The sequence below is a fragment of the Hibiscus syriacus genome, unplaced genomic scaffold, assembly GCF_006381635.1.
Source record: "Hibiscus syriacus cultivar Baekdansim isolate YM2019G1 unplaced genomic scaffold, ASM638163v2 tig00110348_pilon, whole genome shotgun sequence".
Classification (NCBI taxonomy): domain Eukaryota; kingdom Viridiplantae; phylum Streptophyta; class Magnoliopsida; order Malvales; family Malvaceae; genus Hibiscus; species Hibiscus syriacus.
Window position 1 is genome coordinate 1,157,905 of NW_024062699.1, and position 72,089 is coordinate 1,229,993.

General features: G+C 34.3%; 4 protein-coding genes and 1 pseudogene across 4 annotated transcripts; 3 read left to right on the forward strand and 2 right to left on the reverse strand.

The window, feature by feature from the left end:
• The first annotated feature begins 10,962 nt into the window (after window positions 1-10,962).
• LOC120120900 lies at window positions 10,963-11,310 on the forward strand. The gene has a single exon (XM_039140406.1). The coding sequence runs from the start codon at window positions 10,963-10,965 to the stop codon at window positions 11,308-11,310; it is 348 nt and encodes a 115-aa protein (XP_038996337.1).
• Window positions 11,311-20,204: 8,894 nt separating this feature from the next.
• LOC120120801 (caffeic acid 3-O-methyltransferase-like) lies at window positions 20,205-39,124 on the forward strand. Its single transcript, XM_039140334.1, has 5 exons — window positions 20,205-20,210; window positions 37,013-37,440; window positions 38,036-38,346; window positions 38,432-38,496; window positions 38,615-39,124. The coding sequence occupies exons 2-5, from the start codon at window positions 37,022-37,024 to the stop codon at window positions 38,915-38,917; spliced, it is 1,098 nt and encodes a 365-aa protein (XP_038996265.1). The 5' UTR covers window positions 20,205-20,210; window positions 37,013-37,021; the 3' UTR covers window positions 38,918-39,124.
• LOC120120800 (pentatricopeptide repeat-containing protein At4g14820-like) lies at window positions 25,805-28,521 on the forward strand. Its single transcript, XM_039140333.1, has 2 exons — window positions 25,805-26,516; window positions 26,828-28,521. Exons 1-2 carry the CDS (start codon window positions 25,954-25,956, stop codon window positions 28,419-28,421), a joined length of 2,157 nt encoding a protein of 718 aa, XP_038996264.1. The 5' UTR covers window positions 25,805-25,953; the 3' UTR covers window positions 28,422-28,521.
• LOC120120802 (nascent polypeptide-associated complex subunit alpha-like protein 2) lies at window positions 29,393-31,018 on the reverse strand. The gene is made up of 4 exons (XM_039140335.1): window positions 30,887-31,018; window positions 30,716-30,812; window positions 30,045-30,163; window positions 29,393-29,959 (listed from the first exon to the last, which is right to left on the reverse strand). Exons 3-4 carry the CDS (start codon window positions 30,108-30,110, stop codon window positions 29,609-29,611), a joined length of 417 nt encoding a protein of 138 aa, XP_038996266.1. The 5' UTR covers window positions 30,111-30,163; window positions 30,716-30,812; window positions 30,887-31,018; the 3' UTR covers window positions 29,393-29,608.
• Window positions 39,125-39,592: 468 nt separating the features above from the next.
• On the reverse strand, window positions 39,593-43,644 carry LOC120120901 (annotated as a pseudogene).
• Window positions 43,645-72,089: the final 28,445 nt, after the last annotated feature.

Genomic DNA, 72,089 nt, shown 5'->3' on the forward strand with positions numbered 1-72,089 from the left:
ATGCTCGAGACATGACGAGGACACCAAGTCACTTGTATGATGATTGTGTGGTAGAATGAGGATTATCTAAATATATCCAATTTGGTTCTTGGGCACTTAAAATGCTAGTTGGATGTTGTATCAATGCTAAGTGACCCGAACATGTCCCGAGTACTATAGAGGAGCAGATTAGTCGGGTAAGGTGTCGACGCTATGTGACCCGGACCTAACCCAAAGTATAGGGAGACGCTGATGCTATGTGACCCAGGTCTCACCTAAGGTTCTTTAGTAAGAAAAGAGAGGTGTGAGTTTCGCGAGGCTAAGTGACCCCGAGCTATACCATGATGCTTACTCTTGTTGTTGTGATAATGTATGCAAATGCTCATAATCATACTTGTAACATGCTTATATGTTGGATGCATGTATTAAAGTAGGTTTATTTGTGTGGCACTGAGCTTATGATCTCAGCGTATTAATGTGTTTCTATATGCAGGTTCTTAGGTGCCATCAAAAGAGCTTGTTACTAGGTTACAAGATTGTAACATCCGCATTACCGGGTTAGTGACCAAATTGTAAAGTTTCAGAATTTGGTGACTAAAGTAGGATAATTGAATAGTTCAATGACTTCTTGGAAATATGATGAAGGTTATTCAGTAATTATTAAAGGAAATAAAGGGTAAAATGGTCATTTGATCATTTAAGAAAAAAAAGGGAATTATATACACGTGGAGAGGGAGAGAATTCTCCAGAATTCTCTTCTCATTTCTTCTTCTTCTTCACGTGGAAGCCAAGAGCAAAGGTAAGTTTGATTTAGCTTATGATTTCTTGAAAGTTTTAAGTTGGATTTGAGTCTTTGAGGGTTATATAAGCTTAAGGAAAGCTTATATCAGCTTAAAACACCAAAGAGATAGAATTAGAAAGGAATTTGTATTAAGGGTTTATAAATGAACTTTTGTTATAGAAAGGTTTTTGAAGTTCTAAAGTTGGATTTGACTTGTCATCAGCTTAATTAAGAAGGATTAAGTGTTAGAATTGGATTTAGAACATATAGAAAATTTGGTATGATTCTTGAATCTCATAAAGAAGATAGGATTTTGAGGTTAAAGATGATTTACATGGATATAAGTTGGTTCAAGTTATAGTAGTTGAGTTTAATGTCAAAATAGGGGCTTAAAATAGAAGAATTAAGGGAAGAGTTGATGATTTACGTGCTAAAATGTCAGTTCTGGGCAATGTGCATCGATGCACATTCATTGTGCACCGATGCATCGATGATAAATACCAGAAATTGTTTAAGGTGCATCGATGCACATACAGTGCATCGATGCATGAATTTAAATAGAAAACATCGAATATGATTTATGCATCGATGCATAAGGAGTGCATCTTTACAGTTTTTGGTATGTATGTTACTACTTTAGTCTACCCCGAATCAACTCATTCCTATATTTTTCATTATCATATCCAAAAGAGTGGTATCCTAGCTGATGACTTAAAAGTCAAGGTCCAGGTTTCAAGTCATTTAGGATTAGATGTGTTACTAGACAAGGTCCACCATAGATGTCTGGTAGATGTTCAAGGACAAATATTTCCTGCCAAATTAATGGAACTACCCTTCTGAGAGTTCAATGTAATCCTTGTAATGGATTGGTTATCCAAGCATGATGCGAGCTTGAGGTGTAAGGTGAGACAACTTAAACTTCGTAAGTTAGATGACACCAAGTTCATAATGTCAAGCGAGGAAATCAATTGTACTACAAGGATTATTTCAGCATTTGAAGACCACAAGTTATTAAGCAATGGTTATGAGGCATTTTTAGCTCACGTGGTTGATATTCGTGTTTCATGTCTGATTTTATAATAGATTCGTGTAGTCAGGGACTTTTATGATATTTTTCTAGAAGAGTTTTCGGGTTTACCACCAAATAGGGAACTAGAGTTTGGCATTCAAGTCATGTCAGGTTTAGCTCTGGTGTTCATTTCTCCCTACCGCATTAGACCGACATATTTGAAGAAGCTTAAGGCTCAAATCCAATAACTGCTAAAGCAAGTATTCACCGAGAAATCATTTCATCATGGGGAGCGTCAGTGTTATTCGTAAAGAAGAAAGATAGGTCAATGAGGTTGTGCATTGACTATTGCCAATTGAGCAAGCTAATCGATACATGTTTACGAGGATCGATGACTTGTTTGACCAGCTTAAGGGAGCTAGCGTGTTCTCCAAGATTGACTTGAGGTGAAAGTTAAAGAGGCCGACATAACAAAGATTGTTGGGACCGTCGACACACCCCATGGCGTAGTGGAAACAAACTCGATGGTCTCACCAGTGATCCATGTACGATAAAACTGAAAAGGGAGGAAAGGGATACAATTACTTACATTGGGTTCATTGAAAAACAACAAGATTATAGCAATGGTAATAGTGATCACAAACAATTTTGAATTGCAAGCCTCCACGAAAATATCTCGGGCTCTACTTAGTTCACCCGATTGAAAGCATATATTTTTCACTTTTTTCTCCAAAACGGTTTTTAAGAAAATAGGCTAAAAAGATAAAAAAAAACGGTTGCTAGACCCTTGCTTATCTTTATATACATGAGTTACACTAACTTTTAGGGTTTTAATTTTAAATTAATTAAAATATGATTTAATTATTCTGAAATAAAAATCTTATTTAATTATTCTGAATTAAATATTCATTAAAAGAGTTGTAATCGAAATTATATTCTTTTAATGTACACTTATTTTATTCGGGGCAGTTAAATTATGTGTATATCAAATATACATATATTAACTATAATTATATTTTACAATTAAATTCATTTAATATTTGTTCATTTCAACCTTAGGGTGTGACCATGTAGGTTCTTGTAACAATAGTAGTAATTATTAGAACCATTCTAATATTACAAATAATGAGTGACATCTAGAAATATATCATTTTCACCTTAGTTACAAGAATCATGATTCGACATATCATCTTCGTGATTGACTCTTTTATGTATTACATCATTTTGTCCTTTATATCCAAAATAGGCACAAGTCTAGGAATAGTCACACTTGTATGACCTATCTATTATTTCTTGATATTTAGAGTAGACTATAATTAACGAATACTTTGTAATATCTCATATCAACTTATTCGAGCATGGCCATACATTTATAGTCTCACTCAATCAAGTGGCCTATGATATATTTCCTATTATGTAGAAATGACAAATTATATCTTAATCATTCACATTCACTACATATATCGAGATATATTCAATATCAATCTTTATAGTTCAATATCAAAACATATAACAATATATGTTGAGATATTAATGATCTCAAGTCCGAGGATCATACATATAGTCATCACCATGAGCAATGTTGTGACCATCACATAATAATCCAAGACATATACTCATAGTGGGTCAATCCAATATGTTGTTCTCTAACAACATATTCATTCATCGATTCATACATCTCTATGTCAATGACAACTCATTGTTATCAATCAATAGCACGTTAGTCTTAAACATATTATTATTGTCCATACCCATAATAATATTTGACTAAGGATATTTAATAATAATCATATTATTATATGGACTTTATTATCTTTTAGTTTATGTTAGACAAAGATATATGACTGAAAATAATAGTGCCAATGCCTTTATTCAATAAAAATGGTAAATAAAATGTGTCCATACAACCATCATATGATTGGTCTTTGGGCATACTCTAACAAAGACTTCATTTAGGACCTGGTATGGTCACTATGAGTTCCTAGTGATGCCCTTCGGTCTCACAAATGCCTCAGCTGCATTCATGGACTTGATAAATAGGATCTTTTATCAGTATTAAGATCAATTTGTTGTTGTGTTCATCGATGAAATCTTGGTGTACTCACGTTCAAAATATGAGCAAGATTATCACAACCGTATTGTACTACAGACCTTGAGAGAGCGTCAGTTATCCTTCGTTTAGTAAGTATGAGTTTTGGATATCAGAGGTATGATTCCTGAGTCATATAGTGTACACTGAGGGTATTCAGGTTGATCTTGAAAAGATTCGAGACATTGTTGAGTGGGAGCCACCACGGAATGTGTCCGAGGTGCGTAGTTTTCTAAGACTCATAGTATACTATCGTCGTTTTGTTAAAGAGTTTTCTATGATTGCCGATCCAATGATAAAACTACTTCAAAAGGAAGTACTACTTTTATGGGATGATAAGCATCAATAAAGCTTCGAGACGCTAAAAGAAATTTTGACTCAAACACCAGTGTTGACTCAACTGGAGTTGGGTAGGGACTACACCGTATTTAGCGATGCTTCATAGAATGGTTTAGGTTGATTGTTGATGTAATAAGGTAAAGTAGTTGAGTATACATCTCGATAGCTTAAACTGCATGAGCACAACTACTCCACCCATGATTTGAAACTAGCAGTTGTGGTCTTTACCTATTCGGAGAGATGGCGCATCTTCACCGACCACAAGAGTTTGAAGTATTTACTTACGCAAAAAGAGTTGAACTTGAGGCAATGACGTTGGGTAGTGTTGCTTAAAGTTTATAACTGTGTGATCGACTACCATCTGGGTAAGGCGAATGTGGTGGTTGCCGCCTTGATCCGAAAGACAATATCTAAACTTCGAGTCATTCTTGCGTGCTTTAGCTTAATCGATGATGGTGGGTTGCTGACTGAGTTACAAGTTGAACACGAGTTAGTTAAAGAGGTAAAGGAACTTTAGAGGACTAATCATCCCTTGTTTGCTAAAATCGAACAAAACGGTCATTATGAGGTGCCTGTTTTTACACTAAAGGATAGTGATGTGCTATACTTTTGAAGATGGTTGCGTGTTCCATCGATCAGTGAGCTATGCGCCAAGATCCTTGGTGAGGCAAACTACAGTCACTTTTCGGTCCACCTAGTAGGGAACAAGATGTATGAAGACCTTCGTCAGTTATATTGGTTGTTAGGTATTAAAAATGAAATATTTGAGTTCATGTCTAGGTGCTTAGCTTGTCAGCTAGTCAAAGTAGAACATCAGGTTCCATCCGTGTTACTTCAACCTATCTAGATTCTATAGTGGAAGTGGGATAGAGTGACCATCGATTTCGTGCTTGGGTTACCAATGACACAGAAGAAGCACGATGTAATCTAGATAGTGGTCGACTGATTTACCAAGTCCGTTCATTTTTTTCCAGTTCACATGGATTTTCCCAGAAAGGTTGGCTAGATTGTATGTCCAAGAGATAAATAGATTACATGGAGTACCGACATCAATTATCTCTGATCGAGATTTACGTTTCACATCGAGGTTTAAGAAAACACTTCATGAGACTTTAGGCACCCGATTACATTTCATTATCACTTTTCATATGCAAACAGATAACTAGTCTGAGTGTGTGATTCAATTTTGGAGGATATTCTTAGATGTTGCGTAATAGACCTAGAGGGTAGTTAGAATGATCACCTATCATTGGTTGAGTTTACTTACAACAACATCTACCAGTCGAGCATCCAGATGGCTGGCTCCCTATGAATCCTTGTGTAAGAGAAAGTGTAGGGCACCCTTATGCTTGACAGAGCTTAGTGAGAGGAAGATAGTCGGTTCTTACCTAATTAGAAAAGGTATGTTTAATTTAGAGTCGACTAAAAGAAGCTTTGGATAAAAAAATCGTACTTAAACTTAAAGCGTAAGGATCTAGAGTTTGAAATGGGTAATAACGTTTTCCTAAATGTGTCACCTTGGAAGAAGGTGATTAGGTTTGGGCGCAGAGGGAAATTAACTCCGCACTTCGTTGGACCTTATGAGATTTTTGAGAGAGTCAGACCCGTAGCCCATCGACTAGCCTTGCCGCTAGAGATGGAGCGTATTCATAATGTGATTCATGTAGAGACGCTTAGGAGATATCGTTTTGACTTTTCCTATATCGTTCTACTAGAGCAAATCGAAGTGAGTCAATATAACCTATGAAGAAGAGCCAATAATGATTCTAGATCGGTAGGTCAAGGAATTGAGAAACAAGCGGGTTCTGTTAGTGAAAGTATTGTGGAAGAACCATGGTGTGAAAGAAGCAACCTAGGAGACATAAGAAGATATGCAACTTCAGTATCATCATCTCTTCTACTTAGGAAAATTTCAAGGACGAAATTTTTTCTTAGAAGTGCAGAGTTATAACACCCTGATTTCCAGGTTAGGAGTTTGGGCTAACCCGAAAGAGATTTCAATAAACCCCATTAGGCTTGTGAGAAACCCATACCCATTTGTGGGATAGTTTGGGCTTAAGTTAAGCCCGTTTAAATCTAGGAAGGGTGTCTTTTTTTAAGGTTGAAAATTTATTAAAACTTGGTGATGTAAACATGCAGGATCCTCTTTTTCTTCATCTTTCCTTGTCTTCTCCATACCCCTTTCTTTTCTATTTCTCTATATTGAAAGCCATCAAAGGAAACAACTTTATGATCCTTTCCCCTAGCCCAAATTCGTAAAGCTAAGATTAGATATCTTCTCCCTTAGAGCTTTCTTTTGAGATCTTAATATCAAGGTTTGCTCATATAGGCCATGGTAGGAGTTTTAGGTTCTAGGACTCTTGGGTGTTCCAAATCCATCCCAAAGAGTTTATAATAATGTTTTTACTCTTTTAAAGTCTCCAAGTAAGTTAGTTATCCTTTCAACTGCTTTTGGTTAGTGAGAGAAGTTGGAGAAAGCTCTAAAGTGAAGGGCAAGGAGAAAGAAGTGATTGGGTGAACCTTGGGTTGTTTCTTCAGTCTCTAGATATAAGGTAACACACTTCTAACATTTCTTTACTACTAGTAGATTAGCATGTGTAGTTTTGATGTATGTTTGGGTGTATGAGCCATTTGTGTGCAACTTGGGGGTTTAAATGCACGAAAACGAGATTTGTTGTTATTCATGAGTAAAATAATGGCCTTTCATGTTCATTAAGTATTAAATAAGCTTTAAAAACCATTTGAGGGCTTGGGGACACTTTAGGAACGAATTGGAGGATTTTAAATGAATTAAACAAAGTTTTCTAGGAAGAGGGTATCAGTATTGTAAGAATAGTATCAAACTATTGATCGTGTAAAGGAAAAATTCAAAGGGTTTGTAAGGAGAGTATTGATACCCCATCAAGGAGTATCGATATTGCTTAAATGGTATTGATACTTAAGAAAAAGTATCGATACTCGGGGCTTAGTATCGATACTCAGGGCCTTGATCAGAAACATCAAATCCAATTTTGGTATCGATACTCATGGAAGTATCGATACCTAGGGTAGAGTATCAATATGCCCCATAAGGGTATGGATACCGAGGTATTTTTCAAAACATCAAAGATAATTTTGGTATATATTCTCAAGGGAGTATCAATACCCAGGAGGAGGAGTATCGATACTCCTAGGCAAGTATAGCTACTGAGAGATATTTTAAAATATCGAATATAAATTTGGTGTTGATACTTGGGGAAGTATCGATACCACATGGGGGAGTACTGATACCCAGAGAGGAGTATCGATACCATTGTGAATGTTTGAGCTATAAGTTTACCTCAAAATTGAAAAGGGAAACCAAAGGGTTCAATAAGAGAAACTTTCTAATAAGCTTACAAGTGGAACACCCTAATGAATTGTGTGATAATATAATATCTTAATGAGCTAATATTCAATGGGACTTATGCCTTTGTATGATGCTCAGGAAACGACGAGGACACCGAGTCACTTGTATGATGATTGTGTGGTAGAATGAGGATTATCTAGATATATCCAATCTGGTGGTTGAGCACTTAAAATGCTAGTTAGATGTTGTTTCGATGCTAAGTGACTCAAACACTTCCCAAATACTCTAGAGGAGTAGACTAGTCAGGTAAAGTGTAGACGTTATATGACTCAGACCTAACTCGAAGTATAGGGAGACTCTGATTGATAACTCTCCAAAATATTTCTCATTTATAAGTATTTTTACCTATGTTGAGTTTGAACTTTAGCATTATTAGGGTCATATTAGGATCATTTTTTATAATTTTTTCATCATTTGCATAATGAGACTAAGTTGGTGGATATTGGCTGAATTTTTATGTTTTATGATGGAATTGGATACGTTGATGCTGGGTATTAATTGAAACTATATGCGATTCTATGTTGTGATGTTGTGCCAGATTGCTAAGTAGGATATGCATCATTTGATTACTCACTAGGTGAAGAATGGAGAACCTTTTTGAATGTACATCTAGAAGATGAACTATCAAGGGCTCTAGAATCACCAAAAATGTGGAGAAAAATCATTAGTTGAGAGTCAATTCCCTCATATCTTAAATTTTCTCCACCTTTTTATCCACGATGATAGCCTAATCCATTAGTCGAGGAGTGCACCAACAACATTGGAGTAACCGTGTAGTAGCAGTGATCGATTGGGATTTAACCTTGCTTTGTGTATTCGACTTGAAAAGGGAGAAACAATATTATGAAGTTGGATGTTTAAATTTACTATTTTTATTTAGTATCAAACATAAGGTGTTATGCTTATAATATTATTTTTGCTTTAAACATTATTTTATAGGTTGTGTTCTTAATAGATGTATTATTAGAGATAATAGCATTTTATGATACATTATCTTGATTATTTTTCAAGATAAATGTAATTAAGATTGCCTGATATCTATTCCACAACATTGATGTTTTACGAGAGTAAACAATTTTGTATAGAGATATAGGAAGTCAATGTTATGCCTAGTTAACTATTAATCTATTGCTTTAATGAGAGTTAAAAATCATTAGATGAAATATTAATCGTTGCATGACTCATAATATATAGTGCTAAAGCATAATCATTTTACTAGCAGCCAAGTAGAACAACGTCTTAGGTCCATTGTTCTGATTGCTTCCTTGTTTGCTGCAACATTTCCCTACTCTCATCATCTTGGTATCTTTACTTTGCTATCAATTTGATGATCACCAAATCAATCTCTTTCGTACACAAACTCTTTTGTAACAAGTTTTGCTCCATGTGCCATTTTACACTCGTAACTTTTATGTTACCACTTTATTAATTGTATGACAATGTATGCTTGCACTTTTACTATCGCATTTACTTAGCATCAAGTTTTTGGCACCGTTTCCAGGGAGCATTGGTTTTACATTAGAGTTTGTTTTATTATTTACTTATGTGTTTCTTTTCTTTTTGTAGGCATTTTTTCATTTTTATTAGTTTTACTATTTTGTGTATCGTGTCAACAATGAGCTAGAGCCATTCAATTCGGAAATAGAATAAACATTTTTTCATCATCGAAGAGAAGCTACCTGAGAACACATAACTATGCAAGATAATAATGCTCTACCTCCTCTATAGCATGGAGATGATGAAGAATTGTCGGCTGGTAATGGATTTGGACCACAAAAATTTTACAATATAGAAGACTGTGATCTCCCTATTCAAGAGCACGTGGTCCCAACACTTGATGACCTACATCCTGTCATTGTGCGACCAGTAATTCATGTTGCGAATTTCGAGATAAAGAGTTATGTTTCAAATGCTGTAGTCCATGGGACAATATAGTGGTTCATTTACTGAAGATCCTTGAGCACATATTTAATCTTTCATGGAAGTTTTTGATTTATTTGTTTAACAATGAGTTCCTAAAGAGGCATTAAAGCTAAAGATGTTCCCTTATTTACTGAGAGATAAATCTAGAGCATGGTTGACATTGCTGCAACCTGGTGCTATAGTATCGTGGAACGAGTTAGCACAAAAGTTTTTGTTGTAATTCAACACACTCTAACAAGAATTCCAAACTTCGGAATGACCTCACTTCCTTCAAATAGTTAGAAGATGAGAGCATGTACGAGGTATGGGAAAGATTCAAGGACTTACTGCGAAAATATCCAATACACATATTTTCACATTTGACATAAATGGTGGTTGATACTTCAAAAAATGGGGCATTACTAGATAAGACGTACAATGAAACCTATGATATTATGGAGAGAATATCAACCAATGACTACCAATACCCCAACATGATAAACATGTTTGGTAGACGCAATGTTGCAGTAGTAGATTTAGATGCTTTCAATTCTATGGCCTCCCAAATCTCAATATTGAAGGATGTGGTGAAAAACCTACAAAAGACATGGGGAATCTATGAGGTAAAAATTGCTTATAGTGTTTCTTGTGTTTGTCTTAGAGATAATCACAACTATGGAGAATGCCCTCAAAACCCCGAGTATATTTTCTAGGTGAGGAATTACAATATGAATGATAATTCATATGGCAACACTTGTAAAGTCAACTTTCGAAACCATTCCAATTTGTCTTGGAGGATCCAAAATGTTAAGAACCCTCAGCAGCATCATTATAATCAACCACATCAGTACAATCAGCATCAAGAAATACCACAGCCTCAAATACAACATCAGGCTACACAATCACAACAAAGGAAAAACTATCAAGGCTAATCCATAACACAAACCTCCAATCTATCATATCTTGAAGACTTAATGAATGAGTACATGGCAAGTCAATTAGCATTATTAAGGGCTTTAGAAACCAAGTTGGCCAAATGACGAATGCCTTGAGCAATAGATTACAAGGAATGCTACCCAACGATACCGGGAATCCAAAGAAGCAAGGGAAAGCTCAATACAATGAGCATTGAAAGTCCATTACTACTCGAAGTGGCCTCTATTGGAAAACTTATTGAAGATCCAAAGAAGAATGATGAAGGGGCTACAAAGAATAACAAGGGTAAGAGCATAGAAGTTGATCTTGAAACACCCACTGTGAATGTTACAGCAAGAGAAGCAGGACAGTGTAGTAAGCCTGGACTAATGCCTACCACACAGTCAGATACCTCTCTAAAGCCAATATCATAGCAACCACAAAAAATGATGCCTCCTCATTCTCCTTAAAGAATCAAGAAAACTAAGGAAGATCAATAATACCGAGCATTCATAGATGTGCTTTGACAATTTAAAATCAACATTATGTTGATTAAGGCAATGGATAAAAATCCAAATTACATCAAATTCATGAAGGAAGTTCTTTCCAAGAAGATAAGGCTCGGAGAATTTGATATTGTTGCACTTGCCGAGGGATGTAGTGCTACAACCACAAGCCAAATACCAATTAAACTTAAAGATCCAGGGAGTTTTACTCATCCTTGCATTATTAGTGATAAATTTGTAGGAAAAGCTTCATGTGATTTGGATGTTATCATTAATCTAATGACATTGTCAAATTTTAGGAAATTTGGAAGTGGAGAAACAAGATCTAGCACTGTCAGTTTGCAACTTGATGATAAATCAACCATACATCCTAGTGGCATTATAGAAAATATGTTGGTTTAAGTAGACAAGTTCATTTTCCCACAGACTTCATCATTTTAGATTGTGAAGCAGACAAAGATGTTCTCATCATACTTGGCCACCCATTCCTTGTTATCGACGGAGTTTTGATCGATGTAGAAAAGGGGGAACTTAGTATGCGATTGAATGATGAGTATATTACTTTTAATGTTTTGAATAATGTTTCATATATTGATAATAATGTTGGATTCTTTTCAGTTGATGTTATTGATGTGTTTGTATAGGAGCATTGACATGAATTCCACAACATCCATGATGTTGTCAGCACTATAGCAACAATTGAAGAGATAGTTGAGGATCAGGGAGCTGAAGGAAATTATATACAATATTTTGAATAATTAGAACTCATTTATCGTCCTATTCATGCTCTTAAAACCTCAATTGAAGAACCACGTGACTTAGAATTAAAGCCTTTACCCGAGAATTTGAAGTATGTTTATCTCAGGGATAATGATACTTTACCAATTATTATTGCAGCAAATCTTAAAGCATTACAAAAAGTTAAGCTGATCATTGTACTAAAGGATCACAAGTGAGTAATTGTCTAGAACATCGCTGATATTAAAGGCATTAGTCCAATATTTTGTATGCATAAAATTTTACTAGAAGATCCCAACATCAGTCCAGTCAAGCAACAAATGGGATTAAATCTTATCATGAAAGAAGTTGTTCAAAAGGAGATCATAAAGTGGTTGGATGCTGGAGTCATATACCCAATCTCGAATAGTAATTGGTTAGCCCGATAAGTACGTTCCAAATAAAGGCAACATTACTGTGGTGACAAATAACAAAAAAATGAGTTAGTGTCAACAAGGACTACTACTAGCTAGAGAATCTGCATGGACTATAGAAAGCTCAACAAAGCTACAAGGAATGATCACTTCTCGTTGTCATTTATAGATCAAATGTTGGATCGTTTAGCCAAAAAAGCTTTCTATTGTTTCTTAGATGGGTATAGTGGCTATAACCAAATAGTTATAGCACTTGAGAACCAATAGAAAACTACTTTCACTTGCCCTTATGATATTTTTTTCTTTCTGAAGAATGTCGTTGGTTTGTGCAATGCCCAAGCAACGTTTCAACGTTGCATGATGGAAATATTCTCCGAAATGTTTGAAGATTACTTGGAGGTATTCATGTATGATTTTTCTATTTTTAGGTAAGATTTTGATCAATGCATCAATCATCTAGCTTTTGTGTTAAAAATATATGAAGAAACCAACTTGGTTTTGAATCGGAAAAAATTTCACTTCATGGTGACTGAAGGTATAATGTTGGGGCATCACATTTCCACTCTTGGCATTGAAATAGAGAAGGACAAATTGGATGTTATTGAAAAGCTATCACCTCCAACCAATGTGAAATTAGTTAGGAGTTTCTTAGGACATGTTGGCTTTTATCGAATATTCATCAAGGATTTCTCCCAACTTGCTAGACCATTATGCTCATTGTTGGAGCATAATATGAAATTTTTGATTGATGATGAAGTGATGAAATCATTTGAAACAATCAAACGGAAGTTATTCATTGCTCATATAGTTATAGCACCAGATTGGCATTGCCCATTTAACCATTTAAGCTCATATATCTATTTTATTTGTTGCTGGCAGTTAAAAAAAAGATGTCAGATTAGTGCTGGGGAAAAGGAGATAAAAAGTCTTCCATGCTATATACTATGTCAGTCAAACTTTGAATATTGGCTAGATTAATTACACCACAACTTAAAAGGAAATACTTATTGTGGTGCTTTACTTTGACAAATTTCTCTCTTATATGGTTGGAACTAAGGTAATTATGTACACCAATCATTCAATTTTGAAGAATTTATTTGCCAAGAGGGATACTAAGTCGTGGTTAATGTGATGGGTATTGATACTTCAAGAGTTTGAAATTGAATTAAGAGACAATAAGGGATCCAAGAATAAAGTGGTTGATCATTTGTCACGATTAGAAGTTGGAAATGAGGATGGAAAAATGCTAGCAATTCAAGATAACTTTCCTGATGAGCAATCACTTGTTGTAGAAGTCTTACCTTGGTACGTGGACTTCGTCAACTATTGGGTAAGTAGATTGCTATCACTTGATCTTAATTACAAAGGAAGAAAAAGTTTTTAAGAGATGTTTGTGCTTACCATTAGGAGAAGCCATACATTTTCAAATAATACTGAGAAGATGTTTCCCAGAATGTGAGCAGTAAAGAATTTTGCATCAGCACCACATCACTCCTTATGAAAAAACATTTTAAAGGAATATGAACTATAGAAAAGGTCCTTCAACGTAGCTATTATTGGGCATCGTTGTTCAAGGATGCCAATGATTTTGTCAAGTAATGTGATCGATGCCAACGAACATGTAGCATTTCTCGTCGCAATGAAATACCAATGCAACTTATTTTGGAAATTGAACATTTTGATGTTTGGAGGATGGATTTCATGAGACCATATCCTTCGTCATGTGGAAAACTCTTTATTTTGGTTGTTGTTGACTATGTTTCTAAATGTATAGAAGTTATGGCATTATCCACCTGCAATGATAAAGCAGTTATAAGGTTTCTTCACAAAACCATTTTTACTCGTTTTGGAACTCTATGAGCATTTTTCAGTGATAAATGATCTTAGTTCATTAGCACACAAGCTACTAGAGCATTAAATCAGTATGGGGTGAAGCGTTAAATTGCTAAAACATATCATCTGTAGACTAACGACCAAGTTGAAGTTTCTAACAGTGAAATCAAGCAAATTCTCGAAAATGTTGTTAACCCTTCTCGAAAGTATTGGTCTCTAAATCTTGAGGATGCATTATGGGCTAGTAAGACAACATACAAAACTCCACTAGGAATGTCTCATTATTTCATAGTGTATGGAACACCTTTCCATTTACCAGTAGAGTTGGAGCACAAAAACATGTGGGATTTGAAGCAGTTGAATTTAATCTAGATGTTACTGGTGAAAAAAATGATGCTAGACATCAAGGAGTTAGAAAAGATGCAAAACAATGCTTACGAGAGTGCATAAATTTACAAGGCCAAGATTAAAAGATGCATGACAAGCATATCTTGTCAAGTAATTCGATCTAGATAGCATGTATTGTTATTTAACTCTCGCCTAAAACTTTTCCCTGGGAAGCTAAAATCTCGATGGTATTGTCTATTTGAAGTCATTGAAGTTTTTCCTCATGGTGATGATATGATAAATAACTTAGTGGATAGAAGTGCATTCAAAGTTAATGGGCAACGTTTGAAGCCTTATTACCAACAACAAAGCCTACACATTTCTTCCATCACATTAAGAGAACCTATCACTCTTTGACTATTCTTATAACATCTAATAAGTCAATTTTTTTTACATTAGTTAGTTTTTGTATATTGCATTCATTTTAATTTTGGTTGTTTTCTGTACAAGTCCCTGTTATAGCTAGGCATCCATCTTCTTTGTTTATCTTTGACGATTGTTGTTCAGTATTTGGATCAATTTTGAGTGTTATTTATTGCTTCCATAGCTGTAAATCTGACAATTGGCTAAGATAAATTTTGGGCGGTAAAAATGTGTGAGTTATACCCCATATTCTCCCCCACTACATCATCACCGTCACCTCATCTAATTAACACCCTTCATTCAAACTTTTTATCCTTATCTTTTTCAAACTTTTTAATTTTTAATTTTATTCCTTTATTACATTTCCCTCAAAATCAACCTTCATACATATTTTACCATAATATTATTTTTTCCTTGATCGTTCTTCTTCCGAAACCCACAAAGTGTTCATTTTTTCTTATTTTCCTTCCTTCATCCAAGTGATTTTCATGGCACCCATGAATAAGAGTGCACCTAAAGGTTTTCATTGGCTACCTACTCCACCGCTGAGAGAGTCGCAACAATTGATGATTTTCGGTGAAGGTTCGATCAAGTTTGTGAAGCACAAGTAACAACAATGCTATAAAGAGGAATTTTTTTATAGGTATTTTTGTTTTGAACAAGGGTTCGATCTATCCTCAATCGAAGATTTGTATCAAGTTGATTACATCAAGGACATCATTTCTACACTCCGTTGGGAGAAGTTTTGTGAGCATCCAGTGAACATCTCTCAAGAGCTAGTATGGGAATTTATAGTAACCTCACTGAAGAGAAGAAGCTAATGGTTTTTGTTAAAAACAAGTTAGTCCATTGGTTGGCGAAGCCAATAAACTCATTGTTGGGTATTACGAATGCTGCCTGTGAGCATACAAAATTCGTCAATAATATGGCCAATGTTGATTTTGAACAAGTTGGCATTGATGTTTGTGTACTAAGAAATCTTGGGATATATCACTGGTAGGAGTATACACAATGAAACACAATGAAAAAGGTTGCATCTTAACAAACCAGCAAGGGTATGGTTTACTTTTCTTCGAACCCGTTTGATACCTATTATGCATTCCTCTTCGATTTCTAAAGATAAACCATTATTGCAACACTCTATTTTGGTTAGACGACATATTGATGTTGGTAAAATCATCTCGATTGAACTTTTTTCATGTGCTAAGAAAACTTCAGGATACTTATTTTTTTCCTCACTAATCACTTCAATGTGCCAACAAGCATAAGCGCCAACATTATCTTCTGATCAGATTTATCTCAATCCAACTTCTATTAGAATAGGTTTGATCAAATGACCAGACTTTGAACATCATAAAGAGGAGATATTCAGTGAACTCGTTGCTAATGTTGATCATAAAACAATGCCACCAGTAAATCCTGTTATGCTGGAATTACAAAATGCCATGGCATCGATAGAAGCCAAGCAAGATAACATCCTATCAATGTTGAGTGACGTGCTGTAAAACTAGTCTTAAATGCACAATGCCTAAGTGCAATATTGACAATATGACAATAATCGTGACAAAGCAATTCAAAAAATTATCAGCAAGCAATTCAAGAAGATAGAAGTTACATTCCCTGCTTTCCCGACGTTAGTGCTAAAAGACTTAGCCCCACTAGTTATACCAAATAATGCAGCAAGCTCTGTCAGCTCTGATGGGGAACATGAGGACGATGCTGAAGAGAATGATGCAATAACAAAAGATGAGGAAGAATACAATGTTTTTGATAAAAAAGATGAGGAAGATGAGGATGACATGATTGATTTGATGGTATCTACTGATGTCCTTACTGCCGACTCTGAAGACATTCAGTGAACCTGTTACTGATGCTGAAGTAAGGAGGAGCAAGTAGCACAAGAATTATTGGAATTAAATTATGACATGGTGATAAGGATGTTGTAGTACCAAAATAACAAGATCTTGATGTTGTCCAGATAATCAGTAGCGTCATTACTGAAGGTGATGCATCAGCTGACAACAATCTACCTAAAGACTCTACCGTTGAACTCGTTGGCAGATGTCCGCGTGTGTGAGTACTATAAAATATATACAGATAATGTGCAAGTATGCACAATCACTCAAGTAATATAATGATGAGTGACTATCATCTCTATAGGGTTGGGCAAAATTACAAAAGTCTAACCAAAGCTATGTATTAATCTATCTATGTATAGTTAGTGTTTATATATACAAATGTCACGGCAAATGAAAATGTGTATGCTGATGGATACAGATGAATGGTCTGATGGTGTAGTGGATGGAAATGCAGTGGCAAGATAAGATGTTTAGTGTTGAAAACGGTACAATATCGAGGCAATGAAAAATGGTAAATAAACACTAAATAAACAACAAATAAAATGAAAAGAATATAATCCTCACGTGACAAGCTTCCAATGGAATGAATGATAGGGATTGATTTAAGGATGCTAAACTTATTCCTCGGGTATATTTAAGCTATCTAATCTTTACTTGTTCGACAGGGCTTTCCTAAAATGTTCTCAAAAGAACCTAACAGAATAGGATGCCAAGGCATCTGCTCTCACTCAACGATGTTGGACAGCCTACCCTATTGATAAAGACACCCTTTTTAATCGTTGAAATCCTATTCTAGTCTCTCCCGAGATCTAAGGGATTAGGTTATAATATTCCTAGGCCGGTTCAAAGCCCCTTGAAAATACTATAACCCATTGCTTATGAGGATCTTGTCTTGCGGTTCTCTCGAATACTTACAAGTATTTTTAGCTTAGGTTTCTCCTGAATACCTAAACTTCATCTAAGAAATGGGTATTTCCATGCCTCTTACAAGCCTAGATGGTGAAGCATTCATTAGCAAAGCAAATAAAGAACCAAAATAAACTTAAATATACCATTAAAATAAAGTCTAAATATCCATTAAACCAACCACCACCAAATAAGTTAGTTCATGGGGGGTTCGAAATATCCAAACACAAAGTCATGCAAATATTCGTTCCAACAACCCACAAATAAATATAAAAATAGTAGCAAAAAGGAAAGTAAGAAGTAGCCTTCGACGAGCCACCGGAGGTCTCCTCGGCCACCACGAACCACCTTAGCTCGCTAGCTCCTCTCAGCACCTAGCTTGCCAATGCTTGGAGCTTTATCAATGGAGGAAAACCCAATGAAGAAGAAAAGGAAAAGGAAAATAAAAATATGATTTTTTATGCTCTATGCGTGTGCCTCTTCACATCTTGTAGTGACTCCCTTGAGGTGTAATATATAATAAAAATATCTAGGGGTAATGATGAGGTTGTTGGGTGCAAAATACCCCTCATACCCCTATAATCACATGTAGTGCGTTAACCTTGTCCTCCAGGTGGCAGTGGTCCCATAGCAACTCTGGAAGGCGGTTACAACAATCATTTCAAGTGCAGAGCCAGCTGTCCTCGTACATCTATATCTTTTTTTCGTTTTCTGTGCCAGAAATGCCAAGGCATTTCAATCTGCTTCAGCAACGTGTGATGTCGCTGCATTACTTCCCATCTAGTCCTTTTTACTTGCTATTCCCTGCACACCACAGACAAACTGCACCTCTCCCTCAAGTAGCATCATTAAGAAATAAAATAGAACTATCACCACAAATGTAACTATATGCAACTACATGATCCTAAAATGCCTAAAATGAGCTTTTAAACAAACAACAACTTAAGTGAAAAAGGCCTTAAAAATAGCCTTTTTAGGAAGTTAACAGCAGCACTAAAGAAACAAAGGAGGAGCCCAAAGTTAAAAACCCTACAACAAAATTGAAGGATGTTGTAACAGCAGCAGCTACTCTCATTCCTAATGTTGTTATGTCCAAAGCTACGACAACGTCGATGAGCCAAAAGAGAAAGAGTTCTTCAAAATTTAAGGTCACTGTCAAGAGAGTCTGCCCAAGCACCATCAACCCAAGAAAAAACCCACGCAAACCAACTTAAGGGAGTTTTGTTCTCCATTTCTCATTGCATTTTTCTCATTTTTTTAACATGCATCGAGGATAATGCATCCCTTAGATTTGAGGGTGTATTGTTTGTTGAATTTTATTTTGTCATTTGGTTGTGTTTTGTTTAGGACTGCATGTTTAGTAGTGTTTGTATATTTTGTTAAAATAATATAGGAAATCCATTTGTGATGCTGGAAGGTTAGTATTAGGAAATCAATGAAAGTTAGTTTCTTTTAGCAAATTTTGATGATGTCCGATGATGAAAACCTTTATGTTGTAAAATGGTAGAGGAATGTTGTAGAAACTTAGTAGAATTAGGATTCATAGAAAACTTTGAACACTTTAGGTGTATGTTCTCAATTCTTAGAGATTTTAGAAAATTTTGAAATTTAAATCTCATATCTTTATTATATGTTGCAGGGAATTTTGTCTTTAAAAAACGAAAATAAATTTAGGAATAAGTTGGAAATGCTAGTAATAGCTCCAACATAGTCAAGATAGATTATTGTAGAATTGAAAATCATAAGCTGAGTAGGAACAATTTTTCTAACTTATCTAAGTATTGATTGGATACACGTAGCCTGCACACTACTACACTCTATGAATTCTGAATTTGCTAACTTGAAATTGTATTCCTTGGTTTGAGATCATATTTGTTGTATACAGTGTATCAACATTTCTCTAATGGTTGAAAAACAAAATGAAAGAGATTTTCTGAATTATTTCATGATAGTTTTCCTATGGCATTGCTTTTAGTTGTAGTTTTCATGCATGTAGTTGCTTGATGATAAGAAAAAACTTAGGTTTGTTGGTGTGATTAATCTCCAAATGAGTTATCATTTAGAAGTCCTTTTACCTAGGTTGAGCTTGAACTTTAGCATTATTAGGGTCATATTAGGATCAGTTTTTATAAATTTTTCAGCATTTGCATACTAAGACTAAGTTGGTGGATGTTAGCTGAATTTTTATGTTTTATGATGGAATTGAGTACTCTGATGCAGGGGCATTGATTGAAGTTGCATGTGATGCTATGTTGTGATATTGTGCTAGATTGTTGAGCAAGTTCTGTAGCATCTGGTGACTCATCAAGTGAACAATGAAGAACATTCTAGAAAGTACAACTGGAAGGGAGTGCATTCTATCAACCCATAAGTAGGAGTGCTTCCTTCACCATTTTATCATCAAATTTCTTAATCTCCTAAATTTTCTCCACCTTTTTCTCTATGATGGTAGACTAATCCATTCATCGAGGAGTGCACCAACAGTATTGCATTAGTCGTATAGTAGTGGTGGTCGATTGGGGTTTAACCTTACTTTTGTGTATTTGACTTACGAAGGGAGAAACGTTATTGTGAAGTTGGATGTTTAACTTTACTGCTTTTATTTGGTATCAAACACAAGGTGTTAGATTAAATGCTTGGATGATGATTTTTTCTTTTAACTTTATTTTATGAGATGCGTTCTTAATAAATGTCTTATTAGAGAAAATAATATCTTATGATATGTTGTCTTGATTATTTTTTTATAGATAAATGTAATTAAGATAGCATGTTATATATGCCCTATCATTAATGTTTTACGAGAGTAAACAATTTCGTATAAAGATATAGGAAGTCAACGTTATGCCTTGTTAACTATTAATCTATGACTTTAATGAAAGTTAAAAATCATTAGATTAAGTGTTAATAAATGCATGACTCATAATATATAGTGCTAAAGTATAATCATTTTACTAGTAGCTAAGTAGAACAATATCTTAAGTCCATTGGTCTGATTGCTTCATTGTTTGTTGCAGTATTCCCTTGCTCTCATATTCTTGATATATTTACTTTACTATCTATTTTATAATTACCAAATCAATCTCTTTCTTACGCATAACTCTTTTGTAACAAGTTTTTCTCCCTATAGGATTTGACACTTGTAACTTTTATGTTACCACTTTATTACTTGTATGACAGAGTATGATTGCACTTTTTCTATAACATTTAGTTAGTATCACTGATGTTATGTGACCCAAGTCTCACATAAGTTTCTTTAGTAAGCAAAAAGGGTGTGAGTTCCGCGAGACTAAGTGACCTTTAGCTACACCATGATGCTTACTCTTATTGTTGTGATAATTTATGTAAATGTTCATAACCATACTTATAGCATGCATATATGTTGGATGTATGTAGTAAAGTAGCATTATTTTTGTGGCACTAAGCTTGTGAGATCAGCGTATGAAATATTTTTCCGTGCGTAGGTTCTTAGGTGTCATCAGAGGAGTTCATCGCCAAGTTATAAGATTTCCAGATTCTATCTTCCATCAGAGTACGTCTCAAGTATTTAGTAGGCATGTACTGTAATAGCCCTTGTTTTTAATTAAATCGTAAACTTTGTTTTGTACTTACATATTTTAGAGACTGATGTTGGAAGTTCCCCCATATTTTGACATACTTGTATTTTGATAAACATATTTCTCTTTAGTACTTTATTATGTTTGATGTTTTTGGTTAAACGTTTTCAAACAAAATGGTTAGCCGCTTGGGTGGTTTCGTGTGACATGCTAACCATCCGGACTTTGGGTCGAATCAAATTAGGGTGTTATAGTGGGAGAAAGCTCCAAGGTAAGAGGAAAGGAGAAATTGACCCTTGGTTGATTTGATAGAGTTTTCAGTAACTATGAATCTAAGGTAACACATTCACAACTACTTCATATCATTTGTGAGTCATTAGAATGCGTTTAGATAGAGAGTTTTGAGTTGTGAAGCATTTATGAGCATTCCTGGCATGTTCAAGAAATTGATGTTTTCAGCATGATTAAAGACCTATTGTGACCCTCTCTTACATACATAAAACTTTAAGAATGATTGGGGGTCTCTATAGGGCTTTGAGGTGGTTTTGGTAGTCAATTCTGTGCCCAAATAAGGCATTTCTAGGTTGAGTATCGTTATTGAAAGAACAATATATATATGTTCTTTAGATGGCTTAAAAATAAGAGAAATTAGGAGGAGTATTGATACTTACTCAAGGAGTATCAATAATGATGGCTTGATTTTGATACTAGCAGGGTAGTATTGATAATGGGCCAACTTAGCAAATATTTCAGTGTTGATACTCATGGGAGTATCCATATCGTGGGTAGCGTATCGATACTCCCCATAAGGGTATCGATATTGAGACATTTTTCAAAACATCAAAGCAAAATTTGGTACCAATATCCTATCAAGTATCGATACCCTAACTCGTGAGTATCGATACTGGTCTAGTAGTATCGATACTACCCATCCATTTTCAGCTTGATTTAACCCTGTAGTATCATACCTAGAAACAAGTAGGAACCCAACATCACTAAATCACCATTGAATAAGACTACAAGTGAGAAAAACCTTAATATACAAGTACAACTAGAAACAATATCAATTATGATGACATAAAACTAACCTTGGTTGATGCTCGGGAAAATGGCTAGGATACCTTAGTTTTTCTAGCAGATGAAGATAGCTTCGAAGTATAGAATGTTCGTATATCCTTTCATCGCCTTTCATATTTCAACACAACAAACATATGTCTACATGGAAATCTAACAAAATCAACTTAATACAACAACAATACATTATATCATGAGTGACATCCTTGACTACAAGATACCATACATTTTCCTTTTCAGCATGCTCCAATAACACATACGTCCATTACCTAGTATAATATCTTTGACCAAATAATAACCCTCATACGATATTTTCTTACACAAAGTAGTAAAGTAACTTCTTGTATATACTTGTGTTGCTTGAGTTTTTAAAGTCACTAATATATCATCACAATATGGTTGTTCATATGTTGTATTGTAGTATTGATAACCTTCCTCCCACCTTAAAGCTTGTAGTTTCTTATGATAATATGTAATGAAACGATACAACATTAACTTTTGGTCCAACAAAATTTTAAGTGTTTTATGCATTAACTCATAACAATGAGTAGTCCTCATTGTTGCACATAATTTTTTTTAGTAATTTTCATTTAATATAATAAATAAAAAAGAATATAAAATGAATTTAACTATAATTAAAGTATTTTTTAAATATAAATAAAATCATCTGCATAAAAGTATTCCCACATATATGTTTATGCTCATTTTTCTTTAGTCTTGTACAATTCTTTTACCCACCTCCTATCTTCAATTTTATGTTTATGAACTAATTCAGTTTAAGCCTTTTCAAAATCTAATGGTGTTCTACATTTGTCAACACACCTCATAAATCCATCATGAAATTGTTTATTACCATTTGATTTGACATTTCTCGTAAGATGCCATGAACATAATCTATGTTTTGTCTCTGGGAGAAATTGAGCAATGGCATTTGTCATAATTTTATCTCCATTAGTAATGACAGTAAATGGTTTGTAGTCATCTCCTTTTGTGATCAATTGTTTTAAAACCCACACATAGGTTTCTTCTTTCTCATTTACTACCAATGCACATCTAAATGTAACTATATTTCGGTGATGATTAACACCAACCAAGACTCAACAGTTTGTTGTACGCATTGCACTTGTAGATAGTGCCAAATGCAAGTACTTTTCTAAATTCCTTATAATCGATATGTGATATACCATCACACCAGAATAACTTCTCCAGATTTCCATGTTCATCTCTCGTATGGATCACAAAAAAATAATGGATCAAGTTTTTACTTTCCATAAAGATAAGTCTTCACCGTTTCAACGTCACCATCTTGTACTTTTTCTCGTTTGATCCTATGTACGTAGTTGTATAAATCCAACATTCTTAAGATAACTAGTTTCATTCATGAAATTTCACATCATTCTATTTGGAGCAATTCCTAAGTTGTGCATGGTATTAATTTTTATCTTATTTGCCTCGCTAATTTTTCTAAAGGGCCTGTAGCCAAATCATCGGTAGGTATACAAATTACAAATATATTTAAAAAAAGGTAAAAAATAATACAAAAATATAACATAATTACAAAGTTATTTACCTGATATATGATATTTGTGTTGGCTTCATCATTTCATGATAATGATATGCGTGAAATTTTTCAACTTTCCAGAATTAATATTGCTCGTTAAATTTGAATTTAATAAACACTTGACATCCAACTCTACTTATTGGTTTTGGTTCACGTTTTCTATTAGGTAAGTTGTTCCATTTTTCCTTCCTAAATTCATCTTTTCGACATACCAATTTCTTTGAAATCATGTGACCATAACTTCATCTTCTTATTATTGAATCTATTTGAACTCCAAAACCTTTAACTTTTGCATAAGTATAGTAGAACTCAACACAATCATCCAACGACTTCCACTTGAGCATATCCATGTCATTTTCATCATAATCTTGTAGTTCCTTTATGATCTTGTCCCATATATCCTCATTGATGAAGTAGTCGATGGTCTTGTCATCAGATGTATGTTTACCATCATCGACATTAGATTCAAGTTGTTCTTCTTCGGTATAAGTTTCACTTTGGGTCATCTATTTTGTTATCCTCGTTGAGATTACAATTTATCATCTCCTTGTTACCAGTCTTTCCCTCATCATCTATAGTCGCTAATATACTGCAATTTAAGATTAATGAAAAAAATTAATATTAAATTGATATGAGTGATCAAAATTAATAGGAAGTCAAACTTAAGTATCAAAATTAATATTATATAATCACAATTAATATCTAATTAGAATTAAAAATTAATATTAATATTAATAAAAATCAATTATTTTATCAATATAAAACTAAAATAAAAATTATAGAAGATTTAGAACTTAGAAGTCTAAAATTTAAATAGGGGAAAATGAGGGGTTTGTATGAAATTTGACCATTTAAATTAAAACAAAAGTATAGAGTAGTGTAATTTAGCCATGCCTATTAAAACAAAAAACATACATTTGTCTAAAATCTAAATGGGAGAAATTATGGGGGGGTTTACGAATTTGACCATTTACATTAAAACAAAATTATGGGGTAGTGTAATTTAGCCATGTCCACTAAAACCGAAACATTATTTGCTAAAATATAAATGAGAGAAACTATAGAGGGTTTTCCATGCAATTTAACCTTTCTAAATAACACACAAATAAGGGGATTGGAATATAATTTAACCATTCAAAAATAAAACTAAACTAAAACTAATATGAAATCGTGAAAAGGAAAGAGACGATCGACAAGTTCCTTGCAAAAGAACTACACGCGACGATGTTTGGATATTAACGATATTGGTGGTCGTGTGGTAGTCTGCTGTTGGAGACAGGCGGACGACAGTCGCGAGTAGATTTTTCGAAGGTCAACGAAAGTAAAAACAATGTAAACAGTACAGATAGATGATCGATTATGTTGCTCCTTCGTGACGGCGAACTGGACAACGACAATCTGGTCAACAACGAACTGGGTAAAGGCAGGGTTGAATTTGTTGTACACGATTTTCCGACAAGTTTTTGACTCCGAGGTGAAGCTACTGATGACCACCCTCAACCCTTAAATAATTTAAAATTTTTTAATTCTAGACAAATTAAATTGCTTAAATTAATTTTTATATTTTAACAAAAAATTATAATTAAATTATAATTCTATTAAAAATAAAATTAAACTTCAATTAATCAATTAAAGATTAATTTTAAATAAATTCTTATATCATTAAATATTTGCATAATAAAGATAAATTTAATTGTGGTATATTTCAATACTCGACAAATGCTATAGACTCTTCCGCGTGGAGAATGGTTTTTTTTTCGAGTTTTATTTAGACGAATTGGCTTTGCCGGAATGATGCCATGTTTAATAACAGAAGCTACTGTGATGATCGAATATTTGAAGCGTGCTACAGAGGATTGGATTTCGGTGCAATAGCAAGTGACCATCAAGCTGCCCCTCTGTTCTAGATTTTGTAGATGCTCAACTTCTGTTGCGATCCAAGGTTAGTTCTACAGTTGATATATGTTGTTGTTTCTCTGCTCTGAGCGTGATGCGGTTGATTGTGGTCGTATTTTTTAATAGTAAATATTTAATAGTGTAGTAAAAAATATCAGATATTTATTTTAACGAAAAAATGTTTAAACATTAAAATTAATTTAATGTATAATTTAAACATCTAAAAGTGTATAATCCTAATAAAATTTGTAATTTACTCTTCAAAATAGTGTTCTCATGAATTTGCACGACGGTTAGACTCAGACATCCATATTCCGACATTTCTGAAGGCCAAGAATTTATCTTTATCCAGCTTCTCTGGAATTTGAAAGTTAGTTCTTTGAAGTCCCTTCTCTCCTCTTCTTTCTTGGCATTCATTTCATCTTCAAAATCTAATCCCCCAACAAAGCCCTTCCTGCTCCATGTCAGCTGTTTCCCAACTCACCATATCTTCGCCTTCAGCCATCCCAACCCCCACAATTCTTCTCAAAACCCTCTCTTATCCCCTCTCCCTCACCCACTTCAAACAAGTCCACGCTCAAGTCCTCCGTTCCACCCACCCTCCCTCGCATTCTCTCCTCCTCAAGCTCCTCCTCTCTTCCCCTTCCCTTCCTTACTCTCTCTCCATCTTTTCCCACCTCCCCAACCCTCTCCCTCCCCTCTCCACCCCCTTTCTCCGCCACCTCTCTCGCAGCTCCAATCCCCAATTCGCTCTCTTGGTGTACCAGAGACTCAGGAATGAAGGGATGCCAATTGACAGGTTCGCTTTTCCTCCGCTTTTAAAGGCTGCCGCCAGGGCTGGAGGGTTGGCTGAAGGTAAAGAGATTCATGGCTTTGGACTTAAGTCGGGTTTGGATTCAGACCCGTTTGTGCAGACGGGTGTCATGAGGTTGTATGTTAGCTGTAGGAGACTCCTGGAGGCCCGGTTGGTGTTTGATAGAATGTCTTACCGAGATGTTGTTGCATGGAGTATTATGATAGATGGGTACGTCCCCCTCTTTCTGTTCCGTTTACTTTAAGTAAAACATGTTTCTGAACAACGTCAAAGAGTAATTCATTTTGTTAATTGTGTAATTTTGATGAAGATTACTGGTCCAAAGTGCTTACATGTAAAGTAAATAATGATTTTGAGTATTTAAAGATGATTTTTTTCCATTAACTGTGAAAGTTTTGATTTTACTTCTTTAAGTAAACTTATATTTGCTATTCTATTCGATTTTAATAGAATATGATATGATAATGTGTTTCCTTTGACATTATCTTTTTGTTCTGTTTAATGACTTCTGTTGTTAACAGTTACTGTCAGAGTGAACTTTTTGATGACGCATTGGAACTTTTTGAGGAGATGAAGAGGGATAATATTGAAGCTGATAATTTTATTTTTTCCAGTGTTCTTTCTGCTTGTGGTCATGTTGGGAATCTGGATTATGGGAAAGCAGTACATGACTACATTATTCAAAATGATCGTGTGGTTGATGCTCATTTAAGGTGTGCTCTTGTGACGATGTATACAAGTTGTGGTTGCATGGATATGGCTCAGCAATTGTATGACCAGATGATGCCCAAGAACATGGTTGTTTCAACGGCTATGATTTCTGGGTATTCAAGACATGGACGAGTCTTGGATGCTCGATTGATTTTTGATCAAATGGTAGAGAAGGACTTGGTGTGTTGGAGTGCAATGATATCTTGTTATGCTGAGAGTGATCAACCTCAAGAGGCTCTTAGATTTTTTAATGAACTGCAAACTCTAGGAATAAGACCAGATCAGGTGACCGTGCTGAGTGTTATATCGGCTTGTGCGCATCTGGGTGTACTAGATAAAGCTAAATGGATACATGTATATGCTGATAAGAACGGTTTTGGAGGAGCTTTGGCTGTTAATAATGCTCTCATTGATATGTATGCCAAATGTGGGAGTTTGGAAAGAGCAAGAGATGTTTTTGAGAGAATGAGAAGCAGAAATGTGATATCTTGGTCCAGTATGATCAATGCATTTGCTATGCATGGGGATGCAAATAATGCTTTAAGTTTCTTTCATAAAATGAAAGAGGCCGGTGTTGAGCCAAATAGAGTTACATTTGTGGGTGTGCTTTATGCTTGTAGCCATGCAGGGTTGGTTGAGGAGGGCCGAAAAATCTTTGCATCCATGATTAATGAACACATGATCACTCCTACACATGAACATTACGGTTGCATGGTTGACCTCTTTGGCCGTGCTAATCTCTTGAGAGAAGCTGTTGAGATTGTGGAGACAATGCCTTTTGCACCCAATGTTGTCATTTGGGGATCCCTTATGTCTGCTTGTCGAATGCACGCTGAGACTGAATTAGGAGAATCTGCTGCCAAAAGGCTACTTGAGATTAAGCCAGATCACCATGGAGCTCTTGTGCTACTATCAAATATTTATGCCAAAGAAAGGAAGTGGCAAGATGTTGGGGATTTGAGGCAATTAATGAAAGAAAGAGGTATATATAAGGAAAGGGGATGTAGTAGGATTGAATTGAACAATGAGGTGCATGAATTTTTAGTGGCAGATAGAAATCACAAACAAGCAGACGAGATATATAAAACGTTGGACGAGGTGGTTAGTCGATTAAAGTCGGGTGGCTATGCTCCAAATATCGGTAGTGTTTTGGTAGACTTAGAAGAGGAAGAAAAAAAGGAGGTGGTTCTATGGCATAGTGAGAAGTTAGCACTTTGTTATGGGCTCATAAATGGGGAAAGAGATTCATGCATTCGGATAATTAAGAATCTTAGAGTTTGCGAGGACTGCCATACTTTTATGAAGTTAGTTTCGAAGGTGTACGGGAGGGAGATTGTTGTCAGGGATAGGACAAGGTTCCACCATTATAGAGATGGAGTTTGTTCTTGTAGAGACTATTGGTGATGTTTCCTGACCCTTCTCTCGTCTGTTTGATCCCAAATAGTGAAATTCTATAGTGCTTAAGAATTGTATGTGATTGGCCTTGTTAGGAGTTGCTTGGAACATGACTGCTAGTAAAGAAGTTATTTTATGAAACCCTTCTTTTCTTGTTCAGCTTGTTTGCTACCTAACAATTGTATTGATTTGTCCGAAGTCTGATTTTATAACATCATTCTGCCGGGTTTCTATGCTTGACAGGTAATTGCAAATTGAACAAAAAGCAAACCCGGAACCATTCAGAACAAAAACACAGACAAACTTCACAAATTTCCCACAAAATTTCCATAGCGGTTCTTCTTTCATATGAAAACAATTGAAACTTGGTTCCCATGGTGCGACAGATCGCCATTTTAGCTTAAAAGTTGATCACCAAGTGAATTATTTGTTCAGTTTGCAATTAAATTTTGTTCCAGTTGTCGTTTTTCTTAATATCTCAAAAGTTGTAAAAATGCTCAACCTTCGAGTGTCAACAACATCCCACGTCATTGTCATCTCACTTGACAGTATATACTTTTATCACTAAAGATAAGAAATTAGTCAACATAGTTTAACTCTGAGAAATATAAATAATTTTTCTTCACCTATGAGTAGCTGCTATGATGTTGGGCTTCTCGGAATCATAAAGATCATCAAGTAGAGATGATTAAGATGAATCCAAGCAAGCCAACTCTAGTCGTTATTTTGTATGTGCAGCTTTAAGTTAGATTTTACAAAGCTACATGTAGCTTAGTGAAATTTAGGGTAAACTACAATATTAGTACCTCAATATCACTTTGTTCCATTTTTACAGTGATGTTGACATGTCCCATAGGATAATGTCATGTCAACATTAAAAATTTTATGCCCATTTCTAAATACATTATCTTTTGCTTCTTTGTATTTGCATCACTAATGTCCTCAAATATCAAATCATGCATGAATTCATTTGCTCCAAATTCTCTACTGCAAAATAAACAGTTTAATCAAGTTGCAAAAATTGATTATAGAAATGGGCAAGGAAACAATCAGTTGCATATACACTGAATGAGTTCCGAGAAAATCATCTAAATTTGAAGCGAAACAATGAAAGGGTAATCTAAACCACTGCGACTACTAGTTCCAACACTCATTGAAAATCTACCAGGGTGAACTAATAAGATGAAAGAGACTACCTAAGTGGTAGGCTCCATAATAGCACTCACAATGTCACCATTGCTACTCTTGAGAGCCTCAACAGCTTTGGTCCTTGAAACCCCAGCCTGTGTCATGACCAAGTCAATGTCCCTAGGCTCTACACCAGTCTCATCAACCTCCTCTTCTTCCTTGTCAGCCGGTGCTCCAGCAGCCGCTGCAGAAGTGTCTGGTTTTGCCGTCAAAGAGCCCATGTCTGGCATCCTGAACTGCTGGGCAGCTTGTGTCTGTAGCTGAGAGCTCAAATCCTCTATCTTAGCCTCACCAAAAATGAAATAGGTCTCAGAATTCGGACTCTTGAAGACATCAGGTTTCGAGATGAAAAAAAGTACCTGAATCCAAGAGAAACTAAGTTATATTACTATTCATCAAGTAGCTCAAGTATTTGAATTGAAAAGAAAATCATGAAAGTCATACATTTTTGGTTCTCTTTATGGTGACCCTGCTTACACCAGTAACAGGCTTCATGTCGAGCTTTAACATGGCCTTTCGACTCTTCTTCTCACTCGTGCTTTGCTTGGAACTTCCATTAGCATCTGTAACCAATATTCGAAGCAAACTATAAGGGCTGCATCAAAATATCCATGCATTTAACTTTGATAAGACGAGTAGCGAAAAAATGTAAGGAAATAACACCAAGTATATATAATGCCCAAAGAAATGATGACATCCATTGCCACTAAAAATCAGTTATCCACAAAATAGAGTATTGCATGAAATAGACTATGCAAACAAGGTTGCAAAAACCATAAAAATTAATCTAATTCCCCAGATTCTGAATAGCAAGCTTAAGCCATGCAGGAGGAGTCGTTAGTTAGAAAACATTAAACATAAATCAACATATCAAAGGACAGAATTTTAAACATGCAATTTTAGAAAGTCATACAATTTACATAAGTCTCTTTCATAAAGAATACACTCAAACTGAAGATCTATGCATATATGCAGGCCAAATCACAAAAAGTTAAGCAATTTCCCCACTAATTCGTAAAGTATCATTTGAAATAAAGATAGCATCTATAATACAGAAACTAGAGCAAAGAAATTAACCAAGTAACAACAAGTGAAAAAAAAAACATGGGAGAAACCTTGGGCATCATTTTCCTTATCTTCGTCATCGTCCTCATCGTCTTCGTCATGTTCTTTCTTATCTTCCTTAACATCTTCAACCACAGCCTCCTCGCTCTGTAAATCATACCATATTAACAAATATGTTAAGGAAACAAAAAGGGATTAAACAAGGGAAATAATGGGGAGACCTGAAGCTACTTCTTGGGTTCCTCATTTGAAAGAACCTCCTCAGTCTCAGGCTTGGCGGCTTCAACCACAGCTGCTGGAGACATCCTTCTCATCGTTAGATGGGTTAGCTTACTAGAGAAAAGAACGCTTCAAAAAGAGTAATGGATCAACATCAGGATAAACTATCTCACTACTCACTGAATTTTAGTCTGCATATTAATTTGATCATTAAATTTTAAAATATTTTAATTATAGTAGTAAACTTTTTTGCATTAAGTTTTTTTTTTTCATCACTCAATAGTTATATTATTAACATCCAAATAATAAGACAATTTGATATCGACATATATTTATCTAAAAGTTAATATTTAATATCAAAAGTTAATATTTATCGGTTCTCTTCTGTAAGGTCTTTAGAGGACTCTCATCGCTCCTTCATTTTTGGCTTTCCCTCGACCAAAAATTTAAACGCAACTCAAAGGGGGTTGGTTATACCGGGTTTGTATCAGGGGTGCTTTAGAGGATGATCATTTTGCACCTCCCTTTTTGATCTGGTTCGTCCTCTCTCCTAAAAATACATCCAAAGTGAAAGCTGAAGCTGTGGGAATTTGGTAAGCTGCTAGAAATCTCCTTCAAGGGTGGGAAAGATGAAGTTGTAAATAAAATTCAAAAAAATTGAAGATGAAATTCGACAGAATCTATAAACCCCCGGGATAAGGTTTCAATTTCTGGATTTTTAATCGTTTATTAATGAATTTTGTAACTATTACATGGAATGTGAGGGGCTTTGGTAGAGCAGAAAAGGTGAGGGCAATTTGTTATTTAACCAGTAAGTACAAACCCAAATTTGTTTTCCTGAAAGAATCAAAGCTATCTGAAATGAACCAAGGTCTGATTAGGAAGCTGAGTAGCAATGGTACTTATGGGGTGCCTTTCTCGCCTCATCAAGGTCAGTTGGAGGTCTAATTAGCCTATGGGATCCTAAGTTTTTTGTTGCCTCGGATTTTGTCAATGAGTTGGACTGGTTGATCTTCCCCTTCAGGAGGGCTCCTTGACTTGGTGTAACAACTGTAAACTTACGACTTTCATTCGACTCCATAGGTTCATTTTGTCATTCTCTTTTTTTATCACAAAGGTTTGTTGGACAAATTCTTGTCAAACCACAATGCAGTGCTTCTTTACGAGGATGAGAAAATCGAGGGTTATCACTGAATACTTATATTATTAACATCCAAATAACACGACAATTTGATATCAATATATATTTATCTAAAAGTCAAATATATGACTTTTATTATTTAATAATTTTTCATTAAATTTAGATTTTTATTTATTTTTAGATGTTTTTTAAAAGTTGTCATTCTTTAATATTTTTTATGGTCTCATCATCCTTTTATTATTTTATCAGTTTATATATATATTTTTTTGAAATTTATGAAATTATACATAAAAGAATTTTATTATTTAAGATTTAAGGAACTTTCTTAAATTTAAAAAACTTAAGATGTATAATCATAAAATTAATAAAAGAAATATAATTTAAATATAATTTGTTCTTTTATCTTGCATTGACTTTTATAGTCGTTCCCATATGTTATTTGTATCACGGTGTTTATCTTTTCTTATTTGTGTTTGTTTGTATTCTTAGTTCGATTAGATTTTATTAATTATTTTCATATATGATTTATTTTATAAATGAATGAATTATATTTTGAACATATATATACATATATAATTACTTAAAATTAATTGTGTTGTAAATAGTACTAATCAACTTTATAACTTTTTGAATAATATTAATGCTACGGTAGATTTTGAAATAATATTTCAGAGACTTTGTAATTATATCACAAAGCAATTCTAGCGTTTGAATTATTTGTCTAATTTAACCTAATTTATGAGCAAATGAGGTTCAGAGGTCGCCATCATTAACGAGAGAGTAGATATATGAACTTTATGTAACGAGAGGTTGTAGCCTGTAGGGTTTGGTGAGGACAATAACGTTTGACCAAAACAGCTGAGCTAACCATGTTTTGTACATATTATAATATTTTACAACATGGGCAATGATGATTTAGGGGTTGTTTGTTTGCCTCTTAATAGAATCATTCAGCGTTGAATGCTGAACCGTTCATCATTTAGCACGTTTGTTTCGCACCTCTGAATGATTCAGTGTTGATTGATTCAGCAGAACAGTGCTGAATGATTCAGCACAGAAGTACATTCTGAATAATTCAGAGCCATTATCATACAACATGTCACATTTAGAGCTAATTCATACAGAGCCTCTGAATCATTCAATATTTGAATCATTCAGTGCTTAATCATTCTGAAGTAAATAAACAACCCCTTACTTATGAATTCTGATGAGAGGGATATAAGCAGCCCACCACTTACCTCCGATTATTCGTCTTGCCAGAGTAGCTTTGATGTTAATGCCATTTCTTCTTTTTATTAATTTTGATATCAACATTCATAAATACTTTTTAAGTGGATACGTGTATAATAACAATACAAATTTTTTATATGTGTAAATAAAATTGTAAGATAAGAACAAATAAAATAAATAATTATTCAAAGGAAAATCAGTTTTTAAGATACATAATACGACGTGGATCTGTCACTTGTGATGAGATGTGAATGTTTTTTTTTAAAGAAGCTACTAATTTTATTCAAAATAGAAAATATCTCAAATTATAGTGAATATTTACAATCATAATCGTAAATCTAAGATAATTTCTATAATCACTGAATATTTAAAATCAATTTTTAATATACATAATACGACGTGGATCTGTCACTTGTGATGAGATGTGAATGTTTTTTTTAAAGAAGCTACTAATTTTATTCAAAATAGAAAATATCTCAAATTATAGTGAATATTTACAATCATAATCGTAAATCTAGGATAATTTCTATAATCACTGAAATAAAACTAGCAACTTAAGATCACATAATGACCATACAAAGAAAGATTAAAAATCTAACCAAGAAACTCGAATATAGATAGATACAAACATATCTGATCGCATTAGTAAACGAACCATAAAAGGGAATCGAACTATTGAAAGACCACTGACAAACCACAAATTAGACTCGAGTGATGTGAAAAGCTATCCACGAACGTAAAAACGGGTATCCAAATCCAATCCGATGGTCTAAAATAGGGAATATCAACAAGATATCAGATGAGGGTTATCTTAATCAGTCGTGACGATGTCAAATCAACCTTTCAAGAATAAATAAATAATAGCCAAACAACAACAAAAATACCAAAAAACAGAAGAAAATATGTTATAAAGGTAGAAGAAAGCGTGTCTTAAAGATAGACGAAAATATGTCATAAAGGCAAACTTGTTGAAAATAAAAAATGAAAGAAAATAGAGACGTGATATAAAAAAAGAAAAAGAAAAGCACAATAAAAATATCACGCTCGACAATCAACATTATAATTGATGTTGCCGCTAACTAATAAAGACGAAAAAGAAAAGAGATGAACAACGCACCAATGAGAGAAACCTAGATTATTTCCCAGGTTGCTATTAAAGTGCTCATTATGATGAGATATGAATGTTAAATCCTTTGTAAATTAAAATATTTTCCAATCCTAATATTTAAATTTTCATTTAGAATTCTATATTTTATATCATTTTAATTTTTTTTTATATTTTAACAAAATTTTAATTTAATTATAATTTTTTTCGGATTCCAAACAAATTCAAATAAGAAATCTTGAATGTTGGATATTTGAATTCACTTTTTCTTTTTCATTCAAAGCAGTGTTACCAATATTGAGATTGAAGTTGTTATGGGACTAAATCATTATAATATACAAGGTTGTATTTTGATTATTAGATTATTAATTTTGTCAATTAGATCAATTAATTATTAATAAAAATTTATGTGACAATTAATTAAATTTGTAGTATCTTATAAATTGTAAAGTTAATTTTGTAAATAATTAAATTAATAATATTTTTAAATAAGATTGAGAGTTTATATCTTGAGATTGGTGTGAATTAGAAATCGTCTTTGTAATAAATTTTTATAAAACTCAATTCAAAATAATCCATCAATAAATCAAATATCAATAGTATTATACTTAAAACTGAAGTAACCAGCGGTCTAAGCAATATCAATAATCCTTTGATTTAATTCAATTCATTATCCATCTAGGTTAGTAGATCTAACGTGCAATGTTTTAAAATAGAAATTCAAATGGATGAATTGCGAGGCTGTAATGGGTTACTTGAAACTAAATCATTGATTTAAATATTACAAACAACTTCATTTTGCATATCTTAGAAAATTTTGGAATATTCTTAAGGATAATCCCCTAAACTCCAGGGTCATGCTGACTTTGTTGTAACTCTAAATACAACCAGTTTTAACTTTGGAATTTCCATCTATCTAATTTCACTGCTCACTTTAAATGAATGATTGAATTTTATTCTTAAATATAAATTATATATAAACTAAAATGTTGAAAATAAATATACATAAAATTAACTTAAATGTTGAAAATAAAAATACATAAAATTAACTTAAGTATTAATTATTTTATCAATTAATATGAATAAATAAATACTAATATAAATTATTTAATATTGATTTAAGAGTAAAATATTAGTTTACTAAGTTGCTGAATCAATAGGCGATAAGATATCAACTACAATGTCATGATTAGGGATGGTAATCTCACCCATATTCAACAGGTTTTGATCCGATCTGATTGGATCATATATTTTTTTTAAAAAGATTCCGAATTTAGATCGAGTCGGATCTTTTAAGAGGTGAAGCTGGGTCAGATCGAGTTTAGTAGAGGGTGAAAAAATTCCTACCCGACTCAATTCGAAGATAATAATATAATTTCCTTAAAAAAATTATTATTATTTTAATTAAATCCTTAATTTATACGGTATTGGTAGGTCAGATTTATACTCTAAAAAATCAGGTCGGTTCGAAATCAGGTGAAAAATATATATTTTTCAAGTCGGATTCAAGTGGAAGATACATATTTTCAATTCGGTTTGAATTAACCAAAAATTAGATCTTAACCCGATCCGTTCTGTTGTCATAACCCTAATCCAAGGAAAAAGAAAAAAATATAACGATAAGTTCGGACATGTGTCAAAATATTAGAAATTAACCTTAGAAAAACATGTAAACTGCCAAGCATAAAACGCTAGAGTGGCCTTGAAAGATGAACAGAAAATTGACAGGGAACGGTGGGTGTGGGTAGTTGGGAACGTGTGTGGGGGCGGGGGGAGGGGGGGGGGGTAATTGAGTGATACGAAAGATATTTGGAGTTAGATTGTTTGGCTAATATTTAAATTAAATAGATTAAGTTTAACTTCATCTGTGATTTTAATTATTTGAAGTAAGTTATTTGATATTTCTTTTGAAAAAAATAATATATTTAATTTGAATTTCAATCGAATTAAGTTTAAAGATATCTTAAATTTTTTTAAGTCAAATTAAATTTTAATTTTTAATTTCAAATTTGATTCAAAATTGATAATTTTAAAGTTATAAAATTTTAAATTAAATCAAACTTAATTTAAATTTCTAAAATTAAATCAAACTTAATGATACTAAGAGTCTAATGGGCTGTTTGTTTACTCCAGAATGATTAAGCGCTAAATGATTGAAATGCTGAATGATTCAGAGACTCTGTATGCATTAGCTCTGAATGTAACATGTTGTTTGATAGTGACTCTGAATCATTCAAAATGTACTTATGTGCTGAATCATTCAGTACTGTTATGTAACATGCTGTTTGATAGTGGCTCTGAATCATTCAAAATGTACTTATGTGCTGAATCATTCAGTACTGTTTTGCTGAATCATTCAACACTGTTTTGTTGAATCAGTTAGCACTGAATCATTCAGAGGTGCGAAATAAACACGCTGAATATTGAACGTTTCAACATTCAGTGTTGAATGATTCTATTAAGAGGCAAACAAACATCCCTAAGACTCGAATCAGGTCGTTTACCGCCGTAGGTGTGAGGTCAATATTTTACTTGTAGAGATGAAAATGTGGTGTAAGGAGCGAGGTCGTTGGGACAAAACATTATATATAAGCCCATTTGTGTTGTCAACCACGCCCCGCATCTTCATTCTCTGCAATCTTGTATTCAGAGCATCACACAATGAGTTCAAACGGTGAAACCCAGATGACTCCCACTCAAGTGTCAGATGAGGAAGCCAACTTGTTCGCCATGCAGCTGGCCAGTGCATCAGTCCTCCCCATGGTCCTCAAATCAGCCATAGAACTGGACCTGCTGGAGATCATGGCCAAAGCCGGTCCTGGTGCTTTCCTCTCCCCAAAAGAAGTGGCATCCAAGCTCCCCACCACCAATCCTGATGCTCCTGTTATGCTTGACCGCATCTTGCGCCTCCTGGCCAGCTACTCCATCCTCACTTGCTCCTTGCGCAATCTTCCCGATGGCAAAGCCGAGAGACTCTATGGCCTTGGCCCTGTCTGCAAATTCTTGACCAAGAATCAAGATGGTGTCTCTATTTCCGCCCTCAGTCTCATGAATCAGGACAAGGTCCTTATGGAGAGCTGGTAATCTCCACTCCTTAAATTATTATTTTTATCTCCAGTTCTTGAATGCTTTAAGATTAACTACTTTATCACCTTTTCATTTCCTATCAGATGTTAAGTAGCATTAACTTTTTATTTAAGTATGATTATGCTTAGTTTACAATATATTAGTCTATTTATTATCTGCTTACCTGAATGTGAGACTTGACAGCTGCTGCTTTACCTAAAACCCAACATATTTTTAGATTTAATTATAGAAATTGAAAACGATAGCATTGTTAATTAAGTTGGAGAATATCCTCAATCATGTTATTGAGCAAGTGGGGTTGTTCATCCTCCAATCTCCATGAGGAAAATAATTGAATGGTTGAGTTCTTTTTTGTCATTTTCTCCATGCAACTGTCATAAACTTCAGACAAGGACGTCCCATGTATTTTATATTTTATATTATTGGACGAAAATAGAGTATCACTAGAAAATATCAAAAATATATCTAAAACATTTAAGAATTTGAGATTTTTAGGAGGCGGCTGTCCCCATCTGCTCTCCCTTCGATCCATCCCTAATTCCAAGTAATATCGGATTGTGATTCGACTGCACGTTGGATTGTTTTCAGGTACTACTTGAAAGATGCAGTGCTGGAAGGTGGAATCCCATTCAATAAGGCTTATGGCATGTCCGCATTTGAGTACCATGGCACGGATCCTAGATTCAACAAAGTTTTCAACAGGGGAATGTCTGATCACTCCACAATTGCCATGAAGAAGATTCTCGAAGCATATGATGGTTTCAAGGGACTAAAAACACTTGTCGATGTCGGCGGTGGTACTGGTGCCACGCTTAGCATGATCGTCTCCAAGTACCCCACCATCAAGGGCATTAATTTTGATTTGCCTCATGTCATTGAGGATGCTCCTAGTTATCCTGGTATATAACATTATCCATACCTCTTTTCCAAAAGCTAAAGATTGCATCATTCCTTATCATGTTGTTGAAATTGGATTGGCTGCAGGTGTGGAGCATGTTGGTGGAGACATGTTTGTAAGTGTTCCAAAAGGAGATGCCATTTTCATGAAGGTGAGTGCCCCACTAACTCTCAACTTCTTCTCCTTCTGATTAAAGGAACCTCTATTTTACCTACCACAATGTAGCTTGTAAAATTAATGTTCTTGACATGTACGTGGTGCTGATATAGTGGATATGTCACGATTGGAGCGATGAACACTGCTTGAAATTTTTGAAGAACTGCTATGAAGCTTTGCCGGACAACGGAAAAGTGATTGTTGCGGAATGCATTCTTCCGGATTACCCAGATTCTAGTCTTGCCACGAAGTTAGTTGTCCATATCGATTGCATCATGTTGGCTCACAACCCTGGTGGGAAAGAGAGGACCCGAAAAGAGTTTGAGGCACTGGCAAAGGGAGCTGGATTTCAAGGCTTCCAAGTAAAATGTGATGCTTTCGGCACCAACATCATGGAGTTTCTCAAAAATGTTTGAATCTGTGTTGGATTCATGCTTTTGACTGTTTTACTTTTGGATTTTGGGACTTGGTGACTGTCTCAAAGGTTGGCTTGCTGGAATTACTACTTTTTTGTTTGACAGAACAATAAGAACGGAATTTTAAGCTTATTATGCGGAAGAGATCCTATGTTGTATCCATTACCTTACTGTGACTAATAAACGAAGTGTTGATTATTTTCTTTGGAAGGCATAAAGCCTCAACTCTGGGGTTAATAACATCTTATTTTACTTGTAAAACACTTTGATGGATTCCAATCTGGGGTTAAAATAAAGAGAAACAAATGATATTATGAAAAATCAAGATTAAGATAACCTTGTATATAAGATGGTTGAGTGACAAACCTACGAAGTTAGTAAAGAAAGAACTACCCGAAACCCAAATGAACACCAGGCGTTAAAAGCTCAAAGATGCTATTTGATAAGTACGTAACAACCTGTGTTAATAAGGACCACAAGTGTTTTGCCCCCTCTTTTTTCTTCAACTTCAGAGAACAAATGGCTGAAATATCCTGTGCCACCCTTTCTAAAGAAATCGACAATTTCATTATGTTGGCGACAAATACAAGAGGATTTCTCAAAGTACATCAAATCTTAAAATTCTAAATACTCGTATATAGTTGTAACTAATTTGGATCACAAACTCTAAAATCTCTATGTTGAAACTAAGCCATCAGATGAATTCTGATAATGACACTCAACTTGTATCTGTTAAGGACAATCAACCAGCCGTCGATGAAGAAACTCTACTTTGACTCTAGGGCGCTGCTCCGCGAGTTTCTTCCTGCTCTCGTATCGTACCTGTAAAAAAAACATCCAGTGTGAAATATTAGCTGCTTCTAAGTTGCTCAACCTATGTGTATGAGACCTGCTCATGGTTATACATTTTACTTTGAGATCTGAAGAATAGGACCAGAAAATTACTTATTACTTTAATGCAACATTATGAGTATCTTGGAGAACAAGAAATATTAAACATGTAAATACACGATGATGGCAACTGATGATAACTCTGACACTCTGTACCTTTTTCTCATAGCATCTATCCTTCCTCTTCAAGCGGAACTTGGTTAGAACCGCCTCTCTTTCCATAGAGTGGTGTGGATTCCCAGTAGGATTCGGAAAATCGTTAATATTCTTTCTTTTTGTAGAAGCTTGGACAGTAGCAACCTGATCCACATTGTTATTTACACCAGTGCTCCCGTATGCAATACCATTATGTTGACTTAAGGATCCATTATAGAAACTGCTGGTTCCACTTTGATTATTGGAAAGAGAAATATGACATTTATCCTCAATTGAATCCAACTTCTGATCCGGCTTATACAAACGTTTGTTTGTTGACTGATTTGTACCGGAGGCAAGTCGGTCATAAAACTGTTCGAAGGAATTAGTTCCGAAATTAGAATGATGGAAAAGATTCACATGAAAGGCAGGTTCCTGTTGCTTGGCTGAGCTTGGTATTGGTGTTGGGGATGAACTTGACTGAGCGCAATAGATTGAAGAAATTACAGAATTATGACCGTCACACTGGCTACTCGATCTTACATCCCTCGATGATACTGGCACAGGAAATAGTCTCTGTTCCATGCACGATGCGGCTACTTCCGTTTGCTCCGATTCATCAGTAGCTGCAGTAGTCAATGGAATCATGCTTCTTTGAGAAGTTGGTGTGGGACTAGGAGTATCAGCATTGTACTCGGACAACAGCGTCTCGGAATTAGTCCCGGATTCTTTATTTTGCTTACTGATACTTGTCAATGTTGAATGCAAGGGCTGTGATAATCAGCTAGTGTACCTGTATTAAGGATCATTTGTATGATAAGCAACATAAATACGAAATTACCATATTTGAGACGTGCAAAAGAATTCAATCAATTTGTCCTAAAACACTTCAAAAGTTTTTGTGCTGAAATTTCAAGATGACAAGGCAAATACAAAAGAAACTAACATTGTAAAAGCTGATGAATTTGGATGCCAGAGAATAGGCCCTTCTCGAGTAACATTGTTCTTGAAAAAGTTATGATTATGTCTTCTCAAGGAAAGATCCAAGTGTGGAGAAGAATCAAACTTGCTTGAATTATTAATTGAACAAACACTGCAATTCCTATTAAATGTTCCCATGAAGTCAATAATTTCTCTTGGTGAATTAACAATGGCATAACCAGCTCCGTGCATCTGCAGTTCCTTTGGTTGAGAGCTTTCCTTTATAATGTCGGAAACTTCCTGCATAGTTTCTATGTCGGCACTCTCAGCTTTCCCTGCTGCATCATTTTCAGAGGTAACTTCAACCTGTTTGTATCCGATGCTCTCACCGCCGGGGAAGTTTCCGCCAACTATAGACTGATTTAAACAAAACAGGATCAGAGAAAAAGGAAAATTACAGCGACAAAGGAACTGTAAAAAGTAAACATATCGGTTGTCTTCTCCATACATGCTGCCATAAATTTCTCAGCTCATTTCTCCTTTTTGGCTTAACAAGGTAATCAGCAGCGCCTCTCAACATGCATTTGTATACTGTGCTAATTGAATCTTGTGAGGACATCACTGCAAAATCATGTCAAATAAAAATGGAATTTTTGTTTAAATCACTTTGTCATGGAGAAAATCCCAGCAGGAACAGTACGGAAGTCATACTTATAACAGCGATGCCTTTACAAATCTCATGCTCCATGATCAGTGAAAGAAGTGCAAATCCAGATATAGATGGCAGATCATCTTCGGTCAAAATGAGATCAACCTTATGGGGTTTTCCTTTCAGCATCTCCCATGCCTTGAAGCCATCAGGAACAGCAGAAACTGCTCAAAAGCGGGTGAAACACATTATTTTCAGTTCTAAATGTAGCATTAAACATCATATAATTCTAATTAATTTCTTATTTGAAACGAAACTAACACGCAATACTCAAGGTCGGGAAAAAGTAAAAATATAAGCTTAGATATAGTAAGCTGGACACAAATATCATACTAAAGCAAAACCACCCAGCAGAGCTGAAGCAATTAAAACCATGAGAAAAGAATCTCTCTTTTCCTTCCATTAAATCAAAACCATGTTATATCTCCAAAAACAATGGCGAATCTTGGCCATAGATTTTGGGTAACTTAAAACTTAAAAAAAAAATTAGAGGTTTAAATTAAAATTTTTAACATTTTTGAAGGGTTCAGTTTATATTTTCTTTAAAAAAGTTGGGTCTAATTAAAAAATTTAAAATGTGAGAGACTTAATGAGAATTTTTTTTCAAATTATGAGAGGGGTTTAGTTAAGAACATTAAAAATTTTAAAGCTTAATCTAAATTTTTTAAAAATTTTGTGAGGACCGAATTAATTTTTTTTAACTGTAAGGATTTAAATTATAATTTTTCAAATTTTGGGAGGATCATGGCTAGGGATGATAAACGGACGAGTCGGGTGCGGATACCCCTCCCTTATCCCCATATCGACCTAATATTTTTAAATCTACCACCCGCCCACCACCCATAATAGGTACAATTTTTCAAATCCACACCCACCTACGCGGGTACATTCTCAAATCCATCCCCACACCTACTACCCAATTAGAGACGTACCCGACTAGACTTGCATGGCAGCAACCTTAAGTTATGCATAAGCAATAAACATAAAAAAAATATGTCCATTAAAAAACATAATAAAATAAATCAAGGATTATCTAAGTTAAGTGTTAGCATAGATCTTAAAGTACATAGAACACCATAATAAAAAACATAATTAAAGCCTAGAAACATAAATGACAAATACATAATATTTTTGTTCTTTGGCACACATATGACAAATCCTAAAATTATAGTTAAATTTATAATAGTCCAAAATTTAATGGCTATTTAGTGGAGGGCGGATGCAGGGCGGGTAAGGTCTCAAACCCATAACCCGCCCACTACCCGCGACAGATACCACTTTTTAAATCCACACCCGTCCACTACCTATTAAAGTTATATCTATCCCTGCCCCAATTGAAACGAATACGGTACGAAATCCACAAAATTATACTCGTTTATCATTTCTAGTCATGGCCCCACTAATCCTAACGCGTTGGCCCCAGTCCAAAATTATCATCGAAAACTAATATCTCTGTCCACGATTTATTCAGAATCTCATACTTCTCAGATGACAACAGTTCTATAATAAAACTTCAACAATTATAATCATCTTATTTAAGTCAAATTACATATGATCATTGCTGTCATATATCTGACATTAACCCTTCTAAAAGAAAAGACTAAAAGAAAGATTCAATCCACTTTATTCTTTTTGTTTACTCGTATCTTTTTCATACTTTCATGCCTATCTCAAGAAACATCAGTCAATAATTTAATATAATTTTCTGTTTAAATCAAAAGGAATCAATCAAATTTGTTCCCGCCGACACATCCTTAACCGTAATTTAAGATGAGAAAAGCATTAAGGGTGAAGTCGAAATGTAACCTCTATAATTGCATTTCTTGAGAACAACAACTATAATTTGCCTGGTTAAATCATTAGCTTCGATCAACAAAACCCTCAAAGCCATCGTAGGAAAAAAAAACCTTTCCTGTTTCACCATTTCCCCATAGAAACAACTTCACTTCATCCTCTTCTTCCCTTCAAACTCCCCATAGACAAAACTGTCAGATTTCACCTCCACAACTTCTTCACTACTAATCACCACAACCTGCCCCATGACTTCCTCCCTTTCTATTTTTTGTTTAACACTAAATCTATCTTTCAATTCAGAACTTTGCAAAGAATCGAACAACTAAAATCCACATTGAATTATGTCGGACAACTAGAATCTTCAGCATTAATCGAACGGCAACAAACTGAATCAACTTGCCAACTAATGTTCATCCAACGCTGATAAATTATGTAACCTACGACCATGGAAAAAAATATCTTGAAATCTATTATGTATGGCCTACTCAAGCCATGTCAACTCTTTGTCATTGAATTTTGGGCTCACATTCAATGTATTTGCCAAACGATCTAAACCGAACAGAAAAAGGAGGGAACATTAAGGGGTCAAACAAAGCTCTCGGATTTGGCGATTGGGATATTTTTCTTGCATGCGGTTCATTGCTAAAAAAAACTATTCGCTGCCGTTTAAAGATATTTATGGTGAGTGCTTCTAAGGAGACGGTGGATTTCCTGGACAGTAACCCAGCACGTTGGAGCTTTACAAGGGAACACTTCTTTTTGTGATCTTCAAATTGTCTCATTTGAGACTATGGATTTAGGGGTGAAGAGTGTAACTGCTCGTCCCTTCTTCTCTATCATAAAGGGGTTATTTTCACCATGACTATGGCACTCATCTCTAATCTCAAATATCCACCATGTTCAGGATTCTCGACCACTATTAAAATTTGATATTTGAGTATAATTCTTTTTTCTTTAAAATAAATCCTTAAATTACCTTAATCATTAATCATAAAGGACATCATATACAACAATATTAAGTATGCATTCACAATATCCGTAAGAAAAATGTAATAGTGAGTGAATAATAACATCTTAATAGTTGAAACCAAATCCGTTAATTAGAAAGTGTAACATATGATATGTTACATAGGCCTCAACGTTCAGCGAACCGTTCATGAACCGTGCAGCGGGAAGTTCGTTTATGTTCGTTTATTTATTAAATGAACGAACATGAACAAGATTTTGCGTTCGTTTAATTAAATGAACGAACACGAACAAAGCGCTCGTTCGTTCATTTACGTTCGTGAACGTTCGATTATATGTTCGTTCATTTATGTTCAAACAGAGGGCAAGTTGAATATGTTACGAAGATTATTGAAGTTGTTTGGATTTCAAGAAGATTGTTCTGTTGAACAAATTAACTTTAAGACTTTATTATGTTCATATAGCTTATTTATGATTTATGTATGTTTTTGTCATATTCGAATAAATTAACTCTAAAGTTCCAGATTATATTAATGAATTTTAAGTTGTTATTCTTGTTGTTTACTTTTTTTACATTCATTTGTTGTGTTCGAATAAGTTTGTTTTTTGTGTTTGTGTTGTTAGTTTATTGTGTTCGTTTATGTTCGTTTATATTCGTTCGTTTGTGTTCATTTACGTACGTTTATGTTCGTTTATCATTTAAATGAACAAACATGAACGAACATGAACAAGCTATATTCCTTAATGAACAAACATGAACAAAAAAAAAATTTGTTCGTTTATGTTCGTTTATTTATTAAATGAACGAACATGAACATACATTCGTTCGTGTGCGTTTGGTTCGTTTACAGGCCTAATGTTATAGGGTTTTAAGTTTTGAGGTCTCATATATTTTTAAAAAATCTACGAATCTAGAAAAAAATATTTCCTTGGTAAGATTTAACAATTTTTTAAAATTTTCTCCCTTATTATCTCAAGAATTCAATTATAATCATTTCTTCCTAAAAAAATCACCAAATTTATAGTGTTTGACGGACAAAAAAAATCCATATTTATGTCTATCATATTTTCAATATTCTTAAATTTTGATATTTTATAATTTTATCTTATTATAAAATAGTTTAGGGGTCTCATTTAAAAAAAATTGCACAAGGCCGACGTTTCTTTTGGGACAGACTTGAAGCAAATATATAAATTTAATAATTATTAATTTTTAAATTTTTAAATTTTTAATAGATAAACAATTATTTTACATAATTTAATAATTACTTATATATTTTATTATGTTATAAACTAGGGAAAACTATAACATTCATCATTGAATTTTACTCTCTTTTATTTTACTCATTATACTTACATTTTTTCAATTTGCTCACTAAACTTTTGAATTGTTTCTGTTTTGATCACTCTGAATTATTTTATCATTATTTTGACATGAAATTACATCTTTTATTATTTAATATAAAAATAATTTAAAATATATAAAATTAAACCTAAAATGTGATCGATGGTGATGAGAAGGGACACTGATTATTTTAAATTTAATAATAATAAAATAATATTTTATTATTTATTTTAAATTATTTTTATATTTAATAATATATAAAAATGTCATATAATAATAATAATAATAATAATAATAATTCATAGTGACCAAAACATGAGCAATTCAAAAGTTCAGTGAGTAAAATGAAAAACAATTAAAAGTATAATGAGTAAAATAGGAGAAAAGTAAAATTCAGTGATGAATGGTGTAATTTACCCTATAAATTAAGGGGCGTAATCATTTCAAGATGGAACATTGTTTTTAAGAATATTTTACTTAAATATACCTCATTAAAATATTATTTATCATTCTGACACAATTTTTTGGTCCATCTTTTTCTTTTTTTCCCCTCATTTTAACGTATGCAGTGCATGTCGAAAACACGTAATTGCACAAGCACGAATGGGGTCGGGTGACGACGATAAACATGTATTAGCCTTAAGTTCAATTGCTCAATAAATGCATGTTTAAAATGTTATATATATTTATAAATTTTAAATTTAAGCCTACCTAAAGGAGAGAAGAAGATGATACTCTAAAACAAGGAATGAGAGTGCTCATAGTGGGTTTAGAACCCATGACTTATAGGAATATGAGAGAAGAAATATAAGCAGCTTCACTAATCGATGAAATGTGATTGTTCGTATTTGTGACACACTATCAAATGTTATATTTAAACATTTCAAATACCCTAATTTACATAATGTGACATGCGATATGTTGAATTAAGATTTTTGATATAACAATAAATTGCAAAATTGATTTCGGACTTAATCAAATTTATCAAAAATAATTCAAAGTCAAAATTAACTTGAAAAATATGTTTTAAATATTTTCCAACTTAGTCAACCCTTTTCAAAAACATGCTTGATCATTTTCGCGCTTTAAAGTCAAGTTTCCAAGCAATTTTGGCTCAAATGATCAATCTCCTAGCAAAATGATCGATCTCTTTAACCAAATGATCGATCTCCTTGAAAAAAGATCGATTCTTTGAATTCCAAAAACTTTTGGATCGATCCCTTGTACAAAAGGATCGATCCCTTGATGAAAAGGATAGATCCATTCCCTTAAAGGATTATTCTCTTTCTTGTAACGGTCGAATTATTTGAAAAAGGATCGATCCTTTTTACCAAAGGTTCGATCTCTTGTGTATTAAATGTTGTTTTTGGTGGTAGGTAACGGCTATAATGATCCTTAATGATTCCAAACGACTAGATTAATGGAGAAAGTATAAACTGAAGATTAAAGCTTCCCAAAGTCAACAAAAATCATTTTGAACCAACCTACCAACATCGAAGTTTTGTTTTGTGTTTTATTTGTAAAATTCTTTGTTGCAAACACACTTGTGAGCTATATTGTTCATTTTTCCCAAGTGTGTATTGGGTGAGTGATTAATTTGTGCAAACATATTTGCCTTGTAAGGTTTCCTATTTGTTTACTCTATTTGTAATTCATCTTGTAGAAAGAATGTAAGCAAAGTTTTGGGGTATAAACCATGTGTGTCATTGTGAGGTTACACATTGTTCTCAAAGGTTAGCAAATCTAGTGGATTTGAGAAATCCTTAGTATAGATGCTAAGGTAGTGGATGTAGACTTTGGTTTAGAAATTCAAACCACTCTAAATCGTTTTGCAAAAAGTTTTATTTTCTAGATACTTCTATAAATTCCTCAAAAGGCCAATTCACCCCCTCTTGGCTTATTTCGGTTGTTCGTAAGATCTAACAATTAGTATCAGACTGGGCCATAATCGATTGTTTAAAAATCTTTAAAGAACCTAAAAGTGTTTTATCAATTCCCATCTCAACCAAGAAGATGTATGTGACTTCCGGCTCATACTACCTCGAGAACTCTCACTCTATCTCAAAGTATCTTTACTTTAATGGTTCCAACTACTCCTATTGGAAGAATAGGATGATTTTTTTCATTCAAGCCATTGATCTTGATGTTTGGTATGCAATTGTCAATGGTTCTCCTTTAAGAAATCAATCGAGCTAGACTACTGAAGACAAAAAGCTCGCCCAACTCAACACTAAAGCCATGCATATTCTCTTTTATGCACTTGGCTCGAACGAATATAATAGATTATTTTCATGCTTTAATGCTAAGGAGATATGAGACAAGTTAGAGGTGACCCATGAAGGAACAAGCCAAGTCAATAAGTCCAAGATTGGCATTCTAACTCTAAACTATGAGAACTTCAAGATGAAGCCTGATAAAGACAAACACGATGTCCGATCAATTCAATTCAATAATCAATGAGTTGAAGAACTTTGGGAAGGTTTATCCCAATGAAAAGTAATGAGAAAGATTCTTGCTTCATTGCCTACATCTTGGGAAGGCAAAGCAACCACCATCGAAGAAGCCAAGGATTAGAGTTGTACACATTCGATGAGCTCATCGGATATTTACTCACTCATGAGGTGGAACTCCAAAAGAAGAAGGAAGATGAGGAGATGGACAACAAAAAGAATGATATAGGAATTGTCTTTAAGTCCATCAATGAGAGTAATCAAGACTCAAGTGAAGAAGTGGATGAAGATAAAGAGATGGCCAACCTCTTCAAGAGATTCAAGTGATTCATGTCAACCAAAGAAAAAGAAATGAAGCATTAATCGAAGAAGGAGAAGGATCTCATCATATGCTACAATTGCCAAAGATCGAGACATGTGAAGTATGATTGTATCCAATTGAAGAATAAGGGATCAAGTAAGCCAAAGAAGAAGACTTTTGTTGCTACTTGGAGTGATGAAGACATCCTTGATGATGAAGAAGATGAAGTAGCCAACCTTTTCCTTATGGCCTTCCAAGAAGATTCAAATGTATCTTCTAACTCAAATGAATGAAATTCATATTCTTTTGATGAGTTACAAGATACTAATGATGAATTAATTTTGGAATTTGAGACATTGAATTCCAAATATAAGAAAATAATTTCCAAATATAAAAAATGAAAATGGTTCTCTTTTGAAAGTTAAATTGGATTTTTAAAGCAAAAATAAAATTTTGAAAAAGTATTTGGAGCTTTCAAAATTGAAAAATAAAAATTTTGAAAAAGAATTCTTTGATTTGAAAATTAAGCTAGATAACTTAATAAAAAAATTATTTCTAATAATTCATCAAAAATAATGGTAAAATGTTCACATTGTCATTATCATGGTCATAATTCTAATACTTGTCCTATAAAAAAATTTATAAATAAGACAAGTATGAATTCCTAAGGGAATTAGAGACATTGAAACTAACAATAAGGGACCCAAAGCAATTTGGACTCCAAAAATCAAGTAAATGTCTCTTGTAGGTGTGTTAGAGCAATAGTGAGCAATGACAATGAATATGGAAGCTCTAAAATACACTAAGGAATGACACTTGAAGAAAGGGAGACCTAAGAAATCAACTTTAATTCAAGTGGTAACAAAATTTTAATTTCATGCAATTTTGTGCTTTATATGATTTTATATATTTATATGCATTATTGAGTGTTCCCACATAGTTATTAATTGTAATTAGTTAGGGGGAGTTATTATTGCATGAGTTACAATTTTATGGCATTATATGCTTATGGTGACGATTTTGGCCTTCAATTTGCAATATTTGATTGTTGATATGAAATCATGTTCTCTATGTTTTGTTTTGATCATATATGTTGATTTTGAGATTGTAATGTTTAAATGTAGTAAAAATTGAAAATGTGCATGTTTAGGATCTTTAGAGCCATTGTATGTTTGTGTGACTTGATTTGGCCTTTTTTATGCAAAGACATAATGCAACTAAATTACCCTAACATTTGACAGTATTGTCAAATTTACTCTTATTGTTTGTTTTGACACATTTGACCATACAATGTTTCATTTTGGGTCAAAAACACCCTCGATGGATGGAAAATGTTAGTCTACTGATGATTAACGCCTGATGCTGACAAAAAATGTACACGTGGATAGAGATGAACGAACCCCACATCCAAGTTCCTGAAAATATGAATCCATACTATTGAACACCAAACCATAAATAAAGAAAGAACAAAATTTGTATACAATAATGGAAGAGCAAGGAGTCTTATAATAAACAAATACCCTTTCTTTTATTGGTAAATTTAAGCAAACAATGGTTGAATGAACCAACATGATCTTCTCAATCTTTGTAGGAAACATTCTAAAACTATTCTATAAAGTAAACAAGAAAGGAGCAAACAATATCTTGAATGTCCTCTATTCAGTACTCACCATGAACCTCCAACAAAGCAGATTATGTAACGTAAAAACTCACCAGGGTTTCAAAATAGTACAAGCCATCAAATTGTGGTGCCACATTTGGCAGTGGTGTGGCCTGCACATTTTGGTTAGGTTTTACCGGCATACTCGTTGTGGATGAATGAAACCCGTCTCTAAGTTCCTAAAAAATATGAATCCATAATATTGAGCACCAAACCAAAAATAAAGAACAAAATTTGTATAAAGCAATGGAAGAATGTTGAAGTTCATACAAGAACTTTATCAAAGAGTTGAAGAGAGTACTAAGACTTATCATTCATTAATGAAATACAGTACGCTTATATACAATAGCACTTGTATAAAAACCTTTAATAGCTCGTATAACAGCCTTAACCAACTTAGTTAACAATCTCATAACCAACCTATAACAGACACAACTATCCCAACTAAACCTCAAACCAACTCATACAGCTCACGCATGCACAGCTACCATCCATGCACATGAACATATACTTATACTTCAATATTCTCCCCGTCCTTCTCAGTTCTCTCCTTCTATGCCATCTGCACTTACTGTCGAAACACTGTATGTGCAGACTTTGCCAAGGGTTTCGTCAACCCATCAGCAACCTGGTGCTCTGCAGGCACATAGTTTACTTGAACCGCTCTACAGGCCACTTTCTCACGCATAAAGTGTATATCCAACTCTATATGCTTCGATCTAGCATGAAATATCTGATTAGCACTCATGGCAACAACACTTGTATTGTCACTCCACACCACAGGAACTGCATCAACCTCTTCACCCATATCAGACAATAATGATCTAACCCAAACTACTTCAGCCACTGTGTCAGCAATGCTACGATACTCAGACTCTGTTGTCGAGCGAGCCACAATCTTCTGTCTCCTAGCACTCCAAGAAACTAAATTACAACCGAGAAATAGACACGAGCCAGAGACCGACCTACGGTCATCAACGTTGCTGGCCCAATCAACATTAGAAAATGCAGTCAAGCAACACGACTCAGATACAGAAGCCGATCTAAATACCAAGCCATAGTCGATCGTTCCTCTCAAATACCGTAAAATCCTCTTAACCGTAAGCTAATGGCCATCACAAGGTCGATGCATATACTGGGCTACGCGATTGACGCTGAACACTATATCTGGCCTTGTATGACTCAAATACATCATGGAGCCAACAATGCTCCTATACACGTTCGCATCTTGAAGTATCTTCCCTGCATCACACGTCAACTTGGGTACAACCACCATTGGCGTAGGTGCTGACTTAGCATTAAGCATATTCGTTTGCTTCAATAATTCATAAACAAACTTACGCTGACTTAACACCAATTGATCAGCCGATCTACTGACTTCAATACCAAGGAAATAACCAAGATCGCCCAAGTCCTTCAAAGAGAACTTCTTACCAAGCAACCTGATAACTTCATCAATATCACCACTCGACTCACCGGTACTGATGATATCATCGACATACACCAGAACAAGCGTGCGAACTCCACCAACCCCGCTGCTATGCCACAAAAGCCCAACTCCAACAAAAACTAGCGTAGCTTAGCATACCACATGCGTGGTGCTTGACGCAACCCATACAACGCCTATTTCATCCTACAAACCAATCGAGTGCCATCATTAGCTACTTGTTCAAAGCCTGGTGGTTGCACCATGTAGACTTCCTCACCAAGCTTGCCATTAAGAAAGGCCTTATTAACGTCCACCTGCCTCAAACTCCATCCCCGAGTCACTTCCAGTGATAACACAACATTAACTGTGGTAGCCTTCACCACCAGGCTAAACGTGTCATTGAAGTCACGACCCGACACCTGTGAGTACCCTCGAGCCACTAATCGAGCTTTGTGCCTTAGTACAGATCCATCAACATTGTACTTAACCTTGAATAGCCACTTACATCCAACAGCTGCTCGTCTTTCTGGCAGTGGTTCGTGCACCCACGTACCATTCCTAACCAACGCATCGTAGCAGAAGTTTCATCTCGAACCATACAATGATCAGCATGAAACTCCAAAAAACTTTATTGTCCCTAGCAAGCTTGGACACCGATATCAATTTCTTAGTTATAGAGGGCACATATAGTAATCATTTAGAATTAAAGATATAGATGCAGTATGAATAGAGTTCGACCAATCTTAGCTATTGACAGTCCAATACCATTCCTTACAACCAACTTACCAGTGCCTGTGTAGTCAGAACCACTTGTAATTTTAGCATCATCAGAGGTAACGTGATGAGTAGCTCTTGAGTTTACAAACCACGAAGCATGAGAAGAACTTATTACAGCTACACTTAGAAGTGATCTGAGTCGATCTTGACTCTCCAAGCTTGCTGCATTCACACTCGGTTTGCTCATACACGGACAAACACTGGAGCTGTATTGACACACATTAGCGGTAGGTACTCGCTCCTTGTACGAGCTTCTCACATCCGGCTCATCTACACCATAAAACGATTTATCAAACCTGTACCAACACTGATTGACGAGATGACCATTTTTCCCACACAACTGGCACTGCACCTTGGCACGGCCTCGACCACGGCCATCCTTATTATTATAGATTGTATGCCTGTCTGCCTTACCTTGATTTTGACGAGCGTATCGATTGAACATATCTCCTTCAACATTCTTTACTTGTGCAACATTAGCAGCAACAACTATACTGTCAAAGCGGTTGAAATTCTTTTGCTGGGTCTCCGCATCAATGAGCATCGAGACTACACCTTCCAGTGTTAAAACATGACAACTGGCCGATAGGACGGTTACAACCGGCCTATATTCTGCTGATAGAGCGTCCAAGATCGTGGCAATATGCTCAAGATCAGACATCGGGCTACCGTACGAGGCTCATGCATCATATAATTCTTTGATTTGATAGATGTACATGCGCATCCCAAAGTCACCTTGACGAGCCGCCTTAAGCTGATAGTGCAAGTTCATTACTGCTGTCGCCGATTTGCATCCAAAGATCTTGTTTACTGTACTCCACACTTGCGCAGCCGTTTCTGCCTTACAAGATACGACAGTAAGGAATGACTAATAGTAGATAACAACCACGAGGCCAAGGCACTGTCTTGGGCCACAAAGACCTCGTGATCTTCATTCTCAGTAACTGTGCCATCATCCAGCACTACCGTCGCAGGTGGAGAAGCAATCGAGCCAAATAACAGCTTCTCAAGACAATGATTTCTCACCGTTAACAACACTTTTTGTTTCCACAAAAAGAAATTCCCGTCATCTAAAACAACACTCAACCGTTTGTTAGTGAACCCTCTCGAAGCAAGACCCAGGCAATCAGAACTACTCACAGCACCACTAGGAAGTGAAGAGATTGGAGGCGTCATGACACCGATGTATACTCAGCTGACGACAACAGTTCTTCACCACGCCACTAGACCACCAGCATTTGATACCATGTTGAAGTTCATACAAGAACTTTATCAAAGAGTTGAAGAGAGTACTAAGACTTATCATTCATTAATGAAGTACAATACACTTATATACAAGAGCACTTGTATAACAACCTTTAATAGCTCGTATAATAGCCTTAACTAACTTAGTTAACAATCTCATAACCAACCTATAACGAACACAACTATCCCAACTAAGCCTCTAACCAACTCATACAGCTCACGCATGCACAACTACCAACCATGCACATGAACACACACTTACACTTCAATAAAAAACAAGGAGTCTTATAATAAACAAATATCCTAGCTCCAAAATGACGGTCAAAATAATAAATCCCCACTACAGCGGCTACTACAACCGGTATTGTTGCATACATAGTAACCCAAGCCATTTTCGTTTGAGAATCAAGGTGAAGAAGAAAAAGGATTTGGGTTCCTAATTATGATGGAAATAAGGGCAAAAGAATGTAGGTGCCTTGGTGGATGAAGATAAGTAAAAGCTATAAATGAATGAACTAATGCTAACATTGGATTATCTTTGGGGTATTAATATCTTGTAGGCCACGTTATGTGGGCCACACCAACCACATAATATCTTATTTCTCGGCTGAAGTGGCCCATTACGGCGAGAGGAAAAATAATTTAGCCCATTAGGGCACCCAAACATTTAATTTGGGATCTACGGCAAATTGAACAATGTCAATGAAACTCGTCACACCGGTGTACGAATTCCATGGGATATAATTTTTTAATGGGCCATGTCAGGTGGGCCCCATAGCCTGATTAAAATAATTCTTGAGGGACTCATCACACTGGCGTGACGAGTTCCAACAAGTATAATTTTCAAATTTTTGACTGTTGGATTGTCCACTGTTAAACATTCAATTTTTTTAAAATTTTCAATGGCACTCGTCACACATGCGTGACGAACAGGAAAAAACATGTCTTCCCCTTAAATCGTGCACATCATCTTCAATCTCTTACTTTGGACACTACTTTCATCTTCAATCTCTACTTTAGACACTACTTTTATCTTCAATCTCTTTCACAAAAAAAACTCCTTTCATCTAACCAAAAACATTTCAAACAATGAGCAAAAATTCTTCACAGTTGTCCATTATAATGGCGAATTTCTACAAATGATGTTGGTGTTGTGTTTAAGTCAGACAGGCCGATCAATATGATGTTCCCTATAGATGTATTGTATCACCAAATGAAGAAAAATTTGAAAGAAAATTTGGAGCTTTTGTTCTATGTTTAAGTTATCGGCACCTGATCTCCTCAAATCCAATAACTTATGGAAACGTTCAGCTTGATGATGATGGCGATGTTGCTGCTATGGTTGGACTTCATTAATCATCAGATAATAATATGGTAGATGTATGTCAAAACGACGAATGCAACTAATATTCCGACGTCATCAGTACCAATTCGAAGAACAGAAGAAGCATGACCCTCTTAACTACATGAAAGTTATGGTGATGAGAACCTTGTTGGACGGTTCAATGAAAGCCTTGTTGAATTTAGTGAGGATGATGAAGACATTGTTCCGTTGGTAAACGATGATGACACAACATTAGTTGATGAGTCCGATATTGTTGAGGCTGCTTCTGAGGGCAATGATTACATAATGCTCCAAATGTTTGGGCAATGATAGACCCTAAACCTAAATTCAATCATCATAATTCACCTCGGTATCATCATTCAGTTACAATGCATGACATTAACTACAATGCTATGCGGAATCATGAAACATTTGATATGCCAGAGTTATGTACTGCCCACTGGGTTCTTTAGACAAGCGGTCATCTGAGTTGGCTATTGGGTCTCAATTTGAAACAAAAAAAGAGGAAAAACTAGCAATCAAGGAGTATTGTATCAAAGCTCATCTTCAATTTTATATCGCGGAGTCGGATAAAAAAACTTATTTTGTAAGGTGTATACACCATGATATTGGTTATAAATAGAGGATACGAGTATCATACCTACAACGTAAGATGTTGTGAGAAGTAACAAGGTTCAATGCAGAGCATGCATGTACAATGACCTCCTTGACACAAGACCACAAACATTTAGATTCGGATGCCATATGCTCTTATGTGAAGCTGTTGGTGGAAACAAATCCAAGAGTACCCATTTCTGTGTTAGTGGCATCCATTTGGAATACATTTGGTTATATTCCGACTTATTACAAGCCATGGATGACTAAACGGAAAACAATGACCTTGTTGTATGGTGATTGGGATCAGTCATATAATAAGCTACTACGTCTGCTGCAAGCAATGAAATTTTTCATCCCTAGAACCATTTTTAGGTACTATACTCATCCTACAATCACGCTTGAGGGAGACCTTATCCTCGGGAAGAGAATTTTTGGTGGCTTGTTCTGGGCGTTTAAGCCAGCTACCGAAGGGTTTAGATTTTACAAACAAATGATTCAAGTCGATGGCACTTTTCTGTATGGTCTCTACAAACACGTCTTGATGATAGTCGTTGCACAAGATGGAGACATAAATATTTTCCCCATTGCTTTCACCATTGTTAAAAATGAATCAGAGGAAACTTGGAATTTCTTTCTCTCCAACTAGCGTTCCCATATTGTCACTCAAGAAGGGGTTTGCATGATCTCAGATCAATCGCATGGGTTATCAAGCACAATTGGTAGACCCAAGAATAGATGGACGCCACCTCACACATATCCTGCATATTGTATACGTATATCGCGTCGAATACAATGATGTGGTTTAAGCAGAAAAAGATCAAAAATGAGATTATCAACATAGGTAATTACCCTAGTATTTGTCGTTAATTATTTCTGCTTCATTAATGTTTTTAAGTAACATTTAAGTTATGTTTTTAGGGTATGCTTTACTCCAACCAAACTTATGTGCACGGCTTGAAAATTTGAGAAGATATGGAGATGATGTGTATGAGTTCACAGCTGAAATACCAAGGGAAAGACATTCACGAACATATGATGTTGAGGGTCGACGTTATGGCCATATGACTACCAACCTTGCTGAATATATCAACTCAGTACTAAAAGGGACTCGACATCTCTCGATAGAAAGTATTTTTAGGGAGACTTACTTTAGGTTGGGTAAATTATCTGAAGACAAAAATGCACAAATTGATGTCATGATCAACGATGAGAGAAATTGGGCTCCAAATTTAAAGAAGGCAATGCAAAAGAATCAAACACATGCGACATCAATGTTTGTCCATAATTTTGCTAAACTTGATTTTGATTTCGTTGTCCAAGCTCTAGTTTGACCACATGAGGGAGGTAGTTCTACAACATACATTGGTGATCTGAATAGAAGATGGTGTGATTGTGGTCGATTTCAAGCATTTAGGTTCTTATGCGCTCACGTTGTTGCTGCATGTATGCACATCAATGTTGACCCATAATTATATGTTGATGACTGTTATAGCATGCACACTATACACAACATTTATAGTTGTGACTTAAGTACCTCCCAAATGAAGCATACTGGCCTACATGCACAATTTTTGAGGAATGGTTGCCAAATCCTCGATTGCGTAAGAAGTGGGTCAACCTGAATCTAGCCAAATTCATACCGATATGGATGATCCTCAAAGAGAGCCAGGTCAACCAAAACTTTGTGGCCATTACAGAGGTGAAGGTCATAACAAAAAATATTGTCCACATCTTCCAAAATATCGTATTGGAAACTAAAATAAGCGTTACAAAATGTTGAATTATATTTTGATATAACAATTAAGACATAATGTTTTCGGACTTGAATTGAATTTGTTCAAGGTTTTCAAATTGTTTAAAACTAATTCAAAGTTCATTTTACTTGGAATTGAGCACAAAATATGTTTCTGTACACGTAGTATCGATACTATTCATATGGTACCGATACCAAAGTATCAGAAGTAACGATACTCACAAGGTAGTATCGATACTCACAAGGTAGTATCGATACTGCCAGCATTGCTCAAATTCCAGAATGCAAAAATGGTACTGATATCTAAAGGGGTACCGATATCAAAGGTAATAGAAGTATTGATACTCACAAGTTAGCATCGATACTACCAGCATTGCTCAAATTCCATAATGCAAAAATGGTACCGATACCCAAAGAGATATCGATACCAAATGTAATGGAAGTATCGATACTCACAAGGTAGTATCGATACTACCAACATTACTCAAATTCTAGAATAAAATATTATTTTTTTAATTTTCTTTTAAAAAATTACAAAAAATTAATTTTTTATAGGGACTCATTCAAAAAAAATTTAATCAAGGTGTGGGGCCCACCTAACATGACATATTAAAAAAAGTATATTCCATGGACACTGTTCAATTTGTCGTAGATCCCAAATTAAATGTTCGAGTGCCCTAATGGGCTAAATTATTTAGCCGGTTACCCTAATGTGCCAAGTTGGCCTTGTTTCTCCTGTTTGTTTGTTTTTGAGACCGACCACATATTGCCTTTGCTTCATATGTTCATCATCCTCTCTCACATTCATACCAACTTGTATTGCAATCCACCCATGCTTGGGGAGATGATTTTAAAAACATGTTTTAAGTTCAATGTTGTGTTTAGTTTGATTCCACTGTTTATGTACTAATTATTTGTGGGAATGTTCTTTTGTTATGCTTAAATAAAAAGTAATATAAAATAAATTTATTTCGGTTAGAAGAATTGTTATGACTTGATCCCTTGGACATATTCACATCCCCGCCAAAATATTTGCACAAAAGAAAACGTGATACTTTGTAATAATAAGCTAGGTTGTAAGGGTGAGCATTCACTCGAGTCGAGTCAAACTGAGTCAAAATATTTTAAGTTATTCGAGTCGACGAGCCCTATTTTATAACTCGGAATTGAATTGAATTTTTTTTTGAGTCTTGTCAAGTTTATAAAATTCAAGTCGAGTCAAATTTTCGAGTTTCTATTTAAATTTAATTGTAAATATTTACAATATTATGACATTATTTGATTCCAATTTAAATGATATTTTATAACCATATATATATATATCGTATTTTTTCTATGTGATTTACATATATGCTACGAAGTTGAGAGACTCGATTCAAACTTGAAAATCAATCTACTGTTTATCAAAAAGTTTGAGTTATTTGAGTTGTATTTTACAAATCGATTTGAACTTGAATTTTTTTCAAGTCGAGTTTATGAAATTACAATCAAATTCAATTTGAGTCAAGATTTTCAAATTGAGTCGAATCGAAAAAAATCAATTTTTTAAGTTAAGTCGAGTTTTGCTAACCCCTACCAGATTAGATATGTTTTCAGCACTCTTTCTCCAAGATTTCAACTACAGTTACTTTATGATTTTGCCTTTTCCTTCTTAAAAAATGAAAAAAGATAATTAATTTAATAAAAAATAATAAAATATGCATACTTTAAAGAGAAAATAACTTCAGTGACCAAAAATTTCATATAATATACGATTTTGACCAACTTTTTTTGGATTTACCAAAATGACCAACAAAATCGCAATGCGATTTCTGATTCGTAACGCGATCTCTAGTATCGTAAATTCGCGTCGCAAATTCGCGTTGCGATAGTTGAAAATCGCGTTGCGATTTTCCATTTCGCGTTGCGATAGTTGAAAATCGCGTTGCGATTTTCCATTTCGCGTTGCGATAGTTATGATAGTTGAAAATCGCGTTGCGATAGTTGAAAAAAATGGTATTGCATTTGTTTCGGGTCGGGTCGGGTCGTGGTCGTGGTAATAGTTGTGGTAATACGTGTCTTCGACACGTCCGCGCGGATACTATCTTTTTAGAGAAAATTCTCAAGAAACAAATGCAATACCATTTTTTCAACTATCGCAACGCGAAATGGAAAATCGCAACGACAACTGCAGACTATCGCAACGCGATTTTCAACTATCGCAACGCGAAATGCAACGCGAATTTGCGATACTGGAGATCGCGTTGCGAATTAGAAATCGCATTGCGATTTTGTTGGTCATTTTGACAAATCCAAAAAAAGTTGGTCAAAATCGTATATTATATGGATTTTTGGTCACTGAGGTTATTTTCTCTACTTTAAATACTTGGTTTTCATTTTAAAATGTTTTAACTACAACAAAGGAATGTTACAGTCCACTAGACGAAAGGGGTATTTATGAATAAAAATTTGATAAAAGACTCATGGAGATTTGGGTCTCTTATATCAAATATATGAATGTTTCATGAAAAACAAAACATAATAAGATTATGGAGAAAATGGGTTGGTATTGAATATCTATTAGTATTGATTCGAACACTAACCACTGTAACTATGTGATTGAGTTTTTATTGTCAAAAAGTTAAAAGTTTTTCAAACATATATTATTTTGTAATCACTTTATTAATAAAATTAGTTAATAGAATAATCCTAGTTTTTTAGAGTAAACTACATAAATAGTAACTAATATTTAAATTATTTTTTTATTTTTTTTATTAAAATTTTAAAAATAATAAATTAATCATCAATATTATAGATTTGTAAAAAAAATCGATCATTTACTGTCACTAGGCTCGATGGAATGTTGATTCGAGGCGTTAAGCCAGTGACCTGACATCATTTTACCAAATAAGACAGCCACACATATTCACTCCCTCAAATTTTTGACCATCACTCAAAATCATAAAACTGATTCCCTCAATTCCGCCGTTGTCGTTAAACTTAAAGATGCGACTAACCTTAGTCACATGGCTCAATGGGAGGGTGCTCGCTAGCTTGGAAAGAAACACGTCATTTTTTCTTATTTCTAGTTCAGCTCTGGTTATTAGTTATAACCCTTTAACAAGTGGCGGATGTATTAAACCCCATACGGGTCAAGTATATCACTATTATTTTAAAAAAATGATTAAATTTAATTTAATGTGTTAAGGAAAAAAAAATTACAATTTTTGTATACTCATTATTTTAAAAAAAGAAAAATAAAATTTTAGACCCCCATTCTTAAATTTCTGAATCCTATCTAACACAGTCACAGTCCCTCAAATTAGCGTGATCTACTTTTAGTTTCACTGATTTTGTTTTCTTTGTACAACTTATGATATTGTCTTCTTTAATGACGTCCATAGTATCAAATTATGGTTGTGGATTTTATCACGGATGCGGTGTTGCGGTTGCGGACACTGTAGACGTTATATAACGCGTCGCGACTGTTGCAAGCGTGATTTCTTCCTCAAAAATCACAGTACTTCTAAAATATTATATTTATATATTTTACAACTATCTTTTAATATCTAATATTAATATACTCTTTCAATATTTTATTTTAAAAATAAAAAATTAATTTCATAGATAAAAAATTATTAAAAACAAATATAAACCATACAAGTAATATCATACTTGATAATAGGTAATAACAATTATAATGTTAATGAACAACATATAAAAAATCTCACCAAAACAATTATAATGTTAATGAACAACATATAAATAATCTCACCAAAAATATATCAAAATACTCACATTTTAACATAAAAAGTTTATTTTACATAACCTAGGAAGAAGAAAAAAAATACATAAATACAAATATAAAAATTATATTTCTTATAGTTTACCACCAAAATGAATGGCATGGTGGATATAAAGCATTTCTATCTTCATCATTGTCTTGTTTTGGTTCCTTCATATTCATGTGAAGAAGACATCACATTATGAGCACCATAAGATACATCATTCGTAGGAATCATGTTGTATGGTAACTGATAAAAAAATCCATAACTTGAATTTTGTTCAAGGTAAAGTGGATAATATGCATTTGGTTGGTAAGAATGAGAACTTTGAGATGATTCATTAATCTCATTATCATTTGTAGATGAACTATATGACATGAACATAAAAATGAATCATAAAAGTGTTCTCTCATCCTTCTATGAGTTCTATCATCCTCGTCTCTTCTATTTTGTGATGCAATTGTTCTATACAAACCTGGACTATCAACATAAGGATATTTGGGCGTACCTTGATCCCCATGAAAAGTATTAGAATAAATATGTCCATATTATGATCAGTACGTACTATCATTATCACCACTATGACCACCACCACCACCACCATCATCATCACCACTTCAAGTCGATAGTTGAACATTTTCCTCATTAAATAGAGTTGGTTAATTGTTCATATCTTCACCTTGAGTTTCTTCAATAATTTCATTAAGTAACTCCTCAGGCAACCATGAGAAATTTAGTTCACTATCAAGTGTAGCATTCTCTCTTTCTTCAATCCATCCATTTAGTAGATTATCTTCTTCAAAAGCATTTTCAAGGTTAATCAGATTAAAGCCCATTTCTAACTCTTGTGCACTTTTCTTTGCATGCGTCTCAGCTTCAACCTCATATTATACTTGACATAAACCAACTTTTGAACCTTTTTATAATTGAGTCTATTTCTCTTCTTTGTTTGGACCAAGCTATGTGTACTCCAATTATGCTCACAATTTAAAGATGAAGTTTTTGACTCAAAACTTTGACAACGATGCATTGAAATTAAGTTGCACAATTTCCATAATTTATCCACCATTCAATTACAAAAAAAGCATAAATATTAAGGTATAATTCATAAAGTATTTATAAATATATCTTTATTATCTACAAAATGATAAATGATAAATTATTTTTGTTTACCAGGATTAGTTTTCAAAATTGCAGCTTTAGCTAATGGTGTTTCAAAAGAATCCATGTTATCTCAATATAGCAACAAATATAAAATAAATGAATTAGTAGTTAAAACATGATAAATTATGAGTTTTCTCAAACAATTTAAGTATATAAAATATATACACGATTCATTGCCAAAATTTGATCATTCAAGTTGGGTTCAATCCATTGTATGACATTTCTAACCCCCATACATAGTTTCATGAATCACTTCATTTGTGGAATTGCCCCCGTATATAAATTGTTGATTTAGGAAATATCCTATATAAAAATAATAATACAAGATATCACAATTTAAATTTAAAACATTTTATAACATACCAACAGAATGTAAATCATTATGAAGTTGATTACTCCATCGCTTATCAATTTTCCCAATATTTCTGGTGATAACGAAAATCTCTTTGAATTGTCAATTTTACTTTATCCATGGATTCATAATAAAACTCACAGTTGGTTTTCATCAACATCACTCATTCTTAATACTTTAACCAACGGCACCTGGATCTTTAAGACATCACCCGCCTTTTTCCAAAATTGTGTGGAGTTAATGACTTCCATCATCTCTAATCCCAATGATTTTCTTGCATAAGTGGGCCTTTTCCATTCTAAAGAAGTCACCATTTCTTTGAGTGCTTGTTTGCTTCTAAAAATTCTCTCCAAAGCAATGCAATTAGTAGCAAATCTAGTGATCCCAGGACGTAAGAATTATATGCCTTTGGTATACCTCTTCATATAGTCAATCATCCATGTATGATTGTATATGAAAGAAGTGATTTTTTGCTTGATCTAAGACATGTTTCACACCTTTTTTTGTTATCAATTTATTCCAAAATAAGATCCAAGTAATGAGCATAACATGCTGACCACTACAGGTGTCTTCTATTTTTCATCAACATCCTACAACCCACTTTGATTATTGCTTCATTTTCTGTTACAAATTGAACAATAAATTCTTCACCAATTTCATCCACCATTTTATCCATTATATCAAAATAATACTCGGTAGTACGAGAGGTAACACTGTTAGCATCAATTGAGTTTTTAAAGAACTACGACCATAAATCAAGAAATTGATTATTTGATTCTAGTCCCTTTTCACCATCACACATAACAATCACATCTCTTTCTTCCCATATAGGCTTAAATTCATTCACCCATTCTTGTATTTCTGTATATGCTTCATCTAAATACACTCATATCACCTCATAAGCTGAAGTACCCGTAACTGAATTTCCAACTTCAATTGCAACTTGAAGTATATGATGCAGAAATGGTGAGTCTGCAATTCTTGCTGGTAAAGCTTCATATATTATTAGATTTGAAATTGATTTCCTTATCTTTGCTTTTGTTTTTTTCAAAAAACTTGCAACGAGTTTTTGTTGCTTCAAACTCTTTGATTTTTCAAGAACGGGATCCATATTTGGTAATCTATCTCCAGGAGAGTCAAAATTACTCCACTGATGTTCCCTCCCACTTCTTTTTAAATCAACGATACTGAATGATCTTCTAAAGTCTCGAGTCTTCGTAGTACTACCTCCCCTAGATTCATAAACTGAATCTTGACCAGTTTTTGCTCTTCGACATTGTCTGTCTTCCCATTCAATCTTGGATCTTATACTTTCTTGTCTTGCAATAGTTAACTCCTCTTCATCAAAATCACTACCGCCATAGTTTCCATGATCTCCTAATCTTATTATTTCCTCCAATTCTTCTTTCATCTTCTACTTCAATTTTTTTTCATTATGATATTCCTTATGTTGTTGAGCAATGTTTTTTCTAACTTTAGTTGAGACATTTTGACAAGGTGTTACATTTTCTTTCTTTTTTTTTCTTTTTTGCAGCCAAATGTTCTTTCAATCTTGTTATTCCTCCTTTTATAATCTTTTCACAAAATTTACATCTAACATTATTATGATGGTCTTCAACAGGTTCTCCCCATCTCCAACCGTAATTATCACTAGGAGCTTTACCTTCTTTACTTCTTGAACGTGGAATTTTTTTTATAGCTACACATAAACCATTTGTTGTTCGTTATATGAGATCAAATAAGCTAACCCAACCAAGTAACAAACTATTTATATCACTCAACAATTTCCATCCATGAAATCTTAAATTTCTTTTAACAGTAAGAAGATGGAATATGATGGCAGTAATTGAGAACCATGAAACCTACCAATAAATATACAATAATTTTTTATACGATGAATTAGTAGTTTTTGTTGAGTTAATCGATTGACGGAATCGACCAAGAGGGGGGGTGAATTGGCAATTAAAAATTTCGTGGAAGCTTTTGCAGAAAATTGAAAGTAATTGCACAGCGATTTACAGTGGTTCGACTTTCTCAAACAAAGTCTACGTCCACTACCTTAGCTATCCACACTAAGGATTTTCCAACAAATTCACTAATTTGTTCTTTCTTTTGAGGCCAAAGAGATAACCTTACAAATCCCTCAAGAGTATACCCCAACTCTTGAGAACACTCTTTTTCCCAAAGAGAAGATTACAAATTTGCAAACTTACAAGAAAACCTCACAAGGTAAGATGCTTGCACAATTCTAGAACAAGAAAAGAACACTCAAAGATAATTACAAATGAGCACAAATGGTTCTTGAAAGCAAATGAATATTGAAAGGAAAATTGGCTTGATTTGCACAAACTTGGTGTTTGATGCTTTCTCTCTTGTTTCTCTATGATTTCTTATTGATCAAGGGCTTCAGAACTTATTTAAATACAATACACCTTGAATCACTTCTGAACGTTGGGGATGATTAGTGAAGATCATATCTGTTTTAGTGTGAAAACAATTAATAAAACAGTTTGGAGCGTGGAGGGAATCGGTACCCCTATGGGGAATCGGTTCCCTAAGTGTAAAATTCAATATTTCGACCGTTGAACAGGGGGAATCGGTACCCCTATGGGGGAATCGGTTCCCTCTGAGCATTTTGGAAATCTCGGAGCCAAACCATTCAGGGGGGAATCGGTACCCCTTGGGGGGAATCGGTTCCCTCTGAGCAATCTGGAATTTTGACTTGAAATGGTTCGAAATACTTTGAAAGATTATTTTGAAATTGTTTTAGATTAAAACTAATTTACACTTAAGTAAGGATTAAAAATTTTGAAATATTTGGAGTAATGTTTTGATATTCGAATATTATATCGAATATACTTAGAAGATCATTTGGAAAATCTTAAAATTCATTTAACTTAATTTGTTATATCGAAATATCAAAAAGTTTCAACAAATCTCCCCCTTTTTGATATAACAAAACATTTTTAGTAATTTAAGATTTTGAAATCAAGTTTTGAAATTACTCCCCCTTACTTTAACACTTCTCCCATTATCATTTTAAAAACACACTTAAACACACTTCTCCCCCTTTTTGTTAAATCAAAAAGATTCAAATAACGTGAAAAATATTAAGCCAATTGATTATGTATATGTATGCATAAGCTGCTAAGATCACAATCAAGAGAACCGTTACCATTAGTTCCATACTCAATATTCATAACAATGTGATATGGTAAAATTGGTCATATTTGCTAATAATGATGTAATGATGCAATAATGAATAATCACACCAAACATATAAGTTCACACCATCCTAAATTCAAACATTCCAAAATATTCAAAATGTTAAAACAATAGGTTTGGAAAACAAAGGAAAACAAAGTAAAACATTTAATCATATATCACGTATTAATGACCTCATTAGATGAAGAAAACGTTCATGAAGGTCTAGGACACTTGCACTATCCTTCTTTATAACGAGATCCTAAAACTGTTTTTCATTTGAAATCCCTTCATTATCTAATCCGAATGTATTGGCTATGTAAGCCGAGTCAATATAGAATTGTCCTAGAAGGTAGGAACGAGTTCCTATGGTTTCGGTTTCAGTTTGATCTTTAACACAACGACATTAGAATAGAAATATGAACAAGTTGATGGGTAAACGATGGGTTCAAGGTCAAAGAGTTTATCAAATTTCCACTCTTGTAAAAGAGGAAGATATTTAAAATTGATAGCTACATAGCTTGACGAGAAGGAATACGTCTTCCCGAATTTTGTAAGAGTCGAAATATTGATAATACCAAAAACGATGATTTCTAGGACCAGGATGATTGAAACACGAATTTGGATAGTCAAATTAGGATCAATAGGATTAGGATTAGAATTGGAATATGTGGAGGATTGGAGGTGGATTTGGTTGTCGGTGTGAACGACTAGATGAAGACCTAGCATGTTTAGATTAGACATGGTGAAGGAAATCAGAATAGATTGGATAACCTGCAATTTTAAAACAAATGTATGCAATTCAATTAATCCCAAAACTCAATTGAGTCCTCAATATTTCAAGGTTCTCTAAATCAATCCTAATGGGCAAAGTTTTTGAAAACTTTTGAAAAAATATGGTTTTTGAGAAACAATATATGGTATAGTTTTCATAACAACAACATAATTTAATCAAAACACAATGATTTGAAAAACAACATTTTTTTTTAATTTCGAAAATTTAAAATTTTTGGAATATTTTTGTGTTTTTGATGAAATTAGTTGTAACATCTAGTTTCTAATCACTAAACAATCAATGCCCGATCACTATTTCAACCTAGAACTAATTAAAACTAATCCTATGTTCAAAATCATGAATAGAGAGTTTAGAAAATTTACCTTGAAAGATGAAGATTGAGGGGATTTAGATGTTGTTTGCATGATTTTAATGATGATTGCAAGTTTAGGATGATATTTGAAGTGATTTCTAATTAAAATCATGATTTGAGGCAAGAATGGTGATTTGAGTGTTTGAGGGTGAGAACGGGGAATAGGTTTTTGGGGTTTTTAGGGTTTTGGGTGTTCTTGCCCGATTTTAATAGAACCCCAGGGGGTATCGATTCCCCTGTGGGGGGAATCGGTTCCCCTTCAAAGGGGGAATCGGTTCCCTCATGGGGGGATCGATTCCCTCTGCACCAAATGCTAAAATCCAACTTTTAAGCACATAAAATGCTAAATTAATCTTCTCTAGTGGTATAGGCACTCATATATTGAAAAATAATTATGTTCAAACAATTAAATTAATCTTTAATCGATATTTGAACAAATTAATTTTCATCAAAAATCATAAACTCCCCCTAACTAATAGCAATGAATGCATCAAAAATTACTATTATGAGCATTTTTCAGTAATTTATTAAAAGTGCTGAATTATTTAAACACTAAGTGAAGATAGGTCAGTTAAACCTAATTCTCTCCTAAGTGTCCAAAACCTTTCCTTATCTAAGGTTTTGTAAAAATATCCGCTAATTGATGCAAAGTATCAACATATTCTAGAACTACATCTTCCTTAGTGACATGGTCTCTAATGAAGTGATGTCTTATTTCAATGTGCTTAGTTCTAGAGTGTTGGATGGGATTTTTAGTGAGACAAATAGAACTAGTATTGTCACACTTGATAGGAATGGTACCTACTTCAATTCCTAATCAAAAAGTTGTTGTTTCATCCATAAAACTGTGCATAACACTACCGGCTGAAATGTATTCCGCTTCAGTGATAGATATGCAACACAATTTTGCTTCTTTGAAAACCAAGAAATCAGCATATTTCCAAGGAATTGACAAGTACGGAGGTGCTTTTTCCTATCTAATTTGTATCCTCCATAATCCGCATCAAAAAGGCATGCAAGCTAAAGCTAGAGTCTCTAGGATACCAAGTCCTAAACTAGGAGTCCTTAAGGTATCTAAAGATTCTCTTAACAGCTAGTAAAATGTGATTCCTTAGGACATGATTGAAATCTAGCACATAAGCAAACACTAACATAATGTCCGGTCCACTTGCAGTTAGATAAAGCAAAGAGCCAATCATTGACCTATATAATTTAACATCTACACATTTACCTCCTTCATCTAAGTCAAGCTTTGTTGAAGAGCTCATTGGAGTGTCATGAGGTTTCCCATTTTTCCAGTCCAAACTTCTTGAGCATATCTTTGACGTACTTAGCTTGATTAATGAAGATGCCATCTTTTCTTTGCTTGATTTGGAGTCCCAAGAAAAATGAGAGCTCCCCCATCATGCTCATCTCGAACTCACTTTGCATTAGCTTAGAAAATTCTTGGCAAAGACATCATTAGTAGAACCAAATATTATATCATCAACATAAATTTGAACTACTAATAAATCTTTACCTTTCTCTTTAAAAACAATGTAGTGTCATCTTTCCTTTTGAAAAAATTTTTTCAATTAAAAAATTTGACAATCTTTCATACCAAGCTCTAGGAGCTTGTTTTAAACCATAAAGAGCTTTTGTCAATTTTAAAACAGATCTGGAAAATTTGAATCTTCAAAACCTGGAGGTTGTTCCACGTACACTTCTTCCTTTATAAAACCATTTAAAAATGCACTTTTAACATCCATTTGATATAATTTAAATTCATTGAAACATGCAATGCTAATAACATTCTAATTGCTTCCATCCTAGCTACGGGAGCGTATATTTCATCATAGTCTATGCCTTCTTCTTGAGTATAGCCTTGAGCAACAAGTCTAGCCTTGTTCCTCACAATATTACCACTTTCATCAAGTTTATTTCTTAAAACCCATCTAGTACCTACAGTAGATTTATTACTAGGCCTTCAACTAATGTCCATACTTACTTCTCTCAATTGATTTAATTCTTCTTGCATAGCCATAATCCATGTCATCTTTATGCTTCTTTGATGTTCTTAGGGCTCTATGCATAATAAATGCAACTAATTACAGATATTTCTAAGAGAAGATCGAGTAGTTACCCTTTTGATGGATCACCTATAATTTCACCATCCTTGACATAGTTGTACTCTCTTGGAAAAGATACTTCCCTTTCTTCAATGTTGGATTCTCAAGAGGATCATGAGTTTCCTCATTTTTGTTTCTTCCTTTGATGATGGTTCTCCAACGTCAGTCTAACTTCATTTGTATTTATAACACCTACATCATCATTCACACAAGAATCCTTCCTCGGAAGGGATTATCATCAAAAACAACATGTATAGACTCTACAACTAAAGTTCTTTTATTAAATACACGATAGGCTTAGAATTTAAGGAATAGCCCAGAAAAATTCCTTCATCACTTTAGCATCAAATTTGCCAAGGTTTTCTTTACCGTTGTTTAAACAAACATTTACATCCAGAAGGATGAAATAACTAATGTTAGGCTTTTATTTTTGAAAATTTCATATGGAGTTTTCTTTAAATTGGCCTAATCATTACTTGATTTACAACATAACAAGTGGTATTTGTGGCTTCCGCCCAAAATTTTGGCAATTATTTTCACAAAGCAGGTTCTAGCCATTTCTTCTAAAGTTCGATTTTTCCTCTCAACAACTCCATTTTGTTGAGGGTTCTAGGTGCTGAAAATTATGGCTAATACCATTAGAATTACAAAACTCAATAAATCCAAGATTTTCAAATTCAGTTCCATGATCTCCTAACACTAGTTATAGATTAACCTTTTTCATTTTGGATTATTTTGAAAATGTGATGAAATGTTCTAATGCTTCATCTTTAGTACTTAAGAATAGAACCCAAGTATATCTAGAATAATCATCTACCAAGACAAATGCTATTGTTTTCCACCCAAGCTAGTAGTTCTAGTTGGCCCCAAAAAGATCTAAATGGATCAATTGTAATACTCTACTAGTTGCTACATCATTAATAGATTTAAAAGAAACTCGTTTTTGTTTTCCTTTAGCACAAGCATCACAGATTTTATCATTTTAAAATTTAAGCTTAGGCACCCTCTTACTAAGTCTCCTTGAATTAACCATTGCAAAACACTCATACTAGCATGTCCTAGTCTCCTATGCCATAACCAAACTATCAGCTCATCCTTAGCAACTAGGCATAAATTAGTCATATCAATAGAATCTAAATGCACCATGTAAATGTTCTTTATTCTATGACCAACAAGCATAATCCGATTAGATGCAATATCAATGACTTTACAACCATTAATTTCAAATAAGACATTGAATCCTTTATCGCATAATTGACTAATACTCAATAGATTATGCTTTAATCCATTCACATATAAAAACATTCTTAATTTGTATGGAAGAGTATTACCTATTATACCAATACCTTCAATGTGACCTTTTGAATTGTCTCCAAAAGTCATTTCTCCTCCATTTTTGGCGTTAAGCTCAATGAACCAGCTTTTGTCTCCGGTCATATGTCTTGAGCATCCACTATCAAGGTACCATGAATTTGAATTTGTTTCCCGTGCCTTGTAGCAATGCTCATTTCCCTACAATATAGATAATTTTGATTTTTGGTACCCAAATTCTTTTGGGTCCATATTCATTAGTTTCCAAAATCCTAGTCCCCTTAGGTATCCTTTATATAGGATATTTTTATCTTTAGTAGTAATGAGTTCTTTAGGAACCCACATACTTCTAAACGATTTTTCCATTAGAGGTTCTTTGGGACCTCTATGATTGTAGTTTCTAAAACTTTTTCTAACAGTTGGATTTTGAATTTTCACCTTTTTCAAAATGTTTTGTTCCAACTTTATCAAAAGAAGTTTTAAGATCATCAATTTTCTTTTGATGATCATCATTGATCTTTGAAAGTAAATTTTGCAAATCTAAATTTTTCTTTTCAAACTCTTCTAGTTTGATTTGCAAGTCTTTGATTTTACTTTCAGATCGTTGTTGGTTTTGGATATGAGTTTTTTTTCATTTTTCAATTTTGAAATATCATTTTTATATTTTAAAATAATTTCTCATAATCCGAAGCCAACCCATTGTATTCCTCAAATAACTCATCATAAGATAAATCATCAAAATCGGATGAATTAGAGGTTACCTTAGAATTTCCCCAAATACCATCAAGCACAAGTTAGCTATTCTTGTTCCTTCATCGAAACTTTCTTCATCGCTCCATGTAGCCACATGAGCCTTGTGCTTATTCTTTGATTGACCTTTTTTCTCAAATAACTCATCATAAGATAAATCATCAAAATCGGATGAATTAGAGGTTACCTTAGAATCTTCCCCAATTCCATCAAGCACAAGTTAGCTACTTCTTGTTCTCTTCATCGGAACTTTCTTCATCGCTCCATGTAGCCACATGAGCCTTGTGCTTATTCTTTGATTGACCTTTTTTTCTTCATTGTGGGCAATCATATTTAACATGCCTGGCTTTTTGCATTCGTAGCAAATGATTGGGTCCTTCTCTTTGGTTCATTTTTGAGGCCTTCGTTCGTTTGAATTTTCTTCTTGGTAAGGTCTCGTCATTTTTCTGAACCGTTTGGCAATAATGCCATTTCCTCGTCATCATCATCATTATTAGAATCACTCTCATCTTTTGTGGATTTGAGAGCAACTCCAATGTTTTTTCTTCTTCTCCTTCTCCTTTGGTGTCTCTTCAACTTTATCAAGGTCCACCTCATCTTCAAGCATCATCTCATGAGTGAGGAGTGAACCGATAAGTTCTTCAAGAGTTAAGGACGATAGGTCCTTAGACTCGATGATTGCCATCTTCTTGATTTCTTACCTCATCTGTACCTTCATGTGTGACTTGAAGCTTGTCCCATATTTCTTTGGCGGTTGTACACGATGAAACTCTTCCGTATTCATCTGGTCCAAGAGCACAAAAAATAATATGGATGGCTTTGGAGTTGAGCTGGAACATTCTTGTCTCTCCTTCACTCCACAACCTTGGATGAGTGATAGGCTTGATGTATCCTTCTTCTACGGTATTCCATGCTCCCATGTCACTTGCTTGAATGAAGTACATCATTCTATTCTTCCAATAGGCGTAATTAGCTCCATTGAAGAAAGGAGGCTTGTTGGCGAGCATCGAATCAAGACCGGAGTCGTAATTTGAAGTGGAGGCCTTTGATGAC

Excerpts from the sequence above, each read along its gene's own strand:
- LOC120120802 (XM_039140335.1), bottom strand. The coding sequence starts at position 30,110 with ATGTTAAAGCTCGACATGAAGCCTGTTACTGGTGTAAGCAGGGTCACC. Across the intron at positions 29,960-30,044 it reads CCATAAAGAGAACCAAAAAT|GTACTTTTTTTCATCTCGAA; the intron begins GTATGACTTTCA and ends TCTTGGATTCAG.
- LOC120120801 (XM_039140334.1), top strand. The coding sequence starts at position 37,022 with ATGAGTTCAAACGGTGAAACCCAGATGACTCCCACTCAAGTGTCAGAT. Across the intron at positions 37,441-38,035 it reads AAGGTCCTTATGGAGAGCTG|GTACTACTTGAAAGATGCAG; the intron begins GTAATCTCCACT and ends GATTGTTTTCAG. Across the intron at positions 38,497-38,614 it reads GAGATGCCATTTTCATGAAG|TGGATATGTCACGATTGGAG; the intron begins GTGAGTGCCCCA and ends GTGCTGATATAG.
- LOC120120900 (XM_039140406.1), top strand. The coding sequence starts at position 10,963 with ATGGATAAAAATCCAAATTACATCAAATTCATGAAGGAAGTTCTTTCC.
- LOC120120800 (XM_039140333.1), top strand. The coding sequence starts at position 25,954 with ATGTCAGCTGTTTCCCAACTCACCATATCTTCGCCTTCAGCCATCCCA. Across the intron at positions 26,517-26,827 it reads TGGAGTATTATGATAGATGG|TTACTGTCAGAGTGAACTTT; the intron begins GTACGTCCCCCT and ends TGTTGTTAACAG.